Genomic DNA, 69,839 nt, shown 5'->3' with positions numbered 1-69,839 from the left:
ACACACACACACACACACACACACACACACACACACACACACACACACACACACACACACAAACAAAAACACGCACTCAAAGAAGCACCCCCCCATACACACACAAACACACACACACACATCACAAATAAACCAGCACACACACGCGCACACACACACACACACACACACACACACACACACACACACACACACACACACACACACACACACACACACACACACACACACAAATAGTATTTGAAAGATCAGACAGAGCTCAGTAACCCAAAGTAACGGTTGCCATATGAACTGAGTGAAGCCGGCAGTAGCATGCGCTGCACTGTGCACCGTTGATCTGTCTGCACCCGATAACCACTGGCAGCGGCAACAACAGCAGCTCACCCTTCGAAGCCTCCCAGAATAACGCTGACCTTCCCCGCGTTGTCCTGACAGCCATCCACCGCCGCGGCCCTCCTCAGTGACAGTGCCATCTCAACAGGTGACACGTCTATATAAAGCGGGGTTAGAGATATAAATCACACCGGCCACCGCCAACTGGCTCTGTAGCCCCGGGCCAAGACCGCCTGGCTCGTGACCACGCCCCTCCTTGGGGAGCTACTAGAGGGACCGCGTGGGGATAGCGGCGGCGTGATCGCACTGTTAATGTGGAACCATGACATCATCGTGTTAGGTTGGGCGCCGAAGGCGAGGGTTCGCCCGCTGGAGTGGACTTGGAGGGAGCGGGGAACGGAGCTTCAGCAATCCCCCCCATAATGCACCCCCATACCAATAATGCCCCCTATACCCATACTTCACTCCATACCCATATTGTACCCCAGACTGCACCCCCATATCCCCATATTGCCCCCCTTACCCATGCTGCACCACCATACTGCACCCCCATACTGCACCCCATACCCTACTGTACCCCCATACCCATATTGTACCCCATACTGCACCCTCATATCATATGGACGGATGACTGCAGCAGAGGTGTAGAAAGAGTGAGATCTCTAAGCTCACTCTCTCACTCTCTCACTCTCTCACTTGTCCTCTCTCGCACTCTCGCACTCTCTGTCTTTGTCTCTCAATCTGTCTTTCTTTCCGTCTCTTTTGTCCCCCCTCGCTCTGTCTCTCACTCTCTTGTCCTCTCTCTTTCTTTCTCACTCTCACGCTCGGTCTCTCACTCTCTCTCACCCTCTTTCTGCCTCTCCCTCTCTTGTTCTCTCTTTCATAGTCAGCCGGAGTATCAGCACAAAAGACAAAAAGGAAATGTGTCGAATCGAGATAAATAAGACCCACCATTAAAGATGATTATGTCTTGGCTCTGTGGAGGGATAAATAGAGAGAGAGAGAGAGCGAGAGACAGCGAGAGCGAGAGCGAGAGCGAGAGAGAGAGAGCGGGAGAGAGAGAAATCTGGGTCAATTTAGTTGCATTAGTATGCAAGCCAGGTGTAGAGCAGCAAGGATTAGAGCGCACCAGCACCGCACATCTCTCTCTCTCTCTCTCTCTCTCTCTCTCTCTCTCTCTCTCTCTCTCTCTCTCTCTCTCTCTCTCTCTCTCTCTCTCTCTCTCTCTCTCTCTCTCTCTCTCTCTCTAGTAACACAAAGCGGATCACAGTAGGAGCCACTCGTAATCCGAACCATTGAGGGGGAATAGTGATGTTCCTCGCCAGGGTTCAATGATGATCTGGTCTCAAGTCCAGCACACGAGGACTTCCACTTCTCCTCCTCCACCTCCTGCTCCTCCTCCTCCTCCTCCTCCTCCTCCTCCTCCTCCTCCTCCTCCTCGCCATTTGAATCGTGTCTCGTCTAAGAGGAAGATAAGGTAATCCTGGGGCCATTTGGGTCAATCACAAAGTACAGCGATGGATCCACCCCTGAGTCATGTTCCAATTAAACTACACCACCCTCTTGTTTGTTTCTGCTGTTCTGTTCCAACACTACACTCAAAAACATTGGGACTCTGAATTGAATAGTTCGTTTTTACTTTTGAAAAACATTATATATTTTTTCTATTTTTATATATATTTGGGGTGCCTTAATGATCAGTGTGGCTGTCTGTCTATAAAGAAATATAATATAAATACGATGAGGTTTCAAAAACAAAGGCTTCCAACACAGCCTTTAATTAGTTTAAGTCCTCGTTGAATGCTGTGTAGAGCAAAAGTACACCGATAGACAGACAGACAGCAGGTATAAAGGAAGGGGGACAGACTCACAGTCACTGTGTTTGTAAGCTCTCCTTCATAGCCTATACCTCATTAACAGCACTACACCAATTATTGCAATCGATGTTCTTCATTGGCGCAAATGAGTACCCAATTAGGCCATTTAGCAAACATCTAACCCAATCAGAAACTGCTATTGCGATGACTTGTGTTTCACCTGCTGGCAAAAGCAAAACTGTTTTTTGTGTGTTTGGTTGGATTTTAAACGCCGGGAATGTCTGAGAATTCACACTAAAGGTTTGTGATGGATGACATCAACCACAGGCGGAAGCTGCTAGGATATGTCCATCAGCGAGGCCTCCCTCGTGGGTCGAAAGAGGGTTAGGCCCTTGGTGGTTGATAGCCTCCCTGGGGCCTTGTGGTGGGAGACATTAGGCTGAGCTATGGGTCTGAGCGGGCGGGGTCAGCCTGCCCAGACGGTTCCTCTCAGAGCCTTATTCCTCCATAGATGGGAGCCCTGCAGCGGTCCTTAGGGTAGAGAGGACCGTTCCACCGTCTCCTCCACCCTGAACGATCCAGGGATGGGGAGGAGGAGACGGAGGAGAGGGAGGAGAGATGAGGGAGGAGAGGGGAGGTAGGAGAGGAGACAGAGAAGAGGGGAGGAGAGGGAGGAGAGGGAGGAGAGGAGAGGAGAGGGGAGGGAGGAGAGGAGAGCAGAGAGCGAGAGGAACAGCGTGTTCCAGCAGAGACTGACCCTGAAGCCATTCTGTCAGAGGCCCTGAGTCTCCGAAGAGAAGCCAACACACAGCAGACACACGCTGCGGAGAAACAGGTGAGTGTGTGTGGCGGTGCGGTGTCTGGCTGGAGATAATAGAGTCAGCAGCCGGAACCCTCTTCTGTGTTCCTGCTCTTGGTTTCTTCATTTCGGACTAGAGCGTTTGCTAAACCCTTCAGAGGGTTTTGCAATGTTATATTAGGTGGGTCTGAATAGCCCTCAGAGATTTGAATGTGATTCAGGGATGTTTGAATACTATTGAATTTATTTGAACAGGACATATATATATATATATATATATATATATATATATATATATATATATATATATATAGATAATATATTTATATATCCCTCTGTGATCTGCATTGTCCTCTGTCTGAGTGTCTGAGTGTGGCGAGATGGAGTGATGAAAGATAAACAGAAAGGAAGGAAAAACTAAGATTCTACCGTTTACTCTCCTTATCCGCTCATCTTATTTATTCAACGTCCTCTTTGACTGTCGAGTCGCTGTCAAAGTATTTACCGAGGTAGCTTCAAACTCAAAACGGATTCCATTAGCAGGATCTCTGAGCCTCAGTCTGTGATACAGTTACCGAGAAGTTAAAGCACACAAGTGTATCATGCATTCAATTTCTCTCACACATCTGTACGTAGACGCCAAAATGGTCCAGTAGCTTTGCATATCTATCCTGAGACGAATTAAAAGGCTATGAAAAGGTAGGTGGATTGAGGGACACTCAAGTTGGATTCCGTCCATTTCAGTGATGAACTCAGCCAAGGCCAAAGCTAATGTGTCTAAATGATTTCATGAGCCACCAGCCAAAAGCATGTGTTAGTGCCTGCACACATCTACACGTTTACAGTATACACACACACACACACACACACACACACACACACACACACACACACACACACACACACACACACACACACACACACACACACACACACACACACTGTCAAACAAGTTAAGACTGAAGGTGAAGAATTAAGTGGCTTCTTTTGGGATATAATATTCACGCCCATCTATTCAATAACCATGTATGTCTATTTTTATCTTTCTCCTCCGAATACAATTATTCAATTCAAGTAAATCGAAAGAGCTTTAATGGAATAGAATATACAAATGGGAATTGGCAAAGCAGTTTTACAATTTAACAAATGAAAAATAACAAAGTGCTACACCAAGGTAAAAAAACTAAATTAAATATTGATTATCACTAGCAGAAGCACAGTGGAAAATCAATTATGATCAGCACAACACCGTGGAAAGCATGAGGACACTGTGAGGGACTGAATCAAACTCTTTCCCCGGACTGGAAGGTAAAGCAGTCTTTACCCATCTCCATACACATTACTGATGCACTAGATAACACACTGAGCTATGAAAGGTTGGATATAAAAGACTACATTATAGACAGATACAGTTCTTATGCAGGGGGTGCATTTTAGTGTTCAGCAATGCAGTAACTTATTATGAGGAGAAATTGCAGTATACTACAGGGTAGGTATATATACTCTCTCTCTCTCTCTCTCTCCCCTTCTCTCTCATCCCTCCTTTCTCCCTTTCTCTATCACTCTATCTTCCCCCTCTCTCTCTCTCTCTCTCGCTCACCCCTCGTTCTCTCCCCACAGCTCTTTCTTTCTCTCTCTCCCTCCCCCGTCTCCCTCAATTCAATTCATATAATCTTTATTGCACAATAAAATAAAGTGTTCGATACATGAAGAGTTGTTTGGTGGAGAATACGTTTTACTGGTTCATCAACTACCAACTTTTATAATTTCTTGCTGATATAAAACGTTCCATCAATCTCAAAATTATCAAAATAAGGGTTTAAGGCAACAAACTTCATCAAAAAAAAAATTGTATTACACTTGTAACAGTATTTCTACTGAACGCTATTAGACTGGAATGTATCTATTCCTCTTAAGTTATATATTATAATGGTAGGCCTCCACAATAAAAAAAAATTAAACTAACGTGTAAGGACATTGTATTTTTTGGTCATCCACTATTCATAAGGTAAAATAGATAGAAATGTTAAAAAACTACAATTATTATTTTGTACAAATTAGTCCTGTTAACATGTTAGTCCTCGTAACATGAATAATCAGGAGAAAACTGACAAATAATATAGTGTAATCCAACCCTTTATCATGGGTTACATTCAATTACTTTTATAGGTTTAGAGGTTATATTCTGAAATAACTTTCCTTGTTAAATTACCGCAATACGACATTATTGCAGATCTAACATAGTGATTACCAATTATGAAACAACATCAGTTGCTTTGGTTGTTTGGTTTTTATATTATCAAACTAAGGTCCTAGTCTGTTTGATTGACAGGTGAGATGATCAGAGGGGCAGAGTTTTTACCACTATCATGTACTTGTGGACAGAGGAATGGATAGAGAGGCTCACTAAAGGAGCAGCCAGTAACAGAGTAGATATGAAGCCTGGCTTCCACATCGTAGTAGGAGACTACACCCTCATCATAATCAACAAACACCCCCACCTTCTGGAGCTCAGCTCTGCGAGGGAGACTGACAGCAGGGTTACCTTGAAATACCAACGCATCCTTGTCGTAGTAGAGAGTCCAAAAACCCGTCTCAGGGGTTGATGTGGTCTGAGCTTTTCTGTTGATGGACTCTCTGGCCACTCCTAAATACCATTTAGTCTTGTCTTTAACCTGGACCTCAAAGTAAGATCTACCTGAAGAGAAGCTCTGCCTCGTGAGAACATGTATATACAGTGAAAATCTCTTAGGGTTGTCTGGGAGTCTCTTCCTTATATCTCCATGATGTACTTGTTTCCCATCCTCGGACAGGATGAGAAGGGGATGAGCTGTATCGGGATCCAGAGTCACATCTACTGCATACTGCTGGACCCTCTTCAATTCAGCATCACGCAGCTTCTTCATCTCCATGTTCATTGTCTCCTCCAGCTGATCAAGGGATCTCCCCAAGGTCCCCAAGTATGATGGAGGACGGACCTCCACCGTCATCCAGTCCCTGGTGTGTGGAGGATCCTTCAGGGATCTGAAGGCTTGGAGGAAATGCAGGTGGTCTTCCATGTGTAAGATTGGCTTCAACTCTGAGCTTCTATTGGTCAGATCTTGCATTTCCTGCTCCAGCTCTTTGATGAGGTCTTCAGCTTGTTTCTCTGTGGATTTCAGTTTCTCTTTAACCGTTTGGTTGAAATCTTCCTGGCACTTTTCAACACAGTTTATCAGAGCAGTGAAGACCTGCCCACCATCGGCTATCTCTCTGTCTGCGTCTTTCTTGCTCATTTCTACTGTGTCGTTGATCTTCTTTATCTTAAGTTTTCTCTCCTGGATCATCTGCGGAACTTCAGCCTCTATCTTCCCCAGCTGGGCCATCTTCACTTCATATTCCTCCTTTAAAGGTACAACAGGATGGGACTTGTGGTCTGTCTCTGTGCAGAACTGACACACACACACCTGTTCAGTCTGGCAGAAGAGCTCAAGAAGTCGGTCGTGTCTCTTACACATCATGTCTTCCAGGCGGTCCATAGGCTCGACCAGTCGATGTTTCTTCAGGCCTGCGACTCTCTGATGCGGCTCCAGGTGGGTTTGACAGTAAGAGATAAGACACACTAGGCAGGACTTCAAGGCCTTCAGCTGGGTCCCAGTACAGACGTCACAGGGAACTTCTGCTGGTTCAACACAAGGCTGCTGTTTTACTCCTACGGACGTTCTAAACGGAGCTGCCAGCTCTGATAAGAAGGTATTGATCTGTAGATCAGGTCTTGTGTCAAAAAGCTTGTTGCAAACAGGACATTTGTACTGGACTTGTTCATCCCAGAACTTTGTTATACAGGTTCTGCAAAAGTTGTGTCCACATGCAGTGCTAACTGGATTGTTGAACACATCCAGACAGATTGAACATGAAAAGTTCTCTTCAGACCAGATGTTAGCAGAGGCCATTCCTAGACACAGACGACAAGGTTTATGTATTGAGCCATTACATATTTCAAATTCCTTATGGGGAAAGAGAGGTTTTAACTTCTCATGGTCTGTTTTACTCACCTTGTTGTTACTGTCTGTCAGACTATATGTTCCAAAATGCGTTTTCTTTTTCTCCTGAACGAGAGAGAATTTCTTCCACGTCGCTTGCTTAGGTTTCTATGAATGTTAAGTTTCGTTCCTGAACGAGACGTCCTCTCCCTCCTCCCCTAACACCTGGCTCCTCCTCAACAAATGTCTCCTCCCCCACGGACACACACTCTTCTTTGCACTGTTAGGGCTGTACAAAGACGCCAAGTAATGGGAATCGGGGTAGGGCAGACGAACCAGGCCGATAAGTTCACGTTCAGTCAGAGTCAACAAACACTTGCAACCATGCGGCAGTTAATTCCACCAAACAAAAAATAGGTTTACCTAGATTTATCAATAGTTATATTTAAGTCCTTGATAACTATGGAGAAATTGAAATGCATGATATTAATGATAATGAAGTCCTAATAATAAGAGAGAAATTAGTAACAATTCTAATTCTGCCTTATTCTGGTTCAACATGACCCCAGGTGTCTCTGATGATTTTGAAATGTGCCATTTTTAAAGTTTTTTTGGGTCTGTGGACCGCCATCAGGACTTCCTGTACCCATCAGTGTAACCATTCGATGATACGCATACTTTATTAATCATAATTCAAAATATTCTGTTATTGTCTCCAGAGTACTGAACTGGTCCACCAAGCCACTGGTCAGTAGAGGAAGAGCCAGCGGGAGGGACTGAAGACTGGGCCAACATCAGGGGGCAGGACACCATAGAGACCTGCTGGGATCCAAGGGCCTGGAAGGACCGGCACAGTAAAATAAAGACGTACGTTGCCAGAGCAGTTCGAAAACTATTTAGAAAAAAGTGTAATTCTAGTTTTCACTCTAGCTGAACTGTCTCTATTTATTTTATTTATTTATCCAGCCCCGGACCACCAGGACCACTCACAGCCCTCCTCCGGTCCACCGGGGGCATGACGGAGCACGTGGACCGGCCCCTGAGACACATGTCTTCCTCCACATCCTCCTCCTCTTCGTCTTCCTCCGCCGCTGTATCCACCATCCCTGGGGCCCCTGCAGGGGCCACGGAGGGTACGGACCACAGTGCAGTCGGCTCCTCTCTGTCCTTTGATGACATGAGATGTTTGAATGGTAAACGGTAAACGGACTGCATTTATACAGCGCTTTTCCAACCAGTGGCCACTCAAAGATCGTTATAATATTGTCTCACATTCACCCACTCATGTAGCTCGTCGGGAGCAGTTAGGGTTAGGTGTCTTGCTCAGGGACACCTCGACCCTTGAGGCTAGGAGGTCCAGATCAGTGTGTGATGTTATGTGATGTTGTGTTGTGTTGCTCCTGATCAGTGTGTGATGTAGTGTTGTGCTGCTCCTGATCAATGTGTGATGTTGTGTTGTGTTGCTCCTGATCAATGTGTGATGTTGTGTTGTGCTGCTCCTGATCAATGTGTGATGTTGTGTTGTGTTGTGTTGCTCCTGGTCAGTGTGTGATGTTGTGTTGCTCCCGATCAATGTGTGATGTTGTGTTGCTCCTGATCAATGTGTGATGTTGTGTTGTGTTGCTCCTGATCAATGTGTGATGTTGTGTTGCTCCTGATCAATGTGTGATGTTGTGTTGCTCCTGATCAATGTGTGATGTTGTGTTGCTCCTGATCAGTGTGTGATGTTGTGTTGTGTTGCTCCTGATCAACGTGTGATGTTGTGTTGTGTTGCTCCTGATCAATGCATGATGTTGTGTTGTGTTGCTCCTGATCAATGTGTGATGTTGTGTTGCTCCTGATCAATGTGTGATGTTGTGTTGCTCCTGATCAATGTGTGATGTTGTGTTGTGTTGCTCCTGATCAATGTGTGATGTTGTGTTGCTCCTGATCAATGTGTGATGTTGTGTTGTGTTGCTCCTGATCAGGCTGTTGCAGCAGCAGTGAAGGAGCTCTGTAGTGGAGGACTCCTCCAGCCAGGTGCTGGATCCGCCCAGCGTCCCACAGGGCCCCAGCGCCCCAGATATCAGGGGAAGCTGCAGCCCATCACAGCCCAAGAGGGTGAGACAAATGGTCTCCCCGGGGCACCTCGCTCTCCCTCTCTATATCTCATTTGTCTCTTGCCCTTTTTCTCTCTCTCTCTCTCTCTCTCTCTCTCTCTCTCTCTCTCTCTCTCTCTCTCACACTCTCTCTCTCTCTCACACTCTCTCTCTCTCCCTCTCTGCCTAGCTCTCCTCCCGTAACCGTAGAAACCACCAGTGCCCTGGATACCAGTGGGCCAGGAGGTTGATGTGAGCTGGTTGTAGGTGGATGTTGTGATTGGAGCAGCTCGTGCTTTGCTAGAGGACCACAGGTGGGCTGCTGCTCTGCTCCGGCTGCTGTTTCCTTCCAAGAGTTTAGTTAGCATTAGTTAGTATTTGATATCCATCTGGGCTGGTTGAGCACTGCCGAAACGTCGGAGAGGAGGGCTTTTATTTTGTAAATCCCAGCTGACTGGCCTGCAGATGACACCAGGATAACCCGGTCGCGGATTAAGAATTTAGTGGTTTTCTGCGATGTGTCAAGTGAGCGTTGTTCCTTGGGTGGGGCAGGTTTCAGCAGAACATCCAGACTCATCAATATCCTGCATCCTGCAAGAGATACAGCACTTCACACAACAACAGCAATGATGGATGAGTGTTCATGCGTGTGTGCATGTGTCTGCTTGTGTGTGTGTGCCGTGTGAATAGCATTGTGTATTTGTGTTTGCGTGTATTTGTGTGTATACCTGCATGTGACAGCGTGTTTGCATGCATATGCGTTTGTACGTTTTTGTGTGTGCATAATGTGCATGCATGTTATAATGTATCTGTCTTTGTGTGCATGCAAGTGACAGCGTGCCTGTGACAGCATGCGTTTGTGTCTATATGTGTGTGTGTGTGTGTGTGGGTGTGTGTGTGTGTGCGCGTGCGTGTGGGTATGCATACAATATATGAGTGTGTGTGTTTCTAGGCGTCAATGCCTGTACATCTGTATGCATGTATTTCTGTATGTATGAGTGTGTGTGTGTGTGTGTGTGTGTGTGTGTGTGTGTGTGTGTGTGTGTGTGTGTGTGTGTGTGTGTGTCTTTGCTACGTGCATGCGTACACGTGTGTATCCATGTGTGTTTGTGTCCTTGCCATGCGGTCCCTGAGTGCTGCGTCAGTGCAGGTAGAGAGGTGACTCGCCCGCTGCCGACAGAGGTGTACTCCTGTGACTCCCAGATTAAGAGCTCCATTCCAATCTGCCACTGAATGCAGCGCAATGCAGAGCAGCATCCGGCGTTTAGCATGAGCACACGGCCGCGCCTCGAGGGGGCAGGGGGAACAAGTAACCAGCTGAAGCTCATCACAGATAATAGCGCAGGGAATATTCATTCTGGTGCAATGTATTCTCTCACAGAAGTGATTAGTCTAAAGTTTTTGCAGGAACTTAATGCCACTAAAGGACTTTGCCTTGCTGGAATTTGCGGAATTGAACAATGAGTGGAAGGAGAAGCAGGACCCAGACAAAGGAACGCTAGTGAAACGCTAGTGAGGCCTACGAAAGTAAAGTGCCAGAATAGACATTGGATGATAGAAAATTCTTTGTATGAATCAATTTATTGGGGTCGGGAAAGCATAATAGTTGAGTAGGTAGGTGTTGTGAGTCATTTCTGTTCCATCTGACTCTCCTTGTAACGAGGTGAATGTGTAGTCTCTCTTAACATGCGGGGTATCTCTAACATCGTAGGAACATTTGACTCATTTAGACACAGAAAAAAATACTAAAAAGAAAAGTTAGGTACAAAGAATAAACGAAAGATACAGTTCCTCTCATTGTGTTGACGGGATAATGGCCTACCGTTGCCCAGGTACCGGGAGGGGAAACTGGGAACAGCGTTGGAATACTATGACTTCTCTGTCCGAGGAGACAGGGACCTTCCACGATGTCTTCGCCAAGCAGCACATCCTCAATGTTCGACCACAGGCACGTGCACACGCATACACACACTCACACGCACACACACACACACACACACCTTCCGTTCTTAACGGGGAATTAAATGCTCTCGATGTTATACTAGGAAAAAAAGTGATGAGTGAAATGTGAACGCTCAAACCATTTAAAGTCTCCAAAGGTTTGGTGTAAATCTACCCGGGATCGGCACCTCACTTGCTGGTGCAGATTCCCTTGGCTTTTCTATCGCTCTGTGACTCGTCTTTATAATGACCACGTCCTTTTAAAATCCCCGGGAATATAGCGACAGATCCTTGGAGAGCAGAGGCGTGCGGCTTTGCCTTTAGCTGGATGGATGTGTGGAGCCCGCTGTCTCTAAGCCTGACAGAGAAGCTTAAACTAGTCTTTTTTTCGCACCGGCCATCTTAGCACTGTCAACTTAGACACCAACTCATGCATCATGGGCGGAAGGAGAGTGGGAAAGGGAAAAAAAGCAAGCCACACTGTTCCTTTTATCTCCAACCACACTGGGATGGGCTCTATGCCGTCTCTGTCCCAGCCTGGGAGCTTAAGTAAAGCTTAACTAGCTATTAGAAAGCAATTAACTTGTTGGTGCTGACACACACATTCTCCTTTGCCATCTGTTTCTCTGTTTAGGGCTGATTGGGAAACGTTAATGCGGGGAGTAACAGCGCTCTAATGCCCCCTAAAGTCGGACAGGAGTATTGCACGTTGAAGAAACCGGAGCGAAAACCATTTGTGTTCCTATGCAATGAACACATTTGTTCTCCCACTTAGCTTTCTTAAACAAACCATTAATGAAACGGATAATGTCTTCCATTCAGAAAAAGCTGTCTGAATGACGATGTTGTGATTGTATGAATCCATAGATCAAGAGTGCGTTCATGGAGGATGCTGATGGGAAGTGTATCCAATGAACGTGGAGACACCAGCTACTCTGCCTCCATCGTGGTCACTGAGATGAGTCTGAAGAATACAAGACACAAAGAAATTCTATCGAGTATGATTTAGTATTTTTTTGATATGGTTTGTTTTGGCTCAGTTTTTTTATCTAGATCCATCTCTGGACTTGAAGAGGATGTTAAATAAACGGTGAGTGACTCGGAGCTTTTAAAGCCACACTTGTCCAGATCACTGACAGAGTGACCGCGGAATTGAAATAGAAAAGCTGATTTCCCCCGACTCCGTTATAAAATAATGCAGACCCAGAACATTCTGTCAAATGTTTGAATTACTTTGCAAAACAATTATTTTTCCCATTAATACAGGCCTATATATATATTACACATGCCCATGACAGACACTGTCAGACAGACAGACTGGCAGGCAGACAGACAGGCAGGCAGGCAGACAGACAGCAAGGCAAACAGGCAGGTAGACAGACAGAAAGACAGGCAGGCCCATAAGACTCCTACGTGAACACGAGGTGAACACACACTCCTAGACCCCTTCCAGAACGGTCCCTAACCTTCTGGCAGTGAGGCTGCAGTACTGGCCACTGAGGTCTCTCCACAAATGGTCCGTGTTCTGCAGGCCTTGGAGAACCTCCGGGGTAGAGTGGGCTCCAACACTGGGTATGAAACCATCCTTGAGCTGAAGGACCCCAATGCCAACATGCACTGTGTGTGTGTGTGTGTGTGGGTGTGTGTTGTGGCAACCCGCTCCTCGAATGAGCCGGGTTCCACGGACAAACGACGCTTGGCAGTGAGGGTTTAGCCATTAAAGGCATTTATTGCAGACAACTTAAACAAACAAGGTACTCGCGGTCTCTAGGGTCTCTAGGGCCTCCGTGGGCCTCCGGCCTCCGTGGGCCTCCGTGGGCCTCCGTGGGCCTCCGTGGGCCTCCGTGGGCCTCCGTGGGCCTCCGTGGGCCTCCGTGGGCCTCCGTGGGCCTCTGGCCTCTCGCGGACACGAGCGCTTCCTCCTTCCTCGCTCCCGTCCCTGGTCTGCCCAAATGTCAGTCCTCTTATAGTGGCTCCTCGGCTTTCGGCCAGGTGTCCCCCAATCACGCTGATTGGGGTTCGGTCGGTGCTCTCCGTCGCCGGCTGGTGGGTGACGGTGGTAACGGCCATCCAGGACCAACCCTCGGGCTGGTCCGGGCCGAGGTTTACGGGGCGGGATGCCACAGTGTGTGTTTGTGTGTGCCTGTGCATATTGGAATGTTGCCACATGTGTATTGGTTTTGTTTTTGCATTTGTTAGTGTTGGTGCGTGTGTGTGCGTATTTGTGTGTGTGTGTATGTGTGTGCGTGTGTGTGTGTATGTGTGTCTGCCTGCATGCATGGAGATTTATGTGCGTCCCTGCATGCACATCTATGTTCATACATTTTCTAATTCACAGGCAATTGTGCGCACGTGTGTGTGTGTGTGTGTGTGTGTGTGTGTGTGTGTGTGTGTGTGTGTGTGTGTGTGTGTGTGTGTGTGTGCGTGTGCGTGTGTCTGTGTTGCACCTCCCCCTCGGATCCATGCCTCCCTGTTCTCTCCCCCCTCAGCCCTGCTGGAGGGGTGAGGACCACCCTGAGAGGGACATCTTCTAACACCCCCTCATGTTGAGGGGTTGTGTGTAGCAGGGTGGTGTTGGGACTCGATATCGACCAAGGGACATGTCATGATTGACGGGTGAACGTAGGCGGTGGCTGAGAAGCAGGAGGTATAGGCCTACCGTCTCTCAAGATGTGCCGATCTCTAACCCTAATTTTCTCACACTCTATCTCTCTCCATCGCGCACTCTCCCTCCCTCCCTCCCTCCCTCTCCCTCATCGCTCCCTCTCTTCCTCTTTCTCACTCCTTCCGCCTTCTGTGTGTCTCCATCTCTCCCTTTACCTCTCCTCCCTCCCTCCTTCGTCCCTCACTCCCTCCCTCTCTCACTCCCTCCCACACTCCCTCACTCCCTCCCTCACTCACTCCCTCCCACACTCCGTCACTCCCTCTAAATGTGTCTTCGTGTCTCCCACCCTCCCTCCCTGTCTCTACCTCTCTGTATCTCCCTCTCCCTCTCTCTCCCATGCAGGCAAGCCTCTGAACCTCCTGTCAGACTTCCAGCCCATCAGAGTGACAGAGCGCCAGACTGTCATTCTTGAAGTGAGCGTCTCTCAGAAGTCTGAAACACCTCCTGTCTGGATGGTGTTTGAACCATTTGAACCAAACACTTTAGGGTTTTAAACCAGGCAGAGCAATGGAAGAAAGATTCAGGTTGTTACCCCCGCTGATGCCAAATAACCCCTCTGGGATTAGTTAAGTACTATTCTTATCGTAATTGAATAGTCTGGGCATGTACAAACGAATAGAATGCCAAAACGAGGACTCAGTCACAGCTGGGATTCACAAGTTCAGTGTCAGGAGCTGCGTTTCATCATTATCTGGAATAACATCAACGGATGCACGTTGTACTGTTGCAGTCTCCATTCATGTTGTCACCTTTTGACTGAAATATACCAAATATTTTCAGCACATCGCAACAGATCCATTTGATTGAGATTAATACGACAAATGACAAATAAAAAGGGGTTTATTTCCTTTTTAGGACTTCTACCTAGCACACAGGTTGCATGCTTCCCTGAGGTGTGAAACCCAGCCTTCACCGCCATCCAAGATGTCCTGTTGAATAAACCGAGGGGTCCCTGAAGCCTTGGTTTGTTTGTGACGCAGCAGGTGACGGGTGAGGAGAGACGAGGAGTTGGAGCCGTCCCTCTCGGAGGACGGGCTGACCTACACACTGGAGATCAGAGGCATGAAGGCCAGGGACGCGGGGGGCTACGACATCAGCGTGGGAGACCTGAGGGCCACCAGAACCCTCCTCGTAGGCCGTAAGAGCCACCGCAAAACGCTGAGGAAAGAAGGAACGTAGCAAACACACACACGCATACGCAGTCGTGTGTGCGTGTGCGTGTGGATTTATGTGTGTCCCTGCATGCACAACTTTGTGCATGCATTTGTTAATCCACACGGTATGTGTTTATATGTGTCTGTTTTTGAATCTGTCTGTGTATTTGTGTATGTGTGTCTGTTTATCTGTTTTTGTATCTGTCTGTGTATGTGTCTGTGTGTATCTGTGTATGTCTGTGTATCTATGTGTGTGCATCCCTCTGTGTCTATGCATCTTTCTGTCAATTTCTGTGTGTGTATCTGTGTGTGTATCTTTGTATTTGTCTGAATCTTATCCCTGTCTGTCTGTCTGTCTGTCTGTCTGTCTGTCTGTCTGTCTGTCTGTCTGTCTGTCTGTCTGTCTGTCTGTCTCTCCATATATCTATAGATCCATCTATCTCAAATTGGAAGTAAATAATTGAATGACAGCCTCAGTGCATCACTCTATGTGACCCTTCTCGTGCAGACATCGGTCGAACATGACCCGAGGCTGGCTGTGCAGATATCCATCAGCATGTTTATCGATCGCTGCTTTGCTCTGCAGAGCGCTTCTTCGCAGTGAAGAGCGACATGTCGGATGTTTTGTGTCCCACGGGCGCCCTTGCTGAGCTCTGCGTTGCCCTGGACGACGAGAAGGTGGACAGAGCGTGGTTTAAATACGGAGTCGAGGGGAGAACAGGATCACACAGGGACCTCAGTAAAGGAGCCCTCCTCTTTTAGACGTAAAGATGTTTGTGTTGCGATTCACTTTTGAACTACATACACTGGTGAAGAACTACACTGGTGCTGAACTACATACTGATCCATGCACATTAATTTCATAATACGAAAATCGAAAAATTGTTTATAGCACTTTTTACAAATTATATTTGTAAATAAACGACCACATTTCTAAATGCAGTGATTTTTTTGTGTGTGGTAACAGAAGCTGAACACCAGGGGTCAGAGTTGTTTCTGAAGCTGCTTATGGAGTACAGAATGGGAGATAGCGGGAAGGTGTGAGTCATTCTGTAGGGTATCGCTCACTGTCATTATAAGTGACTAACCAAATTAATCACAGCCTATTTCCTTTTATGATCACTCGGATCAGATCATCTGTCTGTCAATATATGTGTGTCAATCTCTATGACGTTCTTCTGTCTTTCTTTCACCACCTGGTTTGGAGCTTACATAATTTCATGAGATCACTTCCGTTTAGGATTGTCTGCTCCACATCCTTCCTTCCTTCCTTCCTTCCTTCCTTCCTTCCTTCCTTCCTTCCTTCCTTCCTTCCTTCCTTCCTTCCTTCCTGCCTCCCTCACTGCCTTCCTTCCTTTGTCCTTGTTTAGAGCGCTGATCAGTTCATCTCAGTGTGAAAGAGAGGACCTTTGAGGGCTCACTCTTGGCTTCCAATGAATGAAACGCATTGGGACAGGAGTGGCAGAGCGTGGGTGTGTGTATTTGTGTGTGTGTGTGTGTGTGTGTGTGTGTGTGTGTGTGTGTGTGAATAGGAGATACAATTAACGTGTGTGTTTGTATCTATGTTTGTCTGTGTGTCTTTGATGGTGGAGATGAGTTAAAGTGCAAGGGTGCTTAAAGTGGAAGTTAATGTGTGTGCGTGTGTGTGCGTGTGTGTGTGTGTGTGTGTGTGTGTGTGTGTGTGTGTAGGTTTGAGAGTTAAATAGCATGTGTGTGTGTGTGTGTGTGTATGTGTATGCAAATTATTGATTGTGTATGTATGTGTGTGTTCATGCAGGTGGATAGTAAAAGTGCAAGTTTGTGTAGGAGTGGAGTTAGGGTGTGTGTGAGTGTGTGTGTGTGTGTAGGTGTGCAGGTTTGAGGGATATAAAGCATGTGTATGTGTGGGTATGTGCATGCATAGCAGTAAATGTGTGTGTGAAAGTGAATGCGTGCACTAGAGCCATGCAGACACGAGGCCAGGGCAGGAAGCAGGACAGGAATAGCAGCAGAAGGTTGGATGTGTTCCCAGCGCTGCAGGAGGCTGTTCTCAGGGCTCTCTGCCCCAGCGGCGGAGCACGACGGACAGCCACGGGCCTCCACAGCACTCAGCCCTGCCCTTTGAGGCTCGGCAGTGCTCACTACAGCCTCACTACAGCCTCTCTCTGCTCTACCAGGGCTCACTACAGCCTCACTACAGCCTCACTGCAGCCTCACTACAGCTTCACTACAGCCTCACCACAGCCTCTCTCTGCTCTACCAGGGCTCACTACAGCCTCACCACAGCCTCACCGCAGCCTCACTACAGCTTCACTACAGCCTCACCACAGCCTCTCTCTGCTCTACCAGGGCTCACTACAGCCTCACTGCAGCCTCACTACAGCCTCACTGCAGCCTCACTGCAGCCTCACTACAGCCTCACCACAGCCTCTCTCTGCTCTACCAGGGCTCACTACAGCCTCACCACAGCCTCACCGCAGCCTCAGCACAAAGACAATATCACTGATTCCTCAGAGGAAATAAGGCACGGTTTAATCGCCTCCACACAGCAACAAATTGAATTGTGATTGTCGAGGAATGGCTCGTAGGAAGTAATTTACATTCAGGATTGTTGTGGTTTAAGGAATTTGAGTACAAAATGGAGCAGGAGACACACTGGGGAAGTTGCATTGCATTTGCATTTATTTTCCATTGATTCACATTCGTAGTAAGTTCACTAAGGGAAAGAGTCTGACCTCTACATTCATGGGTGAAAACCAGAGCACTAAATTGAAAAGTTAAGGACAAGGCAAGATGATAACAAGATTCAATCGAAATCCAGCATTTATTCATTTGTTCAGAAGAGCTTTTAAGAGTTTTTTGGCGCCCATCGTGACAGGAAATCAATGCATTTCAGGAGCACGCCTGAGGAAAGAGACTCTAATCTAAAGATCTACAGATAGCATTGTCCGCATACATTCTATGCAAGACTTCAGAAATGAAAGGATTCCATCAACGTGAAGCTAAAAAAACTTGTCAATACATTCCCCAGCATTTCTCTCAGCCTTCAACGGTGAAGACACACAGCACAATGCGAGAGCATGCCTACAGACAGCTCTCCTCTCCTCACGATATATATGAAAATGAAAAAGGTGGTTCGTTATAAATGCATACAAGAGTGTGTGTTTTAAAATTGTAAAAAGAGCATGTACTGACTGGCTTAAGTCTACTGAAAAAAGTGCCGTAGTTAACAGGTAACGGACTGTAAGGACCTAGAACACCTGGTGAGCGAGACTGAACCAGCCACGCCCTGTGAAGTCAATGTCCATGTGGGTTGACATCAGGGGATTGGCTTTTCAGATCTAAAACGCAGTAAAAAATAAAGAAAGTCCGGCCCGTCCTAATTTTAGCCCCCTGGAAACAAGCAAGCAGAGGTCAACCTCGAGTTAATAAGCACACAGCAAGGGGATATAAACAGAATGTCTGGAAAGGTTCAGGAAAAACCAAACCAGAAAAAAAGACAAAACTGTGCCGTGGATTAAATGAAACCACAGGCCCTTTTTTCCATCCCCCCTCCCCCCCCAACACACACACACACACACACATCACAACCTGGGCTGCTTGCTCTGGAGAGAGAGATAGAGAGAGAGAGAGAGAGAGAGAGAGAGAGAGAGAGAGAGAGAGAGAGAGAGGCTCCCAGGGCAATGTTTGTGTCGATATAGAATATCAAATCTATATATAACTCATACAGAGAGGACTCCTAGACTAGATCGAGCCGATCTAGTGCTAGCTTTAAATGCACATCATTGGTCTAAATCAATTGATCATTCTTGACCGAACCGTCGGAAGAACCGACGGAGACGAAACGGCCCCACGTCGGACCAAAGATGGAACGCTGTCCGGAAGTCCAGTGACATCATCACAGATCTGGACGGGGCTTCAGGAAAGAGTCCTTATAGGGCTCCTGTCCTCCTGCAGCAGGATACCAGCGAAGGAGCAAAGTGTTTTTTATGTAATATTTGGGACCAGGAATGCGGTGCTTACATAAACAACCCACGCCCCAAGGATGAGTACGATTGCAGTTCCGTTAATCGATCGTTGCATCCGTTTCCTCCCTCTAAATACATCATAGCACACATATATGCACTTATTGTATGTTGTGCGTCCTGGCACTTAATGTACGCACTTATTGTATGGTGTACGTCCTTGGCTTTAAAAATAATACTTAGCATTGGGTAGCATCTTGTCCTTTCTATCGTATACGGGGAATGGGTTAACCTAATGATTATAAGTGCTTGGCACTTGGTCCTATGAACATCCTTGCTGTACCGACAGCGACATACTGTTGTTTCTCTTTCTCCTGACAGATGTAAGCGTCTGTTCCGAGGAGATTCCTCAGCAGCGGCTGATTACACCCAGACAAAGCTGGCTTGCCTTCACACCAGACACTGTCTGTCTGTCTGCAGGCAGAACACAGAACACAGAACACAGCAACATAAGTCTGGACCGACTGAGCCTGAAGTTTCTGCTGATATATACAAGCAGATGATAAACAAGACACGAAAAGGAGTCACTTTGATAAAACGGACCCTTTGGCAACGAGACTTCCTTACGGACCGAAGAGGTTGACCCGCCACACTGCAAAATGCCGCAGTTTCTGCTTCACCGGCAGAATGAAGTTCCTGTTTGAACACGCCGTGTGTGAGAGCACTGCAGACAGCACCTCAGGTCAATGACCTAGAATTACAAACACAACTCAGACTGTTAAAGTATTCCTCCCCTCGGGGCCAAAGACACCACAGCATCAGTTATCAACAGTGCTATCGATAATAATAAGTAATACGTATTCATAAGTACATTGTGCCACTGAATATTAGCATAAGTCCCTTTGATAGGTATGGTATAGGTGAGTATTAATAAGTAAATAAACAATGGTTTTTTTACCAAAATGTGTACTGTACATGAGATGTACCATGAGATTGTTCAGCAGGGCAGAGTTATAGATACAGGATTGTACAGAGTTGGTTCAGCGATCGTTCACAGCAACCGTGTTGCTAGGATGGACTGCTGATCATGATGTCCCACTTGTTTCACTTCCTCAAAGAAATGCTCTGAAACCCAAACACGTGCAACAGACAGAACACAAGGTCATCACAGCTCCAGTGCAGACGGTGTCTCTCCGGAGAAGAGTGGGGGAGAGTACAAGTCTGTGTTAACATGAAACCAGTTTCTGCTGCCTGGCTTCCACAACACTGCTCTGGTCACCATGTTGCAGCCCGTAAAGGTCATGGTGTCCCAGGACAGTGTATGTAGAAATGTGTGTGTGTGTGTGTGTGTGTGTGTGTGTGCGTGTGTGATAAAGTCTCAATCCAAGCAACCTTTTAAAAGACGAGGTGCTTTGTAGGATTAAAAACAAGTTTGTTTTCATTTGTGTGTGTGGGGGTGTGTGTAATAATGTTTCTGTCAAAGCAACCTTTCAAAAGTCAAGGTGCTTTGCAGGTTTGTAAGATTGTATGCATGTGTGTGTGTGTGTGTGTGTGTGTGTGTGTGTGTGTGTGTGTGTGTGTGTGTGTGTGTGTGTGTGTGTGTGTGTGTGTGTGTGTGTGTGCGTGCGTGTGTGTGTGTGAGTGGGTGTGTGTATCTGTGCGTGTGTGTGTGTAGGTGTAGCTTTAAAGACCCGACCACAATCGATGAGCACATGAACACATGATTTCTGCAATTTCCACCCCTCAACGCTTACGGCCTTTTTTGGTGGCTCAGCACCAAGTGACCAATCAGCATGTACACTTCGGCCGTTCCACTTCCTGATTGGGCTGAGAATAGAGAACATCTTTCACCATTTCCTATCAACAGAAGTCGTCTGCCGAGTTTCTCTTTCGGCATTGATCAAATAGCAATAAATAAACTGCCTTTTACAACACTGCACCGCTGGGCATTGTGGGATATCGGCACACAAAGTCCATAAATGGAAAACGATTTCTCACAGAGAAGGGGGACAGTCTGAACATACGACAGCTCTGTGTGGAAGAATGCTGTGGTTTCAGCTTCTGCAATGCTTTCTTATTCTTCCTGTTTTCTGTTTTTCCTTTTTCTCTTCCTTCCTCCTCCTCCCCCACCTTCTCCTCCTCCCCCTCCTCCTCCCCCTCCTCCTCCTTACACACAGGGCCTTGAGAACAGCATGGCGTCAATGCGGTTGTCGTCAAGGGGAACGGAGAGACTCGTCGATGGCAGAGACAGGCTGTGGTGATGGAGTTCCTCTAGAGCAGCAGCCTTGTTCAGTTCTCAAGAGGGACAACACTGCCAGACAACCAGTGTGGAGACCTGGTTAATAAGGTGATGTAGGGAGTGACGTGTAGCGTGACACAGAGAATACTGTGGGAGCATGGAGGGGAAGCACAAAAAGTGAGATTGCACAATTTGGCTGTGTAACGTTAAGAGATAACTGAACCGCAATGGGGGTGATTAGGGGGAAACTGGTGCTCTGTGCTCATATACACACACACACATACACACATACACACAAACACCAACACACACACACACACACACACACACACACTGAGTGTTTGTGACGCAACACAGATACAAATGTCTGGTGTACTGCAGGTACAAAGCAGATGACCATGGCTACCGTATCTCCATGGTAACCAGGTTTGTGACCATGAGGACAGTACCGTTGTCTAGGCGAAGAGGTCTGCTCTGTTGTGATGGACACGGTTGCCATGGTAAAAAAACAAAGGGGCAAAACGCTTCGAGGGTTTCGGTTGGGTTGTTGCCAGGGCGCCGAGCCTGACGCCCGACGCTGGGCTGAAAAGGTGGCTGAGTCGGGGAGGGGGGGGTCGGGCTGGGCTTTATCCATCTCCGTCTTGTTGCCGCGGTAACTACACGATACCTTTCACATCCTCTTCTTCTCCCGGACCACCTGTGCGGCTGCGGCGGCGTTGGCGGCGTCCTGGCACTCCACGGCGGACAGGGCGATCAGCATCTGCGCGGCGTAGTAGGTGGCCATGATGATGGCGCGCGAGTGCGGCACGGGGAAGCAGAACTTGTTGACGGCGATGGTGAGGTCGGACGCCATGAAGAGCACCGCGCCCAGGCACGCCGACAGCCGGGTCCACGTCCACAGGTCGTCGGTGAGCCGCACGCCCGCGATGGCCCGCCAGCCCATGAAGCCGATGAGGGCGACGTAGACGGCCACCAGGTAGGTGAAGGGCCCGGACAGGTAGGGGTACAGCAGGGCGTAGGACACGGCCGACGCGCCGCCGGTCAGAAGGCCCGCCGCCGGGTTCAGCGGCCGCATGCCGAAGGCCGCGGAGTAGAGGATGTGGGTGATGGCGAACATCAGAAGGCCTGCGAGGTAAATGGTAAAACGGACTGCCTTTATACCGCGCTGTTCTAACCGGCGGCCACACAAGGCCGGGGTCGGCCTAGCTCCGGAGGTAGAGTGGGTTGGCTGGTAACCGGAAGGTTGCTAGTTCGATCCCCGGCTCCTCCTGAGTGTCAAAGTGTCCTTGAGCGAGACACCTCACCCCAACTGCTCCCAACATGGTTGACTCCGTCGTCGGTGTGTGAATGTGTGTATTAATCATTGTAAGTCGCTTTGGATAAAAGTTTGCTAAATGCCCTAAATGCAAATGTAAAGCACTTTACAATATTGCCTATTATTCACCCATTCATGAATACATTTCACACACCGACGGCGTTGACAACCATGCGAGGCGACAGCCAGCTCGTCGAGAGCAGTTAGGGTGAGGTGTCAGACACCTGGACACTCAACTAGGAGGCCGTCAGGCCGACCTAGCAGCCTTTCGGTTACCAGCCCGCCCGCTCTTCCTCCTGAGCCACATGCAGGGGGCCGGAAGCTCACGGTGACACAGCATGGATAACACGCACACGGATGGTGCTTTGGGTCGTGTAAAAACGACACGAAAACATCACAGTAATTGTTTGACGAGGACTGTTTTAACACAACATCTGAATTTACTGCAGAGTGAAGTAACTTTTTTAAAGTAACTTTTTAAAGTAAAGTCACTAGCATAAAGTAAGCGATGAACGGCAGTTCATTTCCGGACGAGTCGACCCCTCACCGTGGCTGAAGTAGCCCTGCTCCTGCCAGATGAGGAACGCGTCGCCGAGGGAGGAGAAGATGAGGCCGGCCAGGATCTTACGGGCGTTGGAGTTCGCCCGCAGGAAGCTGAACCCGTGGGCCAGGAGGAAGACCCAGAGGCAGAAGATGGGCAGACACTTGATGAGGGCGCTGAACCAGGAGGGGCTGGAGGTGGGCAGCCACAGCACGAAGTACACACAGGTGGCCTTGAAGAAGGGCACCAGCTTGGGGCCCTCGCTCTTCACCTGCAGAGGAGCCAATAGGACCACATAGTTGTATAGTGGAGGTTGAAGTGAGTGAGTGAGTGAGTGAGTGAGTGAGTGAGTGAGTGAGTGAGTGAGTGAGTGAGTGAGTGAGTGAGTGAGTGACTGACTGACTGACTGACTGACTGACTGACTGACTGACTGACTGACTGACTGACTGACTGACTGACTGACTGACTGACTGACTGGGTGAGTGAATGAGTGACTGGGTGAGTGAATGAGTGACTGAGTGACTGAGTGACGAACTGACTGACCAACTGGGTGAGTGAATGAGTGACTGAATGGCTGAATAACTGAATGGGTGAGGTAATGAGTGGGTGACTGACTGGTGATTGAATGAGTAAGTGAGATGTGTGTGTGTGTGTGTGTGTGTGTGTCTCAAAACCAGTTCCCTGGTTTTGAATTTCAAGCCATCTCTCCGATCAACACTTACATCTACATTTATATTGAGGGCTTTTAGCAGACGCATTTATCCAAAGCGACTTCTAAAACGCTCTCAGTACAGTAAGGATGTTCATAGGAACAACAACACTAACAATTGCTAGGTTAACCCATTCCCTGTATACAACAGAGATAGCTAGGATAAGATGCTACACAATGCTAAGTACTATTTTTAAGTGCCGGGACGTACAATATACAATAAGTGCGCACACTTGCTTCCTTTAACTTTTTACGCAAACTTTATTTTTCTGTCTGAACTCGTACATCGAGTGGAATATAATATCGTTGCATATCTGTGGTTCCCCATTGTATTCTACATCATTCATCTGCTCTGTATATATCGTTCTGTATTATTAAAGGCAAGAACAAACAGATAGCATGCCTCAGCGTGGTATCTCCTCCTATATTGAGTGTGTTTCTCCACTCTAACTCTCGCTGTTCATCCTGCCCTCCTCCCATGACCTCCCCTCTGCCTCCCATCACCGGAGATCTGTTTGTCCTGTGGAGAAATGAGTCCCGTATCTTGTGTAGATCGGGTGTGTTTGTCCTGGGTAATGAGGTCTCCGGTTTCCCCCTCCACCTACTGTGTCCAACTCACTGTCTCTTTCTGTCCAAATAACCTCGGAGGCCCATCGGGACGGCCCAGGTGGGGCCTCTAGGAGGGGGAGGGGGGAATGGCGCTGGTTGAGATACAACGCAGTGCTGGCTCTCAGGGTTTCCAGATCTTTGGGTCGTTCCTTGTTTGGGGGTGACTTCCGCGCATGTGGATGCATGGTGGAGGTTTGAGGGTGAGTGAGGTACTGACTGACTGACTGGGTGAGTGAATGAGTGTGTGATTGTCACTGACTGACTGACCGACTGACTGAATGACTGTTTAACTGACTGACTGACTGACTGACTGACTGACTGGGAGAGTGAATGAGCATTTGTGTGTATGAGTGTGTGTTTGTGCATGTGTGCGTGCGTTATGTGTGAATGGTGTGGAGGTGTGGTGGTGTGAGTGTGTCCAGACTGGCTATGGCAGAACTCCCGGACAGGTTCATATCCTCACATATCGCCCAAGTTCTGCTCCAGGGGGCCTGCATGTACAGTGCCAACTGCCCACACATCACTGATGTAAAACCATTCAGCTCTTTCGCCCACTGCAAGACACAGCCCCTACTTTGTCTCAGAGATCTGATTCATAAAGCCGCAGACCCTGCTGCTTCTGTTCATGATTTAGCATTTCGTACACTCAACCCACAACCTGACTCATATAAGGTCATTTATTACATCTGCACTCCTGCACGCTATATTTTGTACATCTAACAGCCAGTTCTATATATTTTTACTTTTCATATATTTGTCCTGTATTGTATTTTATGCATCGATACACCTCAGCAAATTGCTTAAGGCAGCGTTTACTTGGCAACGAAACGCCGTCTGACTCTGACCTTTCAGCCTGCATGAGACCAGTGGTCTTTCTAGACATGGTGGAGGGGGAGGGGGGGTAGTTACTTTCCTAGAACAAACAGTACCACTGCTTCTTGTATTCCTTGTTTACTTCTTCAACTGTTCTGGCCATGTACATACTTATCTAAAAATAAAGCTATTTTGTATTGAATTGAGAGAGAGGAATGAAGTGAAGAGAAGAGGGGAGGGAGGGAGGGAGGGATTGAGAGCGAGAGAGCGAGAGCGAGAGCGAGAGCGAGAGAGAGAGAGAGAGAGAGAGAGAGAGAGAGAGAGATGCCCCCCACGGCCTTTGCGGGTTCAAGAGGTGCATGTTTGTGTTTGTGAAGTGGCGTTTCCCTTCCCCAGTGCTTGTTTTGTTTGCGTCACGTCGACACAATGAGGGTTCAGGTAGGAACAGGGGGCGGCCTGCAGGGGGTCTACACTGTTGTTCATGTGTTCATTGGAGCAAACATTCACCCTCATTCTTTTTCTAGCTGTCACTCAATCAGGATCACGGACAGAGCAAATAATAACGAAATAAGAAAGGAACAAATACAGACATTTGACAGACGTGTCTGTCAAATGTCTGTATTTGTTCCTTTCTTATTTCGTTGTTATTTGCTCTGTCCGCTACCCTTGAGCATCACATAACAAATAAAATCAAAATAATAAAAGAGCATGTGATAGACGTGTCTGTTAAACGGACCAGAGCACATTAATACAATTAGGGTTCATGGGGACACAGTGGTGGTGACCTCTGATTTCTCCACCTGAAGCGTCCATGAGGTGCTCCGTTTCCCGCTAAGGTGCCGGCCCCCTGACAATGACGGCCGAGCAGTCGCCGGGTCTCAGGGACGGCCTACCTTGCCCTGACTCAAAATACCAAAAGGACTACAGTGACATCGCACCGTTACGGCCAGCAGCCACTCAAAACACTTTGAAGTTACAAAGTGCTTTTCAATTTCATGACGAGCCCGCACTGGCATTCATGTGGCTTATCACCATTCTGTATCAAAGAGTACATGCAAGAGAAAACAAGTGAGGCAAAAGCACCTTGGAAAGTGAGCTTATCAACAGGTGAACTGCAGGCTATGTGGTGCGGCATGTGGCTCAAGAGATAGAGCGGGTTGGCTGGTAACCGGAAGGTTGCTAGTTCGATCCCCGGCTCCTGATGAGTTCAGCGTGTGAACGTGTGCATGAATGTGTGAATGTCGGGCAATAATGTAAAGCACTTTGAGTGGCCACTGGTTAGAAAAGCGCTGAATAAATGCTAGTCTAATTCTATTTTCTTTCCCTTCCTATATTTCACAGCCTCGTCTGATTTGAGGGCAGTGCGAACCTCAGGAGCCCGAAGGCCATTATGGAAGCCAGGAGGACCACACCAGTTGTTGGGTCCCAGGGATAAGGGGAGAGAGGTGGGGCCACAGGGACGCTGACTCACACAGCGGCCCTCAAGCCAACTACAGCTCCAGATGAAGCATATGTTTGGTCCAAGGTCGGTCGCATGTTAGCATTGAGCGGAGTGATAGAAATATGATATAGGAAAGTACAAAAAACATTTAATCCTCTCCCTGGCCGTCTCCCTAGGGCGGAAGTAAACATCTCTTGTTTAAACGCCATTTGTTGAATGTTTTTTCAGGTGTACAGGAGCAGTTTCACAAACAGTGGTTTCACTAACTACAGACACTGTTGTGACCGTAGCTCTGCTACACTCGTAATAAAGAATATAATGATGGTTAATAACGTGGATGGATAGGGACAGTGCTTCTGCATTCATTCCTCATCTCTACTCTTCTTAATAACTTATTTAGCCCATTATAACCATGACATGAGAAACAGTACAAGGTTAAACACCAGCTTTTCAAAAGAGATGTTCATGTTGGCTAAACTTGTGTACAGAGACACGTTTTCCAAGAAGATTCATATCAAGATGCTGGATCAAATTTACTTTTTTTTCAACTACAATCGAAACATGATATATCCTCTCTCACTCCACATGATGCTAGACTGTAATGATACACTGTAATACCCTGTGATTCCGACATTAAAAAGGAAAGGCGATAACCTACAGACTGTTGGCACAAGTTTAAAAAAAGATGAACCCTATTAAGGTTTCAAATTCTGAGTGGGTGAACACAAGGGGTGAGAAAGATAATCGATTCTTCGATACATCGCGATTCTCTCTAGAACGATTTCGTCTCGATGCAGATAAATTAATAATCTGAATTAAAAAATACTTTGTTCGCCTGCTGCAACATTCTGTTCGCCAGAGTAGGATAGTTTTAGTCATTTTAAAATTATTTAATTTATCTTCAGTGTGTATCCAATCTGATTTGTCTTGACACTATTGCGATTCAGCCTACGCATAGCATGCACGCAAACTCACAGCCAGACACAAGAACTCCTTCTAATTCAAGAGCAGCTTTATCTTTAATGACATAGAAAAGAAAGATTAGAAAGAAAAGAAAACTGAAACATACTTCCATATTGTGTTGTAATGCAAGCTGCATTGATTATTGCATTGTTCATAGAAAGTCATATTTGTGACAAAATCTTTTTCTCTAATAAAATATTAGATAAGTTAATTAATCTGTAAATGTCTTTAATGATCGTCACAAATGTAGGAAGTGCTTAGCAAACTCTGAGTAGCAAACTCAGATGTATATATATTTTTTAAAAAATCACGCATGGATGGAAATGGAAACATAAAAAAATTGTTGCATCGAGATGCATCGAGAATAATAGTTTTATAATCGAATCGTTGACTTCATAAACGGAATAGAATCAAATCGTGAGGTGCCAAGAGATTCCCATCCCTAGTGAACACTGTGTGTGTGCGATGCGTATCTTATGCCTATCAGTCTTTGTACCAACACTGCTGGCATCATGTCCACACATGGAGGAATACCACGAACGTATCCTCATGAATTAGATCCTGAATACGTGGACACTACATGCATACATTACTTTATAGTGTAAGATTACAAAAAGGAAGTCGGTAAACTTGTGAGAAGTCAAAGTTAACACACTATCATAATAGTGTGTTAACTATGTAACATCGCTTTCAACATTTTTGGGCTGGTCTCACAATCTCCCCGGCCCATCATTACTTAACAGCCTCAAATGGTCTGTCACCTAGATAACAAAACTAGCCTCCTCAGAAGACCGGTCCATCTCTCCAGTCCATACAGAGTATGGCTCAGGGCAAGTAACACCATCAAACCCATCAATACTAGGGCAATAGGATACAAACACCGTCAATCAATCAAAGCGAGAGGATGAGGACAGTGTGTCGAATCATTCGACACACCGTGGAATAATTATGTGGACACAAATAAGTGGACACACACAGGAGGACTAATACCTGGCGCCGGTGCATGCAAACTGATGCATCACAGCAGGGCTACGTGTGGTGTAGGCATCATATTGTATAGAAAAGTACAATCGCGACGGAGGATAATAAAGAACACCGCCAGGAGGTTTCCTGGCGCATCCGCTGCACAAGAACGCATGGATGGATGCACGAGTCACGTGACCCTTTTTTTGTCCCGGCTGCGGTCGAAGCGTCTCGGTACGGACCATGGTACCCAGGGGATGAGAGAACGACCTGGCTTTGTTGTAGCGGGGCTATTGTGGCTTATCAAGATGATCAAGTATAATGCTAAGATAGGATGTGAAACTGTCATCTGCTTTAAGAAAAACATTGATGGGGATTCTTTCCCCTGAACACACAAGAAGCACTGACATCCAAGACAGCGCCAGATAATGACAAAACAGGTACATACAGAACAGGCACATAAGACTTCGATTGAGTCGGTAAAAACTGGTAAAGACACATTGGAATTAGACCATTGGACCCCCCCCCCCCCCCCCCACTTAACCCATGTGTTGTTTATGGTGAAAATCACAGCTTCACAGCAGTAGAGTGCACAGGCTACTCACCACCGTCACTGGAGAAACCATCTTTAACCTGAGGTTGGGACTGACACGAATGAATACTTGGAGGATGTGGCAGTTTTTCGTTTTTACATCCAGCCTCAGTGTGTGTGCGGATTGTTTTTGTTCTTCGGTACAACAACAAATGGGAAGAAATGTGGGCGAGGCAGTGATATCTGACCAATCAGAGATTATATTTAAATGAGTGAGGCGGGGCTGGATGCCGGAACGCCCTAGTGCTCGACGTGACTCGTGTTTACGTTGTCCTGCGTTGCAGGTTTTGCCCCCCCCCTTGAAGATATTTGTATAATATATAAATACTAGATAAAATAAATGAAGACGATGCCAAAAAATAGTCAAAGTTGGTATTCGATCAGAAAAGGCACACAGGCTAGCGAATGTAACAAAAACATATATCAGATATTAATAATAAATATAATTAACGCTATTAATAGCAAGAGTTTAGCCAAGTGTCTGGAGGATTGACACGAATCATAAGAACTTTATTAAGAATGTCCGCCTCCTGAGGATACTGGAGGTTAAACAGAGCCATCTGGTGATGGAGAAGGTGTACCACGGATTATGTTTAATACTAGAGGTCAAACAGCGCCATTTGGTGGTTGAGAAGGTGTACCACTGATTATGTTGTATAATGTGCAGCACCGTCCATCTAGAAAAGTACAGTCATGTGCGCATTAGGGAACAACAAGCAGAAGTAATTCAGGGACGAAACGTTTTTGGATTTCAGTCATCCTGAAACATTCAACATGTAACAAATATCAATGTGAATACACTTAAAATATATATGATAAAGTCCAGACAAAAGACACAATAAAAGTAAACGAGATTTATAGCAGTTTATACATTTTAAATATGTTATATTATATGAGAGCATAACTATAGATCACATATAACCTAAAAAAAATACGTGTTTAGTTATTAAAAACCTATGCGGGGGAAAGTTTAAAGCGTTTGTAAACGAAGAAAAAAAAAACACCGGAAAACGTCACATATTAACGCCACGCATCTCAGGCTGTGGAACCCGGAGTGGAACCACTGGACGGACCGGACTGAATACTGGTGGGACTACATGGATTATTGCGTATATTATTCTGACGATCGGTTAAATCCCCTCCCCTTAATACAACTTTACCAATTTAAGTACCTAACGCACTTTCTTAAACGTCTTTTAAATATTTGGAAGCCATTTATTGGGTTATCCAAAGCCTGGAGTTCGGTCCCAGGTGTACTCCAGTCCGGGTCATGAATCCGACCATGTCCACAGCGTATCCCAGATAAAACCCCTCAGCCCGATGCTGAGTCCTTATTTAATAGCCGATCGGCACTGTAATTCTGGATAATCAAACACGCAAGCCATTCAAGGGGCTTAAATCACTAAATGTGTTATCCTTTAGCCCTAATCTGTCGATCACATCACAATCGTGGAGCTTTGTTTGTCTCCGAGGCCGAGTATTGACAGGTCGTCTCTAGGCTAAGCTATCAGCTAGCCGACTGTTTCAACGTCAAGTTCTGTGAGATCCAGGAGCTCACTGCCTTCGCCTGAGCAATCATGGACTTCGATAATATATTGTCGATTGCTTCCCAAAACCAGGGTCTCAGCAGTTTGCAGGTGAGTACAGGAAAGCCCAGAACAAATCTAAGGGATAAGAGATAACTTATGTCGAATGACATCTATGTTCAGTACTTTTGAACTAAACGACGTGTTCGTGAGTCAGACCGCTCACCTTAGTCTGCAGGTCTTGTTGAGCTGATTCAAATGCTTCGCTTTATCTGTACAGGGTAACGTAAGGTGTGAATCAAGACGTCAAACACACACATCATCATTGAACATAGAAGAAAACACAATGACTATCTACTTATCTCTTCCCAACACACACACACACACACACACACACACACACACACACACACACACACACACCCCTCCCTCTACAATGCTGGGTGAAGATTGCACAACGGTAGAAGTCTTATCATGGCAGTGGTCTAATTATAGTTAGTTTTGGAGGCACCAAGGATAAATCACATTCAAGTGCATTGTCTATTTGTTTTTCATGGTTAAAATCAATCATTATCAGGGTTGACAATGTTTCCAATCTGATTTGACGTGGACATATGCACGGTACGGCGGAAAATCATTCAATGGTCCGCTTTTCATTAAATTGTCCCGTCTTCAATCCCTCAGAAGAAGAGATACAGCCTCCAGACCGGTCCTCCCAAGAAGGACCCCAAGGTGAAGGGAGTGAACTCCACCGCGGTGCAGGCCTTCCTGAAGAAGAAACAGATCAACGATAAAAAGAAAGGTACTCAACAGAGCGCCACATCATCTGCTTCCTCTTCTTCCTAGTACACTACAACGATGTCTATGATGAGTCATCCTTGTTTTGACCACACTATACATGCTACCCTCTCCAGAGTTACTCATGAGGAAAGAGAAGGAGGTCCTGACGGCCAAGCGGGTGGAGCTGAAGTCGGACCGCAAGGCGCGCGCCATGGCCTCCCGAACCAAGGACAACTTCAGGGGGTACAACGGCGTCCCCATAGTGGAGGAGCCCAAGAAGAGGAGGTCCAAGGGGGACAGCTCGGACGAGAAGCCCATGGTGAACTGCTACGACCCCGCGGACGAGGACAACTACGAATACGACCCGTCCGACTCGGAGCCCGACTCGGAGCCCGAGAGGCCGATGCGGAGAGACCACGGTAGTAGTAGTGGTGGTGGTGGTGGTGGTGGTGGTGGTGGTGGGGTCAAGGCGTCGGCCAAGAAACCCGCCGGCCCACCCAAGCCTTCGGCAGCCCCCTTGGCGTTTGCAGACCTGCTGAAGCTGGCTGAGAAGAAGCAGTTTGAGCCGGTTGAGGTTAAAGCCAAAGCGGTGAAGAACGAGGGAAGGCTGCGCACGGCAGATGAGATCAGGGAGCTGGCACTGGAGCGTAAGGTTAAGAGGCTGGACAAGGGCTCCAGAGACTCGTCGAGGCCGGAGAGGGACAGGGAGAGCAGGCCACAGCCCGGCTCCAGCTCCTCTAGGAAAGGGGCTCCGGAGAAGGAGCATCGAAACGGGAAGCCGGCGAAGAGCTCTTCAGAGAAGTCGGGGGTCTCCAACGCGTCTGGTAAGAGTTCGAGATCGATACCGACGGACGCCAGGGACCATGGTTCCTCTTCCAAGTCGTCTCTCAAGGAGCGAGACAGAGACAGACCCAAGAGCTCGCAAAGCGACCGCGACAGACCCAAGACCAGTTCGTCTAATCCTTCAGGTGCCTCAACCAACAAAGCCCCCACCAGGGGACCACCTTCTGCTCAGAGCAAGCCGGCCCCCAGGCCCCCGCCCGGCCACAGACCCAGCACCGCAAGTGACCTTAGCTCCAGGAAGGGTAACTCCTCCTTACCTCAAGGACGACCGGGACCCAGTCCCTCTTCTTCACGCCCACCCGGCCCGAGACCTCAGCCTCAGGCCTCTGGGCCGGCCAGGCCAGGCCAGGGGGGCTCGCTGAAGGGAGCCCCTCCCAGTATGGACAATAAGGTACGAAAGGGGGAGTCCGTTAGACCTGGAGCGAGCTCCATGGGCAGACCAAACAGTGGAGCCGCGAGGCCTTCGCCTGGGGGCCCACCCAGACCTGGGGGAGGCCCTCCGGGGAGGCCCGGGGGGGTTCCTCAAGGGAGGCCGGGGGGGGTCCCCCAAGGGGGCAGGACTGGGGGTGTCCCCGAGGGGGGTAGGACTGGGGGGGTACCCCAGGGGGGACGGACTGGTGGGTTACCGCAGGGTGGCAGGACGGGGGGTGGGGCTCAAGCCCGGCCTGGAGGAAGCGGTCACCAGGGTCCATCTCAAGGCGGGGCTAGACCCGGGAATGCACCGGGCCGAGCGGGGGCCGCGGGGCAGGCCCCGGGCCGACCCGGACTCAACCCGGCATCGGGTCCCGGGAGACCCAAGTGTACCGTTGTCTCCGAAACCATTTCCGTGAGCGGAGCTAGACCGGCGAGACCGGGTGGACCTCCGAGACCGGGCGGACCTCCGAGACCGGGCGGACCTCCGAGACCGGGCGGACCGCCCCGCCCAGGCATGCCACAGAGGCCCGGGATGGCAGGAAGACCAGCGGCCGTGCCCTATGGGTCCATGGCGAGACCCTCAGGTATGGAGACTGTTAAGGGACATTCTTATGCCATGTGTTTTTTTTTTTTAAATTGTGGATCAAGTGTGAAGTGCCGGTTTCTGAAATATGGTATGTTTTTAGGTTAATCGGTTGGGTGTTTACGCAGAATAAACTTCAGTATCGTGTTGTAGCCCCAGCAACCCTCATACGCACTTATTGGATGTTGTACATCCTGACACTTAAACACAGTAATTTCATTCTGTAGCGTATTATTCGAGATATCTTTGTTGTATACGGGGAATGGGTTAACCTAGCGATTGTTAGTGCTTGGCACTTGGTTCTATGAACTTCCTTACTGTATCGACAGTGATATAATGTTCCTCTTTCTTCAGACAAATGTACTTATTGTAAGTCGCTTTAGATAAAAGTGTCTGCTAAATGCCCTAAATGTAAATGTAGCCTTGGCCCTCATCGATTTGTTAACGGTGGCCTCGTGAATTAATTACGAACGTTCATTTTGTTGTTCAATATTGACACTGTATTGACATTTAGTCATGTTGTATCTAGCATTTGGCTTTTATCCAAAGCGACATACAGTAAGCCGGTTGTCATTTCAAACTGCGTTGTTCCCTGAACGTTAACTTGTGACAGCACAGCGTTTACATTCAGCACAGCTATCCTTCAGATCGGGTTAAAACAAGCGGCTTTTTCCCCCCTCACAGCGCCGATGCTGCCGCCGATCACGTCGGCCTACAAGAGGAAGTACGAGGATGAGGAAGACGAGTACGACTCGGAGATGGACGACTTCATCGACAACGGGGACAACGAGCAGGAGGAAGTCTCCAAGCACATCAGGGAGATCTTCGGTTACGACCGCTCCAAGTGAGTACCTACCGCTCCTGTCGGCGCCTTGATGTTTACGAGGGTCTGCAGCTGCCGGTCTGATCACCAGCTGTCTGGTTCCGCTCCCCCCCCCCCAAACCCCAGATACAAGGAGGAGAGCGACTACGCCTTGCAGTTCATGGAGAGCAGCTGGAAAGACATGCAGAAGGAGGAAGCCAGGAGGTAATAATATGAAGGATGACATCTCTGGTTTATTGTCGATGAAGGGTGACTTGAGCCGTGTGAGGAACGGGATGCATATAAGGTTGTGAAACCTGCTCTAGATATATCTAGGTTGTCCATGTTCTAGATTATACCAATGAAAATGCCTTGTCAGAATGCATTCGTCGATCCTTTTCAAAGTATGACGTCTGTTTGTAGACCAACTGTTTGTTTCTCTAGACTGACTGTTTGTTTGTGTGATCCGGTAGTTTGAGAATGGCCGTCCAGGAAGATTTGGAGGAGGAGAAGCGAGAAGAAGATGAGATCAAGAGACACGCCAAGAGGAAAAAGCTGTGATGCCCTTACTGCCATGAACTGCCACACACACACACACACACACACACACACACACACACACACACACACACACACACACACACACACACACACACACACACACACACACACACACACACACACACACACACACACACACACACACACACGCTGAAGATCCCCTCAACTGTTGGACTTTGCCCCCCCCCCCCCCCCCCCCGCCCTCTGTCTTTGTTTATGTTTACTCCTCAGAGGATGAGGGTCTTTACATTTGAATCTGAGCTGGAAGACGGAATTCAGTGCAAGCGTTACACAGGACCTCTCTGTAGTCACCATGTTTCTCTCTGTTGCCTTGTTCTATTTATTTTCCCTTCGAGTCAGAGGTCTTAACGATGGGGGCTGCGTCGAAGGACATTGGAACAGGACAGGACTGTAAATACGGCACTATAAGTGTAATTTGATGTAAAAACACTTTTTGTAAAAAAAAAATAATAGAAAGATCAGACATGATGATGTGAAATGTTCAACAAATTCCACTACGGAGCAGACTTGCGGACGCCACCCAGAAAGGTTGCATTGTTACGTTTTATCGATTTAATTTAATCCTCGAGATAAGATTTCCACATTGTGGTTTGCATTTCCATTTTAAAAGTGGTTGACAGAAATGATTCACGCTTCTGGCTTTTATTTGATTGTTCATTAATTTCTCATATTATGTTGGAGGCTTAGCCCGAGCAACAAAGGCCATTGTTGTGTGACCGAAAATTTTGGAGAGTTGTTATATCAAGCCATTTAATATGCATATTCAGATACATTTATAATATATATCTATATTATTACATATTGAGATTCAGGGTTATTATTTTACCCTAAAATTGCGCTGCTCGAGAACGGTATTTAGTTAATAATATGAAGACTAGAAACTCCAGATTTGTATTCTAGGCCTGAGCTGAAGAATTGTAAGTAAGTCAAGCTTTATTTCTATAGAACTAAACCAACCGTTAGAAAGTGCTTCACAAGAAAAAATAGTGACAAAGAATTAAAAAGTATAAAGACAAAAGTAAGACATAACTGTATAAGACTAGCTGAAAATGCAAAAACAATGAAAAAAATCTGTTGGAAACAAACGCACCCAAAAACAAAATGGACATCAACCTAGGATTTAAATTGTCACCAACATGCTGCATCAATAGGATCAGGCAGAGTGATAGAGTTAACATTCTCTATTGCTCTGGAATCGGGGCTTCCCCTGATTCAATCACTCCTTATATGGCTTGATGACGTACTACGTCATCTGTCAGCCACGGAGGACACGCCCCTTTAATTCGCAAAGTTTGCGGAAGTTATTGTTTGACTCGGACGGTGAAGTAAACACTGTGCCCGTTGTTTACCTCGTACACACACTCAAATCACCAGGTTGTTTAAGGTTTTTAAGAGATGGACATCAACTCGGAGAAGAAACAGCGGATCCTCTCCAGGGTGAGTCACTTTACTCCGGCTTTTAGGAGCGAACGCCTTCAATTAGAGGTGGAAACGAACCCGATTGAAATCCTCCCCTCATTTTCATATCTACTCCAAACGTTTGCAGGCCTTCCTGTGTGTGCCTCTGGTCGTTTAGTTAATGTTCAGATTGTTTCAAACCCGCTTACCATAAGCCTAGAGACAGTGTTGGGTCAGATTTCCCACCCAATCTGGCAACAGAAGACCCGGCTCCGCATCAGCCGGTAATGTGAACCGGTCGAACCAGCTTCAGATCCGCATGAACTCATGCTGTCCGGAGTTGGCTATTTGCCTATTTATACGACACCCAATTAGTCTGCCAGAATTAACCTTGAGACTACTTTTAAGTAAAAATATATTTTTTAATAAACTAGCGTTTAGGAGGAGGGTTATAATTTAAATTCAGATTTTAGATCATGTTTATTCATGTATACCAATAATTAGGTCTACATCATTATTCTGATCACATAGGTTTGCGCATGTTTGTCTTTAATTTAGTCATCGGAATAGCCTGGTTTTGTATTAATATAACTTGGAAATGTTTGAGGCCATCAATAAATGGGATTTAAAACTTTTTTGTAGCCGACTGACATACCAGATGGTTATATTCCTCCATGACAGGAGGCTGTTTAACGCTTCAGACAATACTCAACCCCTTCTTGTATTTCTTTTGTGTTCATCAGTATAAATTCCATGATGTTGCAATAGAGGAGTTAGAGAAAATCCATCGTGTGTACCCTGATATGCAACTATCGAACGGCACCTACAGTAAGTAAAGTGTTTACTGTGTGAGCCTTAATCATTTGAAGTGAGATCATGCCCAACACTCTTCCATAACGGTATATCTACACCTTTTCAGCTTTTACTGACGGCACTCAGAAAGATCTCCTGAAGCTGATAGGAAACCTTCCAGTAACATATGACGGTAAAGCTGACTCAAACACACACACCTGGCCTATCAGACCTTATGACTGTCCACCACAGTACCCGTTGCACTCCTAACCATCCCTGGAAGGAGCGATCCCTCTCTCTGCGTTCCTTTATTTACGAAGGATCGAGCTAGCAACCTTTAGTTTAACAGCCAATCCGCTCTGCCTCCTGAGCCACACGCCGTCTTTGTGAATCTGGGACTGTTATCGAGTCTGTTCCCTCGACATGCAGGGCAATCGTACAACTTCCCGATCCTGCTGTGGCTGCTGGACTCCTTCCCCTTCACGCCTCCCATCTGCCTGCTGCGGCCCACCCCCGCCATGGTGATCAGGGAGGGCCGGCACGTGGACGCCCGGGGACGCATCTACCTGCCCATGCTACACAACTGGGACCACGTACGTGGGCCACATAGACAACCTGGTGCTGGTTTAGTCACGGACAGGAAATTACAGGAAGAAGCAGTAAAACAATCAAAATAACATTAAAATTAGTCTGCTGGAGCAACAAAAAAAAGATGAACTAGATTAGAGATGAACTAGATTAGAAAAATAGAAATGAATAGTAATAAATAACAATCCATACAAAATGTATAAATATATGGACACAAGAAGAGTAGCGATAATGTTAAGTACGCAAAACACAAATTGAAGCATTATGGGCAGTTGAGGTGGACATTGAGTATGTGCTAGATTATTAAAACGATGTATTATGCATACGTGTCTAAGCGGCTTGAATATCCGCTATGCTACATTATTGAAACTGTTCCTTATTGACTTATGCATACGACATGATGAGGGAAATCCCACTCGGAGTCTTTCTGGAGGTTTTCCAGGCAGTGTGTAAAATAAGATAAGATAATTATTTATTAATCCCACAACCGGGGAAGGTAGTAATGTTACAGCCATCAAAGGGGATGTAAGAGAGGACTCTATACAAAAGCTAGATATAATGTAAAAAAGCAGCTACAATAACAAAACAGGATAATAAATAAGTAAACTGACTCAACGGTTAGGTTGACGTCATTGTATAAGGCGAATATTACAATGATTGATTATTATTGGAGTTATTCACATAGCAGCAACAATTCTACAATATTGCACGTTACTGTATTCATGTGGGACGCCTCTTGTTTGTCTGATTTCCTGACACAGCCCAAGACCAACGTGGTGGCTCTTCTGAAGGAGATGAGCACCAAGTTCCAGCAGGAGGCGCCGCTGTCGTCGAAGGCCAGCGGAGACGAGGACCCCCACAAGCTGCTGGCGTCCATCTCCAGCCTCCAGAAAGAAGGGGAGCCCCTTTCCCGTTGAAGCCAGTCGGGTTCTCAATGGCATAATTTACATTTACATTTAGGGCTTTTAGCAGATGCTTATATCCAAAGCATCTTACAACAAGTAAGTCCTTTGTGGAAGCTGGGATGCTCGGATGGGGCGGGGGCGAGTCTGAACTGGGGGACGTGGTGGATGGAGCGAGCGCGGTGGAGGATCACGGTTAACAAATCCCTCTTTGTTTACCAGGAGGAGTACGGCACCACGACCAACCCCACCACAAAGTGTCCGTCATAGGGGGAGGGGACTTGGGAATGGCTACCGTGATGAGCATCTTGGCCAAGGTGCGTCCCCCCCCCCCCCCGTCTCGTACATCCATCATCCATCATCCAGCCAAGTTACCAGAGGGTATTTATTCGCGTTTCCTTCTCTCGGTTTCACGCTTCAGGGCATGGTGGACAAACTGGTTTTCATCGATGTGGCGGAGAGCTCAACCAAGGGTGGAAGCGGCGACCTTGAGATCTTCAGACTGCCCAAGGTGGAGGTGTCCAAAGGTACTGAAGCCCTCTGCGGCCATCTCTTCATCCATCTCGTTATCCGCCCCAATAGGGCCGTGTGGAATGGGCGTCCGTCGTGTTTCACCAAGCTGTACCAGTTTGTTTTTAATCTGTTTGTATATAACTGCCTCTCTCCTGTCAGATCTGTCTGCATCAGCAGGGTCCGCGGTCGTCGTGGTGACGGCCAACGCGTGGAGCAACGAGCAGTCGTACGAGGGTGTGGTGCAGACCAACGTTGACATGTACCGCGGGATCATCCCCACGCTGGCCCGCCACAGCCCCCACGCAGTGATGCTCATCGCCTCCCACCCAGGTACACACACACACACACACACACACACACACACACACACACACACACACACACACACACACACACACACACACACACAAATCAGTGTTTCAGTTAAACCCTCCTCCTGGCCTGCTTGTGTTGCTCCCTCTGGTCAATTAGTGTGGGGTATAATTGGGTAAGAATTGTTTTCGTTGCTTCAAATAAACTTTCATCACTATGCTAAACATTCTCTTGCCAGCGTGCCAAAGAACTCGTAGAACTAATCGGAGCATACAAGAGGGACATTTCTCACGAGTAGCACCTCTCCATACCTTTCTCCATTCCTCCCCCCACCCCCCCCCCCCCCCCCCCACAGTCGACATCATGACCCACGTGGCCTGGAGGCAGAGCGGCCTGCCCCCCACGCACGTGATCGGGGCAGGGTACAATCTGGACTCAGAGCGCCTCTGCCAGGCGCTGGACATCAACCTCAACGTACACAAGCAGGCCTGGATCCTCGGAGAGCAGACGGGTGGAAAGGGTAAACGCCTGACGTCAAACGCTGCTCCTCCTCACCGCTAGAGCCCGAGTTATGGGCTGGCCAGCTTTTTTTATTTGAGGAATATACTAGTTATAGGATGGTATTTTATTGATAACAATTTTAAAATAACTATCATTCAGCTTAACTACATGTATATGTGTGTCCAGGTTATTTTAAGCTTCAAGCTAATTTTACTGTTACACATTGTGACTTACATTTGATTGGGTGGTATACAGATTCAATAAAGTGAATCTTTAAACCGTTTAAACGCAGTGTGAGCCGGTTGGGCCCTGCGGTCTCACTACAGCTCAGAGGAGGCTGTGGATCAGAGTATCTTTGCCGGGCAAAGGCTGCAGGTCAGCCGTGTGAGGCCCCGCCCACAGCAAACTACAGAGCAGATGAGGGCTCTTATTGTGAAATTGTTATCAATGGAAACAAAGCATCTGTCGCTTCTTTAGTGTTTTGTGTGTTTTTCCTGCCATGTGGTAAGCGAAACCCAAAGCAGAAGAACCCACGTCATTATACGTCATTATAAAGTTGTTTTTGTTGTTTTCATAACGGCATTTTACGCCTCACTGTTCCATCAGGCCTCCTCTGTATTGTTTGTGTTATAAATACACACTGCATATTGTTTCTATGTGTTTGCCCAACCTGTTGTGCAAGCTGCTTCTCTGCTAGGAAAGACTTTACCTTGTTAGAGTCGTGGAATGCCATGACTCGTGCGTTCACGCCTTTGTGAACACATGAGTATGTCTGTGTGTTGCTGCAGTGGCGGTCATGAGTAACGTTGGGACCAGTTCCAGCCAGGCCAGCCAGAGGGTGCAGATCGCTCCGAGCTCCAGCGCCAGTAAACCCCTGCTGGAGAGGTAGGGAATAACACATCGTCGCATTACCACTTTCAGTACATTTTTTGTTGTTCCTCACTCGCTAGGTGAGGAAAACAAGATTTCAAGTTATTTAAAGCGGACGTAAACAATTTAGTTTCTTTCTAAATTAAACTACGAAATTTTGAAAAGAAAATTCATTATTCTGTTATTTGAAAAACAGAATAATCTCTATGCAATTCCAGGGTCAGAACATGTCTCAAAATAAAGAATTAGGATAAGTATCTACTTTAGATTTTAGATAAGAATATCTAAAGTCTGAGAGTGAGCCAATCTTAAATCTGGCTGAACTGGGTGTTTCACATTCTCTCGCTTCATGTTTGATTCCATCAATCATGTCGCTTGAGACGGGCATCTGTAGGGGTGCAACTGTCAAACTAAAACTCTGCCAGCAGTACTGAACTGTGTTAAAGTATCTGTTAAGGTTTCAAATCAACGTGTGTAGAATGGCCACTGAAGAAACACTTCTGAATTCCCTTTTGAAAGCTTCATTCAATCAAGGACTGCTGGATCAGAGGTGCTGCTGTAACACAGTAGGACTGCTGGATCAGAGGTTCTGCTGTAACACAGTAGGACTGCTGGGTCAGAGGTTCTGCTGTAACATAGTGGGACTGCAGCTGGATCAGAGGTTCTGCTGTAACACAGTAGGACTGCCGGATCAGAGGTTCTGCTGTAACATAGTGCGACTGCTGGAAATAAGTTCTGCTGTAACACAGGACTACTGGATCAGAGGTTATGCTGTACCATAGCAGGACTGCTGGGTCCAAGTCAATTTAGTATAATTTAGACATTGAATGTAAATCTCAGAATTGAGAATCCGATGAGATTACTCAGTCAGTGTGAAAGGCAGACATCATGCCTCGGGCCTTCCTCCGGTGAACAAAGGGACAGAGATGGAATATATTATTGATACTTGCTGTGCACTCCCTTACTCAGGGCGCTGGACATGACGAAGAACCGAGGCCAGCGGTCGTGGTCCGTGGGTCTGTCCCTCGCCGACATCACCCACACCGTCCTGACGGGCCGCCACAAGGTCCACTCCATCTCCACCCTGGCCCAGGTAGAGCACCATCCATTATGGAGAGACGGCGTGGTTAATTCATCACACAGGGTCACTCTGGACAGGGAGGTGATTGCGACGAGGAAAGGGCTGACTAAGGAACAAATTGAAATAGATATTAAATCAAAACGGAAATATAATAGTATGGATCATAAATATAACAATATAATACCCATTATCTTCACTTATATCTTTAGTCGTAGTTATATATTACACTGCATGTTCTTCAACCTATTTTACATGTCATTATTACAGTAGCTGTAATACCTACACAGCTGTGTTATTTTTATGACTGCAGAGAGGTTATGGGCGCAACATAAAAATGTTCAACACAAAAAGTAGTTTTACATTTGAGCCATTACAAACTAGCGCTTGGACTAAGCAAAGTGTTAGAACTTGAGACGCATGGCTTTTCTGAGAGGGAGACCACTGGACTTTCATTGGTCGTGACAACCGAGCCTCTAACTGCCCCTTTAATCAAATCAATTACCCAATTAACCCCCACACTAATTAACGACAGGGAGCAACACAAGCAGGCCAGGAGGAGGGTTTAACGTGTGTGTGTGTGTGTGTGTGTGTGTGTGTGTGTGTGTGTGTGTGTGTGTGTGTGTGTGTGTGTGTGTGTGTGTGTGTGTGTGTGTGTGTGTGTGTGTGTGTGTGTGTGTGTGTGTGTGTGTGTGTGTGTGTGTGTGTGTGTGTGTGTTTTTCTCTGCAGGGCTGGGGCGGGGTGGTGTCGGAGGTCTTCCTCAGCCTGCCCTGCCTTCTGGGTGCAAACGGATCCATGCGTCTGGCCGAGACCACCCTGGGCCAGGAGGACCGCTCTGCGCTCGAGACCAGCGTCACCTCCCTCTCCGACCTTATGACCAAGCTGAGGCTATGACCGCTGCTCCAGGACTCCTGTCCCAACCCTAGCGGCTAGCAGTTAGCATCAACCGCTAGCAGCTAGCACCAACCGCTAGCAGCTGGCACCAACCGCTAGCAGCTAGCACCAACCCCTAGCCAGATCCTAACTAAACACGTTGCAACTCTACCGAGCGAGACCCAAGCCAGCATGTTCCTGGTTGGTGTGTTTCACCAAACTGGGTTGAAGTAGACGTGTTGGGTTTCCTGTGCCCGCCAAACACTAACAAAGATGCAGTCCATGAAGTTGTGATATAACAAATGTTTTTTTTAAACACGGGTAAATAATGCGAATGCTGTCTTTTTCGTAAATTATGAATTTTTTACATTGTCATCTCATTCATGAAGAATAATGCAGACAAAATGGATGTAGAAAAATGTTTAACAAAACTCGATATTTTACCAAAGAGAAATACCTTGACGACCTTTGACCTTTTGCACTTTCACCAGACAGGTACGTTAGAGGCTTAGGTAAATGCATACCTCATGAAAAGGATATCTCCCAGAAAATGTAAAGATACTCTGTTGTTGAAGTGCCTTTTCTCATATATCCTAACTATATATTTGTCCATGACAAAAGGTGGAAGTGGTGTATAGTATATAATACTAAGTGCAATAAACGTGAGACTTTACCATTGTGCTTTTGTGGGATGGGAAGAAAACGCAGCCAATAAAGTTGTTCTTTTTTTAAATAAAGTTCATTGAACATCTTTGCACGTTTGGGCCCAAAACACAGTTTAAAGCAGCCTTAAACCAAACTTGCTCATCTGGCCCAAATCACACATCATCACTCTAAAACAGTGCTTTTAATTAACTGCAGTTGAATCGACTGATTGGATCGAAGGTTTTGGTGTGAGTGAAAAGTCAAGCAAAGCTGATGTACAGGAGAAGCAATTCAATGAACAGAACAAATTACATGTCATGGCTGAACTTCCATTTCTCAGTAAAACTTTGCTTGTTGTGATTGCTTATATGAACTGAAACGGTTTAAATGACAGTTTTTGAAATGAACAGTCTCCATGGCTCCATGTACAGCACCAAGTACCACGTGTATATACAATATATATGTCCTATTTATATTCCTGCCGTGTGCATTTAATGAGCACAGAAATGGTGTGCGAGTGTCTGTTTCAAAACAGCACTTCATTTAAACATTCCCTTTAAAAGGATAACCAAATGCATAGGTCCGAACAAACTTCCTGAATCCCAGTTATCTGCCCAACTGTTCAGTTTTAGTGTTACATAAATCGTCAGTGCCACCCTAACGTTCTCCCCATCTCTTTGACTTGTGCCTCTTTCCCCACTAGATGGCACTACGGTTCTGTACATTGAAAGAACACGCTACACTAGGGTTTGGGCGAAGTGGTAATGACGTACATCCAAATTTGACCTGTGTTCACCCAGTCCTCAGTGTAGTCCTATTCTTACCCCTGCATAGGCCTGCCCTAAATCGACAACACTAAATATCATAATCTACGCCGCGATATGTCCTGAAGAGTAGCATGGAGGCTGTTGTATACAATTCTGAAGGTATGATATAAATAAACAAGCAGGACAAGGTGGACGCACTGAAGAAGAAACCGCCACGGTTATAAAACATGGGTCCACTTTCCGTCTCTTCGATCTGTTGCGACAGAGCTGCAGCAGCGAACACCCAGGATATCCTGTTTGATGTCGCACGTTTTTTAAGACTAGATGTGAACACTTTGTGCCTCTCGACCTGTCGTTTGATTCAGCAGTTGGACGTGTTGATCTGTGTTAAGGGTCACCAAACGTCTCTTTGCAGATGAGGAGTGGTGAATTGCTGTTGTGAACTAGCTCCATTATACAACTCAAACACGACTTCAGTCGATGCCCTAGCTGCAGGCCCAGGAACTGAGCCAGGGCGAAGATACTCCGAAGCCCTCGAGTTAAGGCGTGCTACTCGTTCTCCATGTTAAGACACTTTGTTGTTACCAAAATAAAAAAAGAGAACATAATTGAGGGTATTGGCTGAATACTGACTGGGGCTGGCATAGGATTTCCTGGTTCCAGTGTAATGAAAACCACATTGGGTCGAACACATTAACCAGCAGGGACAAGCCAATGTTGCATGTGCGTCTGTATTCATGAGGCATTGGGTAACAAAGAGACAACGGTTTTAAATACAATTTAAAGTTCAAGTGAAAGAATGTACAAAAAGTCTAACTGCCCATAGGAGACGATGGAAGAACCAAACAACGAGGTACGAACCAAGTGAAAAGAAACACGTTATTCAACACAAAATGAATAAAAAGAAAAATACTGGCCGTACTTGAGCCCTTATCTGTTCCCGAATTAACAATGTTCTTCGTACAAGAAGCGACCGACTCTGTAAAGATTGATGCTTCAGAGAACAAACCCAACGTTCACGTCCGGTCCGAGAGCCGACTCAGAAGGTCACTGATTTGGGAAGCTGCTGTCCCTCTGCGTGCATCCTGTTAAAGTCTGGGCTGGACCGGACCCCGAGCCCCAGCACCACGGGCCCCTGGGCCGGGGGCCGAGCGTGCCCCGTGTAGAGCAGGGGCGCTGGGAACACCGAGTGGCCCCTGGGGCCCCTGGATGTCGTCGCCGTCGACGAGGCGGCGGCGGCGGCGGCGGCGTCCCGCTGGGCGTCCGACAGTCTGTGGCAGCTGAGCTGGTGCGGGGGGGAGGGGCGGTCGGCGAAGCAGGGGGGCGGGGGCGGGAACACGGCGTGCTCCACCCAGCTGTCCTGTCCGTCATACGCCGGCTCCTGGGGCAGGAAGGGGAGGGCGCAGGGGGAGGGCGGGAGCAGGCTCGACCACGACGACGACGGAGGGGAGGGGGGGGAGACGGCGGCCGGAGGGGGCGGGAGGGGGTACGTCGCGGGGTCGTAGGGGCGGCTCCCGTCCGGACCGAGCCGAGGGGGCCGGCCGTACGACGACGCAAGCCCCTCCTCCTCCGGCGTGGAGCTCAGGGCGGGGCCCTGCGGGGGCGTGGCCCCCAGGAGCCTCTCCAGGCCACGCTCCTCGTCCTCGCCGTCCGTCAGGTTGTCGTACTGGGAGGCGTTGGAGGGCCGGCGGGCCCCCGGCGGGGCCGGCACGCACAGGGACACCGGGAACATGGTGGGCTTGGACGACGACGACGGCGGCGGTGCCAGTCGGGACGAGGATGAGGGCGGGAACGCCGGGGAGAAGAGGGGGAGCGGGGCCCGCGGGGGGGCCGGCTCGCCCGCCCGCCCCAGGTTCAGGGTGGAGGGCGGCGTGGGCCGGCGCAACTGCGCCGGGAACGCCGGAGGGGGAGGGGCCGCCGCCGGAGGAGGGGCCGCCACAGGGGTCTGGGGGTGGAGCTCCTCATAGCACAACGGGGGAGGGGGAAGCTCCGGGAGATCCTCCTCAAGCAAGGCGAGGGCCCCAGGAGGAGGAGGAGGAGCCTGGTACGAAGGGGGAGGCGGCCAGTCCCCCGGCTCCTCCTGCCCCGCGCTGGGGGGGCCTCCGGGCCGGCCGTCTTTCCTCCTCCTCCCCGCCTTCACGTCGCACGCCACCAGCCCCCCCGGCCCGGGTCTAGCCGCGCCGGTCTTGGCTGGGATGGGAGGGGGTCCGGAGGGCCCCGAGGCCGGCCAAGGGACAGGGACCGGCTTGTGAACGACGACCGGGTCTGGGGAGGGCAGGACTGGGGGGAAGGGCCCAGGAGGGGGGCCGTTGGACTCTGGAGGCCTCCCAGGAGGAGGCTTCTGGTCGTGGTTGACGGTGCTGGGGGGCTCGCTGTGGTGGTGGGGGTCCTGGGTGGAGGGGTCCGGCTGTAGGGGCAGCAGGAACACCGGCCTCTCCAGGCCCAGGGGCTGTTTGGGCAGCTCTTCTGATTTGGCTGAAAAAGGGGGCAAGAGGAGGGGTTGATGAGAAGGAAACGACAGGAAACACAAGAGGGAAACGACAGGAAGGAAACGACAGGAAGCACAAGAAGGAAACTACAGGAAGGAAACTACAGGAGCACAAGAAGGAAAAAACTACAGGAAGCACAAGAAAGAAACTACAGGAAGCACAAGGTCCAAAATCGGTCCAAAAAGGCACTGGGTTCGGTGGCCAACATACACAGGCCAACCCATCAGCATCCTACTGCAAGCTGTCCCCAACCCCTACCTGCTCCTTAAAGACACGTACCTAAATGCTCTGCTTATGACCATTTATCAGACAAACTCTCATTCACCGCTGAATTGATCAAGTACCTGATGCCTAAAGAAAATGTTTTCCTCTGTAGGCCTGGGAATGCTTAATGGACTACATTTATACAGCGCTTTTCCATCCAGTGGCCACTCAAAACGCTTTACAACACTGCCTCACATTCACCCATACACAGCGACGGCGGTGTCAACCACGCAAGGCGACAGCCAGCTCGTCAGGAGCAGTCAGTCAGGGTGAGGCGTCTTGCTCAGGGACACCTCGACACTCGGAGGAGTCGGGGATCGAACTAGCGACATTCCGGTTACCAGCCAACCCGCTCTACCCCCTGAGACATGTGCCGCCCTCTGCTTTCTCTCGGGGCGAAGGTCAAGTGATTTCTATCGAATGGTGCTCTCCGGCCCGAGTCAGACGGTACCGGGTCAGGGGTCAGGGGTCAGGGGTCAGGGACCGACCTGGAGGCGGGAGGTCCAGCTTCTTGCTGCGGAGCTCCTCCATGGAGGCATGCAGCTGCTCCACCACTGTGTCGTCGGGCAGATAGAAGGACACGCCCAGATCCTCCTGGATGAACTCCCGGAGGTCCTCCAGCTGCAGCTTCAGCAGCCGCTCTGATTGGACACAAGAGGGAACACACGGCCAATCAGAGACGAGATGGGAGGAGCGAAGGCATCAACAAGGAAACGACCGCCGGGGGCTTGAGAAACATGAGTCCTAGAGTCAATGAACGCCGAAAGATCTTGTTACACCTCTAACGGTTATAACATGTGTAATTCGTTTTTTTTTTGTGAGATCAATCAACCAATGGAGACGCGGCCCGTGATGCGTGCAGCCAATGGAAAAGCGAGCGTGCTCATCCTCCATATTTCTGCACGGCAACCGGCCCTTTGCATTATGTAAGCTTTCCGCTAAGGAGTCGGCCGACCGAGGGGCATCGCACTGAGGTGGGGGTGAGGGAGAGGGGGGCAGACCGGGAGATGTGATGTCATCAGTCTGGTGGAACGAGCAGCCGGGCTCTCTACGTTTCACAGAATCCACCCCTGTCTCCAGGACACGACTGTGTGCCAGTGTGGATGACGGCTGGTTGAAGCAGCCTCACGAGGCAGGATGATTGGACTCTGGGGCTGGATGAGGCTGAACACCTGCGGTGTCTACCCTCACCAGGGCACACAAGTTAAACCAGCCATCACCACACACACACACACACACACACACACACACACACACACACACACACACACACACACACACACACACACACACACACACACACACACACACACACACACACACTCCTCAGCCTGCTTGTATCCTTATGCTGATGTGGGATTGTCTAACATTGGTAGCGTAGAACACACTTCGTTGAGCTGTACTATATTTGTGGAACTTAAGGAATATAGAAAATGTTGGGAGATTCAGAAAGCACTTTGATTTGCGCTACCACCAATCCAAAAATAACCCTTCATTTAAACACAAGGTTTGTGCAGCACTAGACTTCATTTTGTCTCCAAATATTTGACCGCATGCGTTGATTCTTCTCAGCCTTCGGATAAAGGCGTCCGCGGCCAGCTGACTGAAGGTGGAGTAGACGTGGTGGTGGTGTAATGGGGGGGCCCTACGGCCAGCTGACTGAAGGTGGAGTAGACGTGGTGGTGGTTTAATAGGGGGGCCCTACTCACTCTTGTGCAGCTTGAGGGCGGTGTAGGCGAAGGCACTGAGGACCTTCTCCCCCTCCAGCATGTAGACGTCCCACAGCCGCAGGGTGAGGGTGAACGGGGTCTGGGCGAGCAGAGAGTCAGTCACATCAAACCGGATTGTCTTTGTGCAAGAACCGGACCACTTCATACAGTCTCGCATCTGACCAGTCGCTTACCAGCTTCCGCAAAAGACTCAAGACTCACTTGCCCAAAGTTCACCTAGAATCTGCATAGCCTCCCCCCCAATTTACGTCCATGCACTTAAAAATAGTACTTATCCTTGCTATCTTTGTTGTATGAGGGGAATGGGCTAACCTAGCAATTGTTGGTGTGTGGCACTTCTCTGAACATCCTTACTGTAGCGAGCGATAGATAAATATATATATACTGTACAGCGATATATATTGTCGGTAAATCAACAGAAACTCACCCTGTCGATGAAGCACTGGAGGAACCACTTGGTGGTGTAGATCCCAGTCATCATCTGCTCCTTGTCCTGTGGTTGGAGGAGAGGGCTCAGCCAGGGGTATCAGACATAACATAAGACCGTAATGCTCCGTCAACCCCAGCAGAATCTGCAGGACGGTAATGTACTCATAAAATCATTGGTTTTACATCATCATCATCATCATGATGGTGATGATAACCAGGTGTTTCTTCCGCCTGGGCCGCATCATCATTTCATCATTATCATCAGCATCATCACCGTTATGGACACTATGATGGCTGCTCTGCAGGTGTTTCATCAGCCTGGGCAGCCTCATCATGATATCATCTACATGACATCATCATTGTTATTAAAGCTATGACGATGCTCCCTTCATGACCTCATCATCGTAATTAAAGCTATGACGGTGCTCCCATCATGACCTCACGTCATGACCTCATCATTGGTATATAAAGGTAGAACGGGGCTCACCAGGTGTTTCTTCAGCCTGGGCAGCATCTTGGACAGGATGAGGTCGTGGTGGCTCTGGAAGCGCTGCAGTTTGGGGAACCCGGGGATGAAGAACCCTGCGGAGGACGAGATTCAGTTTGAACAGCCCTCAGATTCACAGGTAGGAGTCCTAGCCTGCGTTTCTCACATGCAAGGAATACAATGGAGTAAATATTTCCCAGTGACACATGTTCACTCTGAGCAAACCATTACTCGCCGATCAGTGGAGGGAGGGAGAGAGGGCGAGAGAGAGAGGGGGATAGAGGTCGAGAGAGAGCGAGAGGGCGAGAGAGAGGGGGAGAGAGAGGGAGGGTGAGAGAGCGAGAGACAGCGAGAGGGCGAGAGATAGGGTGAGAGAGACAGGGTGAGAGAGACAGGGTGAGAGAGGGAGACATGCAATACATGCTGCATTAGGTAGACTTAGCCTGCTACAGGCTGCATGCTACATGCAGCAGGCTACATCGTGCTACATGCTAGGTGCGGTAGGCTTACCGTGCATGGCGTGCTTGGTGTTGGTGAGCAGCTGAGAGAGGGCCCAGAAGGCCTCCTCCTCGTTGAGGAACATGAGGAGGATGGCGGCCACCTGGCTCATCCCCTGGCAGTAGCTCACCTCCTGGGGGAGGAACCACCGCCGCAGACAGGTTAGCATGGAGCAACCACACACACAATTATTCATGAGGGGCCAACACATGCATGTCTGATGGGCTCTGAAATCAGGAGGGGGGCGGTACCATCAGTACCTCCACTGAACTTACTGTCCTGATATTTATCCCCCCAATGTTATTATTCATCCATCAATCAGGGCCAAATAACGCCCTTATTAAGAGGAATTTGGGTTACTGCAGTTTTTTATAATTTTCCCACTTATTATGAGCCCGTCTTGTGGCTAATATCTGTTTCGATAAGCAGTTGTTTATTGTGCTACCGGGCAGAGCTCCCAAACAGCCCTACATGGCAGCAGAGGGATAGTATTAACGAGGTTACAGGGAGGCTAGGCCAAACATTCTCCAGATTCTTTCCCTTACAGTGTAAAGGATAAACACGCTCTCCTCCTCCATCCCTCCCGCTGACCCACTTACCCACGGAGCCCGGGAGAGGAGCAGAGCTGGTCGGAGTACAACCGCACACGGACCGCCTCCTCCTTCCCCCGCCCCACGGGCATCACACACACACACACACACACACACACACACACACACACACACACACACACACACACACACACACACACACACACACACACACACACACACACACACACACACACACACACACACACACACACACACACCCCTCTGATGGGATCAGACCACTTAAGGGACCCGAGATCTAATGACAGTCATTTAACTCCATCAATTCTATTACATCTATTCCGTTCAGACAATTCTCACACAATTATCAACCACTCACGGCGAGATACAATGTTAATAGTAAAGGCTGTTAACAGCCAATTCTTTCGCCATTATCATCAATAATAATTGACTGTTTAGGAACCAGAGCCATGCTAGTATTTGTGTAGCATTTGAAAATGAAATGAGTGTCAAAACAGATGACATTACAGCATCAGATCCTGTGCCTGCTACACATTAAAGCCCTGATGGTCGGCAGGGGACTTGATTCAAGCGCTAGCGACAGCGATACCAAATCAATAGCGCGGTGGTGGTGGATGATGTCATGGCTACTCCAGCCCCGTCCCCCACCCATAGGGCATAGGGACTCTACGGCAGCACCCAGCGTGGAACGGGACACCCCATACCGGCATTCACCAGTGCACTTTGTTCGACATCCTGTTTGATGTTTCGCCTGATGTTCACAACCAACCACATGGCACAATTCACAGCCGACAAAACCACGTTCCTCAGTCATTCTGCAAACTGATTGAACAAACAGCACTGTAGTACTACAGATACTAAAGGCATGGTCATGTAGGGTAGCCTGTAGTTCTATAGTACAGTAGGTAGTACAGTAGTACCTGCTAGTACTACAGTACCTTTAATACCTGAGGGTAGCCTATAGGAAGCCGCCTGCTGACCAGAGGGCTACTACAGAGCGGTAGGGCGTGGGGACATCAGCGACCTGGGCTCCAGTCTATCTGTGATCAGTGGGGGCCGTGTCACGACATGGAGCGTTACAACGGGGCTGGACGCTCCGGTCTCTGTGCCTGGCCTGGCCCCCACGCCTCTGTGTGCCTGGCCCCCACGCCTCTGTGTGCCTGGCCCCCACGCCTCTGTGTGCCTGGCCCCCACGCCTCTGTGTGCCTGGGCTCCACCACGCATGAATAAAACATCTGACCCGGGCAGCAGGGCGGGACCGAAGGGACCGGAGGGCTCAGAGTGTCCTGCTCCTCAATCCATTATTCAGCCCAGGAGGAACCAACACTGATGACGATTATGTATCACAGACGCACACAAGGGGGGGACACACACACACACACCTTCACACCCACTCACCGTGTTGTAGACAGAGTAGGCTGCAAGGACATAAAACAGGGCCTGCTGCCTGCAGAGAAAATTAAGAAAGAAGAGTACATTATTTCACACTTTCTATAAACCGGAATCAAACTATTTCCGACCACTGCCGTTTCAAACATTAAACAACCACACCAGGGGATATGAGCTGTTCCTTATATCAATGGCTTCCCAGTCAGTTAAAACACATTCTCCCACTATAGTGTCAACTTTTACACAATGGGATTATGCACAATGGCCACCAGTTCACATCCTGTGTACTCTGAACAAATGCTGGCTTTCACAACATTGTTCCTTTCCTCCGATTGGTCTGCCCACTCTGACTGTTTAGCCCGTCATCACAGAAGAGCTTCCTCCAGTATTGATCAGGGCGGGTGTAATGCTGTAGGGCTTCATATCCTCACACACCATCACTCCTCAAAGAGAGAAGCCTGGTGCAGCAGTTAAGTACCATGTTAACCTGGTATGTTGAACAGCTGTGTGTATGTGTGTGAGAGCGCATAGAAATGCATATTTGCATGCACTGACAAGCATCCAGCAAGCGAACAGACCAGACAATCAGGGTTGTTAGTGTCGGTTTCAGTTGGCGTTAAGCATCTGAACTCCCCAGGGGATGGGGTGTGTGTCCCCAGAATGTTTTGCTGTAGTGCGAGTTTGTGTGTGTGTTTGTGCGTCCCCCCAAAGTGTTTTGCTGTAGTGTGTGTGTGTCCCCAGAGTATTTTGCTGTTGTGTGTCCAGCTGTAGAGTGTGTGTGTCCCTAAAGTGTTTTACTCTATAGTGTGTGTGTGTGTGTGTGTGTGTGTGTGTGTGTGTGTGCTTTTGTCAAGAGTGTTCCACTGTAGAGTGATTGCGTTTGTGTCCAGAGTGTTTAGCTGTAGATTGACTGGACACCATACAGATGCTGATCACAGCCCATTGACCCTCTAGGCTTGCCCACAGATGTGCTGCAAACACAGACAGAGGCAGGAAGCTGGCCTTAAATAGGTCTCCGTTTCAGGGACGGGGAGCAGGAAGGAGCAGCTTTACGTGTGTTTATATTCATGAGATTCACACCTGGAGAACCAATTAAGGTCCCGGGCAAAACAGAATTCCATCGCTCACTTAGAGAGCCTTGGAATTGGATTTGTGGCCGAAGGGGCTGCAACGAGTGATTGTTTAAGTCCCATTTTCAATGATTAGGTTCTTCACAGGTTATCAAATCAGCTTGTTTTGCCCGACGTGCAGCGAATCAAATCTACCGTATTACTTTTATCATTATCTGAAACCAATGAGACCAAATATTGTGTAAGCTGTAGGCAGCAAATGATTAGCCTATTTGGACTTGATGCAAAACTAAAATAATGTTAATTTCATCAACATAGCGAGTGCAGCGCTAGTGCAAATAAACATGCCTTCGTAAAAGCTTTGGTTAGAAGCTGTACCATTAATTTTCTTGAAGAATTATTGTCCTTTAAAAGAGGAAGGTAATTATTTGTTGGCAGTGTTGCTATGGCCAGTGACACTGTGTTGCTGTGTTGTGCTGAACTTCTTAAACGTTCTGTGCGTGAAGGCTGTTTCCGGGGAGGCTGCTGCGGCTTGCTGAACAGGAAGTTGAGTAAACCTTTGAAAGGCAACAACTCCTGTTTCGACGGTATCTGTGTGCATGCGTTCTGATGCAGTGTATCAATGTGTGTTTCCTCCTGTTTGTTGGCCTCTTGTCACCCAGCTCTGACTCCTCTCTTGCTATACATTTGTAGTGAGAACACACACACACACACACACACACACACACACACACACACACACACACACACACACACACACACACACACACACACACACACCTGAAGACCCTCCTCCTTAGCGAACATCTCCTCAGCCTGCTTGTATCCTTATGCTGATGTGGGATTGTCTAACATTGGTAGCGTAGAACACACTTCGTTGGGCTGTACTATATTTGTGGAACTTAAGGAATACAGAAAATGTTGGGAGATTCAGAAAGCACTTTGATTTGCCCTACCACCAATCCAAAAATAACCCTTCTTTTTAAAACACAAGGTTTGTGCAGCACTAGACTTCATTTTGTCTCCAAATATTTGACCGCATGCGTTGATTCTTCTCAGCCTTCGGATAAAGGCGTCCGCGGCCAGCTCAACTTTCATGAGAATGACGTTTTGTTGAGACAGAGACATCCGTCATCGACTCATGACAACTACACCACAATGCTCCCTCCCTACCTCCATCTCTCCCCCTTCCTCCCCAACAGCCACCTCCACGTACGCAGCCTTCAGACCAGACAGGTGTTTCCTCTACGTTTTATCCTTCCTCTAAAACAGTTAATCCACTTCCAATGAAACCCACTGGGAGGGAAAATGCACCTCACAGAGACATGGCATCTCTCTATTTTAAATAGGAACTGACACACTCTGCCATTTCCTAATAGCGTTCTGCTCGTTAAATAAACCGTAGTCAATGGGCCAGGGAACACTCTCAGTGAGCTGGACCAGTGCCGTCCAGTCTAGTGGGCCGGTCCCACCGGCCCACTAGAGAGGGGGGGGGGGGGGGGGGGGGGGGGGTTAGGCGGTACGGCATTGGCTCTTACATGACCCCGAAGCGCTCCCGGAACATGATGTGGTTCCGGAAGGTTCTGTTGACGTCCAGGTCAATCTGCTTGATCTCAGTGGAGAAGCTCCGTGCCTGCAGCTTCATTTTCTGGAAAACGAGGGGGTAGGGAGAAAACAAATAAAAAAAGTCTACTTGACTTTAACTCCATTACGTTTTTCAGATTAAGGGTTTTTCAATTTCAGGATTATCAGTAAATAAATGGTCAACGGACTGCATTTATGTAGCGCTTTTTTAACCAGTGGCCACTCAAAGCGCTTTACAATATGGCCTTATATTCACTCATTCATGCACACATTCACACACCGACGGCGGAGTCAACCACGCAGGGCGGTGGTGACCAGCAGGGCCTGTGGCTGGTGCGTACCTTGTACTTCCCGGGGTTTTCCTGCTTGACGCGGTCCAGGTCCAGCAGCAGAGCCCAGGCGCGGCTCCTGAGCTTCAGAGGGATGCCCTTGTAGACACGCTTCGCCATCTGACCCCAACACAAGCAGCACCGTCAGACACGTTCTCAAAACAGATTTAAGTGTGCAACACACGCACGCATGTCGCATACATGACAAAATAGATCGACTGGAGGGGAACAGAAATAAAGAAATAGACATCGAGTGCGTTTTCGGTGGCATTGATTTTTCATCAAGGTCACACGTCTCTGATAGAATGCAGAAATGTAGGTTGTTCTAATCCTAGCTATCCTTGTTATGTGCGGGGGGGAATGGGTTAACCTATTGCTTGTAAGAGCTTGGCACACACAACCTTACTGTACTGACAGCAATATATTGTCATTTCTCTTTCTTCTGACAAATGTTCTTATTGTAAGTCGCTTTGGTTAAAAGCGTCTGCTAAATGCCCTGAATGTCAAATGTAAATGGATGTACTGCATGCATTTGGCCTGAATGGAACATGTAAAACTACACCGTTAACACTTATAGGGGGCCATGACAGACTGGTGTAAAGGATTTCCTTTAACTGTATATTAATTCTCAGGTCCTGCGTCTCGAAATGCATATCGTTTATTATTATCATAGACGGAATGGACCAGGCATAGCCCGTAGTGTCTAAAACAGAGGGTTTGTTTTGCAGCGTGTGGGAGTAAGAGTCGGCGTGTTCTCGTCAGGGTTCATTCATCACACACACCTTATCGCTGTGTCTGTACTTGTCCCACTTCTTCCCCATCTTCACCCACTTCTCTGCACGCTCCGCCTCCAGTTGGTTTTGCTAGAATTGAGACGAGGATTCAAAAGTTATTCTTGCTTGCTCTTCAAATAAACAGATTGGTAACTGAGGTGAGATACAGATAGAGTGAAAGAAATTAAATTAGCGTGGGTACCTTCTCCTCCGTGGCACTGGGTCTGGGCAGTTCCTCCTCACTGGGAAGGAGGGCAGAAGAACCACATTTACAGCATTAGAATAAGATCCAGGTTTGATTCATATGAAATACTACGCTATGTTTAAGGTATCACCCACTGAACGTAATAAAATCACTCTGAATGATTACATGATGTACTATCGCTTCCGGGCTGTTCATGAATTCATTTTATTCATCCTTCTATATCCAGGAGTCTTGGTGCTGGAGCTCAGGTCAGACTCTGCTCAGAGTCTTGGTGCTGGAGCTCAGGTCAGACTCTGCTGTGATTCTTAGTGCTGGAGCTCAGGTCAGACTCTGCTCAGAGTCTTGGTGCTGGAGCTCAGGTCAGACTTACTGCATGAAGCCGAAGCGGTCGGTGACTTTGTAGACCTTGTAGTCTGCATCCTCCCAGGGGTCCACGTCCTCCTGCCTGCCCTGAACACACAATAACAAACATCCTATTTATATATATATATTTCACTATAAAAAAATAAAGAAAATGGAAATATTGGTGATTAGGATAGGCTTTTCTGCCGCTAGGCCTAGGCGCCAGGATCAGATAATTATACTGCCATGAACTTGTATAAAACATTGTGAAAACAAAGACTTCCATCTCCTCAAAAGGGACTTTACCCCACAAATCAATTCAACACATCTTTGGAGACGTCTTTTTCTGCGACAACAGATAGCATATTCTAACCCTGGGTGATGAGGTGTCCTTCCAGGAACAAACCTTGTCATATTTGGTGATGATCTCAGCACGTTCCTCTGCTATCAACGTCTCAATGTCCTTCTTCATGTCAGACGCTGGTGGAAAAGGAATGACACGGATCAATCACACCATCAGATCAAGACGACGTATAGTGATGACTTCATAATCACCCAGTCATGCACACATTCACACACCGACGGCGGCGTCAGCCATGCAGGGCGACAGCCAACTCGTCAAGAGCAGTTGGGGTGAGGCGTCTCGCTCAGGGACACCTCGACACACAGCATGGAGAAGTTGGGGATCTAACTAGTATCCTCCCGGATACCAACCAACCCGCTCTAAATCCTGAGCCACATGTCGCTCTCAAAAGTTACACTCATAATTATTAAGCAAAAGAAAAAGGAAAACCAACAGACTCACAATACTATAAAAAGCTACATTTAACCCTCATCAAGACTGGTCAAACCTCCTACTATGTCAATCTTTGTGGTAGGACTCAATGGCAGATAAAAGCTAGATTGGCTTTGGAATAATTCCTTGATGCAGAAGTCATGAGTTCCACGAAATGAAGGTAGATAGGTCGATGGCAGCCACAAGATTGTTTAGTTTGAGTTTGGGTAATGTAAATGTTTCTTTACTCTAGCAAACTGTCCTTCACATCCTCAGAGAGGCAAGCGAGAGCGAAATTACACGAAAGAGCCAAACTAACAAAACCCACTCTTGGTAATAAACTGTACACCAGGTTTTCAGCGTGAGGGGAGTGTGTAGATACAAACATACTTCAAGTCAAAGTGCTGATGTGCACAGTTCACACTCGGGACACTCACTTAATCAGTCAATCATATGTGGATACGTGTGTACACGAGTCTCTCAGCAACTGTTTACATACGCAGCTGCTTCTTGCGTGTGTGTCGCCTAGCATGACATCATAACCAGAAAAAAATCCCACAGGAAAAGGCAGTCATCGGCGACCCTCCCCCCGCCCCCTCCTTCCTCTTCAGAAGGCCCCGTCACACACCCACACCCCTCCAGTCCGGCGGTCTAGTCAGCCACAGAGAACATGCTCACTCAACCTATTGCCACAGCAGAAGTTTCAGAGCAGAGAGCTTGCCATGCCTCATTGCCCACCCCCTCCTTCCTATTTGTCAGATAAGCACCTCAAAACACTCTTCTGCTCAAGCGGCAGCCATGACCGCCTGTTTGAGAAGCTCTGGCCAAGTGATTAACGTGTAGGTCAACTCATGGCCTATAGGTGGCGCACTGTGGTAGGATGCAAAAAGACCCGTCTACCGTTCCTCATCAACGAAAACGGGCAAATTGGGATTTCCGTCTCCCAAACAAAGCAAATACAGTTTTCTTTGTTCACTTAGGATCTCAGTGGCTAGTGCGTCTGCAAATTACATATTTTAAGGTCTTATTGTACCAAATATGGATAGTTTCCACTGCTTGTCGCCAAAGATCTCAGGCAATGTCCTCACCCATGACTTGAAACCTAAGGCTTCTTAACGGTTTTCAAACCAATGATGCTAGACTCTAGCCTATGGTCTGATATGATAAATATCAATGTCAAACAGTATGCTATGTCTGGCCCTCAACCAATAGACTTGTGGCATGCCCACTACTTGGGTGTGAAATTACAGCATAACTGATATGTATCTAGTGGTTGGGGTGTTTGACTGTCAGCTGACAGGTTCTGGGTTCCAAGCCCAGTGTCCACAGTCCCCCTGAGAAAGAAGCCCACACACACACACACACACACACACACACACACACACACACACACACACACACACACACACACACACACACACACACACACACACACACACACACACACACACACACACACACACACACACGGTCTTTGTTATAACCCACACCAATCATGATCCCAAACATAGTACGGGGGAAAGTTCTGACCTGTTAAAGATTCAAACCAGGGTCTTACAGTTGGAGGTAATTAGGCCAATGGTCTCCTAGACTGGGTCCTCTGTGAGTGAGTGAGTGCCCCACTGATGTAGCAGTACTATGGGGAGGGGGGGGGGGTGGGGGTGACCTCACATAGGACCACAACAAAGGGTGCTTTCATTAACATTTGTCCACACGTGTGGCCGTTCATGCCCCAAATGCACCGCCCAGGCATTGCTGCCATTCCTGACCAACAGGTGTGTGGCGATACCGGCCTGGAAGGGTCTGTCCTGACCTGGTAGTCACCGCAAGCCGACACACTTTCAGAGGTTCAGCTGGTTATTTTAAGCCTTTTATCTGCATGGGTAGAAAGTGTAACAATGATATATAAAATAAAACCCCTTCTCTGTGTATCCTGACCTACAAGCACATACAGGGTACGACGATACAAACTGCACTGTAGACTGCAACATTTGCCCGGTGAAGATAACCGAGCATTGGGGAGAAACGCACACGGCCCTTCTTTAACAAAGTAAAGTAAGGTCATCATTTCCAGGGAGCAGTTGTGTCCGGTCACTCCAAAGAGCAGCTGGAGCGTCTCCTCTCTGACAGGTGGTCTCTGAGACCGACTGGGAACAAGCGCAGTCCACTCGGCTGTTTTCCTCTGCCCTTTGACTCCCCTCGACTTCCCCTTTCTCTGTTGTTTTCTGCTCACACTATTTTGGGTAACAGTCGGCCGCCTCAGCAGAATGATCTGAATGCCTGTGTCTTTCACCACGGAGCTGCGTTGCCTGTGGCGTACACACTATGTGTTTTTTTTGGGGGGTTTTCAGATGAAATGGCCTTCAAGGATGGGAAAAAAGTTTGAATAAAGGAAACAATCTAGAAAAAACATGTCAGTAATCTTTTTAGAATCTAGGTCAGATCAAGATTCCTGGGATCATTCATCTAAATTCTAGATGATTGATTGATAAGTCTTTCTAGAATCTTTCATCTAGTTTCTAGCTGAATGATTGTATACATCTTTCTAGAATCTAGATAGGATCAGGATTTATAGAATCATTCATCTAGATTTTAGACAAATGATTATTAATCTTTAGAGAATCTAGCTAGATCAAGATTGATAGAATCATTCATCCATATTCTAGACGCTAGATGAATGATTCTATAAATCTTTCTAGGATCCAGCTGGGATCAAGATTGATAGAATTATTAATCTAGAATCTAGATGACTTTGCTCAACCCCAGACTCAGAGCCGTCGACGGTCTCAGAGGGATCCGTCCAGACAAGCGGGCCCGACTTCAAGGACTTTCTTTGTATGAGTGAGACACTTTGCCTCATTTAGCTCCAGGATTAGAGTCTGAGAGACATTTTTAATCACTGTGCTGCGTGCTGAGGCTGAAAAGGTCGACACGGCCTCGCTCTGAAGAACCCAGTCCACCGCTTCCTGTGGTGAACCGAGTGGCACCAGTCACCTAGTGCCACCTAGCTACTGATCCTACAGCAGAAAATGCACATAATATTTGACATCATGATCGGCAATGTTTTAGTACAGCAAAACCAGTGGTTTTGTGTGGAGCTTGTATGTTCTCCCAGTGTTCAACTTCACCCCAGTTTCCTCCGGGTGCTGCAGTTTCCTCCTACACCAAAATAAATCTGTGTTGGGTAAATACTCCTGCCGTTGCCCTTGACCTAGGCAGTAGCCCTGGAGTTGGTCCCCAGGCACTGCACTGTGGCTGCCCACTGCTCCCAGTGCTACTAGCGATGGTTAAAAGCTCTAGTGCTGCTAGTGATAGTTAAGTGCAGAGATCAAATTTTGTGTATCTTGTACTATCTTGTGCAAAGACAAATAAAAGAAACTCTTTATAAACATGGTAGCGCGCTGCGACGGGGGAGCTCGTTTGGACTCCCCGGTCTGCCAGGTCAAACTACGGGTAGCCCCATCCTGAGCGGGAAGCTCGGTTGGTCTCAGGAGCTCCCCACTTCCTCCCAAACAATGAGTCAGAGCGCTGGTGTCAAAGGCTGAGCGGCCTCAGACTAAGCATGTTCAGTGAAGTAGGAAAAACATAGCGGTCGGCTCATGAACACAGCGCTCCTTACAACCGTCTTGTGGTTAATAGACTGCATTTAGACAGCGCTTTTCTAACCAGTTGCCACTCAAAGCACTTTATGATATTGCCTAACATACATCCATTCATGCACACATTCACACCCCGACGGCGGAGTCAGCCACGCACGGCGACAGCCAGCTCGTTGGGAGCAGTCAGGGTGGGGGGGGGGGGGGGTCTTGTTCAGGGACACCTCGAGACTCGGCTCGTAGGAGCCGGGGATCGAACTTCAACCTTCCGGTTACCAGCCAACCCCCCCCTCCTCCTGAGCCACATGCCGCCCATTGTACGCGAGTCAGCAGCAGAACCAGTCCCCTGCCTTCACGGAGGTTCCCCCGCCATGTCTATTCAGAGAAGCCTTGGATGGCTGGTTTAATGTGTTTAATGTGGGGTCCACGCAGACAGTGAGGCACGTGGTTAAAGCTGCAAAAACAGGGTGGAGGAAGAGGAGGAGGAGGAGGAGGAAGACAACTGTATTAACGTCCCGGGCCGAGTGGGCAGAGGCACCCGTCTCCTAAAATACATCCCACCTGAGAGAACAAGGCGAGTGGAAACTGGTCGGTGTCCAACGCTGTAAAAGCGCTGATCCAGACGACGACTGAGCCATACAGAGAGGGACGAGCACATGGCGCTGTGTTGTGGTTACGAAACGTAGACGTTAGGATTAGAAGCCGCTTCCAAAGCGGCTGCGGAAAGTCAAAACATATTCATTTTAACTGTGATTAATGTAATATCCACAGATAGGAATGATGACGTTATTCTTTGATTTTAAAGTTGTGTTGTAAAATTCGAACCTAGTATGTAGGAGTTCATTAACATACATTCACGCCTCTCGAGGAGAGAGCAGGAGCAAAGAGTCACATCTGTATCCCTGTGCACAAAAACATGTTTGGAAATCCCTCCCATATCAAGATTTTCCAAACGCCATTAAGCAGACGAAGCCATCCCTTTAGTAGAGATGTGAGTGAAGTACGACAATTTGAAGCCGCTTTGATTCACAGCTTGTCTCAGTTCAGCTGCTTGCAGGACGCAACACATAATTTCCTATTCTCAAGCCAACCTTAACCAATAATGAAAAGTACAACCATGGCTGCAGGCAACACATTAACAACCTTCAATTAAGAACTATTATCCAGTAATTGTATTAAAAAAGACAAATCTGCAGCTATGCCTTTGTAGTTCACTGTAATGCGTGAAGAATATCAGACTTTTGACTTTCCCACCCATGTGCCCTGATTTCCACTCCTTCAGACTTTAGTTAATCCTAATCCAAGAAACTGATTTAAACACGGGATTTGGGTAGATTGATAATGAAAGTGGGCAGGAAGAGGCAACAGATAAACTGAAGGTTATGGTATGATCTTGACTTAACATGCATTTTAAGGATGAAATGGTTACCCATGGCCACGTATTTAAGACAAATATAAAACCTTTCTTTCTTCCACCAACAATCGGCTGATTGAAGATCATGTTTCAGTTTCAACCTTAATATAGAAATGCTGCGAAGAATATGCTTACTGCAAACCAGCTTCATAAGCTTGAAACGAAGTGTGAAAACACCCATTGGTCTCCCTAACACATCGGCATGTGAAGTGTGATGATCAGCTCTGCAGTCTGCCGTCTGCATCCACCACATTCCATCCCAAGACATACATCGCATTCCTATGCATCTTAATCTGATCTGAATTCCTTTGAATGGAGTCTCTAGAATGATTTGATATCTTTAGAGGTTTGACTGTTAAGAGCAAGGATGTACTGAGGGGGAAAGACCATCCAATCAAAATCATGCAAATAATAGAGAAGGACGAAAATAGCAGCCGGCCCTCGGTTTAAATGTCTTGAAACGGTGGAAAAGTCAAATGGAACTCCAAATAGAAGAGAATGAGACAGAGGGTTACAGACAGAGATAAAGAGGACCGAAGAAGACAAATGTGAAAAATTCAAATAAAGCGGTCAGACATGGCCATGGAAGGGAGGTTGACTTCAGATATTGTGTAGGCAATAGTCGACGAGATAGGAGAGCAGGTTAGGGCTGTCAAAACTAGATCTGGAGTTCATCACCAGCGATCTAAAAAGGACCACAGATAACACAGCCACACGTATGTGGAGTGTAGAGCAGCTTCTGTCTACGGCTCAGTTCCACATTCAGAACAGATACAAACCCTGCAGACCTCAGTTCAGTTCTACGTCGGACCAAACTTTGTTCCTAACCTCATGTACCATCCTGTGAAGTGAAACAAAGCCATGGTCGGGGGAAACAAATCAAGGGGGCAGGAAATCCAGGAAGGCCGGTCGGAGATGTGCGACAGTCATCCCATTCTTTAAACAGAAAAGCATGGAACCAGGATGGGGCCGTATAGGAAGAGACGGGTTGCCCCACTGGTTAAGTACGGGCTCAAATGTGTTCTTTTGGCTCCCAAACGACTCTTCATATACTACTACCTTTTATAATTCAGCCAAATGTAGCCCTTTCTGAATTATGATTAGTATATGTAGGCCAATAATCACCTACATTTTGCAACACATCCTTTATACTGAAGTATTCAAAAGTAAAAAAATATTTTCGAATTATCATTAAATTGCTATAGCCGATCGTTTTCATTCCATTTACAAATAAACAAAAAAGCGTCAAAATGAGAATTCCCAAACCGGAAATTGCCAGCAACATCTTTGTCATTAAAAGTTGTCAAGGTAACATGTGCTCTTGTGAAATGCTGTCCCAATATATACCTATCTGAGGCCATGTGCTCTCACACACTTACTCACTTAGCATCTGAGATCAATTAAGTCCTTGAGTCCTTAGTCATTAGTCCTCAGGGCTCACTTTGGGATTGGGCCCAGGAAGCAAGCAAGCGCATCTGCCAGAAACCATTATTTCACAGTCCATTAATGCAACTATTGATATCCAGATTAATTGTTCAATTCCTTCTGCCAACAGAAGGAACCAGAGCCCAACGTGACGTCCTCAATCCAACAACAATAATGACCCGTCGGCTTTGACAGGGTTTATAAAGTGTTGTGAAGAAGTCTCATGAGTCAGATTTCGGTCCTGGTCCTGCCTTTCCTTGTATTCCTCTTATCTGTAGTGTAGTATGTTCACCTAGACGCTGCGTAGCCTCCGCCCTTACCCCCACCCCTCCTACACACTAATTGTATGTTGTACGTCCTTACACTTAAAAATAGTACTTAGCATTGTGTAGCGTCTAACCCAAGCTATCTTTGTTTTATAAGGGGAATGGGTTAACCTAGTGATTGTTAGTGCTTGGCACTCTGTTCTTTGAGCATCCTTACTGTACCGACAGCGGTATATTGTTGTTTCTCCTTCTGCTGACAAATGTACTTATTGTGAGTCGCTTGGCATAAAAGCGTCTGCTAAATGCCCTCAATGTAAAAGTCTGTGTTGAGTAGTGGGAAACGGCCACACGGGAGAGGAGCCACGCTAAAGCAGAACACATGGAAAACAGAGGGACTGAGAATAGCTCTGTCCCTAAGGGCTTCCACGCTCCCGTATCATTTTCCAGCGCTGGCGACTGTGCCACTGTGTTCTGTGTCCCATCGACTCCTCTCCACCGACTTTAAAAATAGGAAATAACAAGATGGAGACAAGTAGAGGAGGTCATGCCTTCTGGGAGACCCCCTCCCACCGGCCCTCTTCCTCCCATCTGACCCAGCCTGAGAACCCAACATCCACGTTCCCACTGCCCGCCTCGCTACCTTTAAAGAAGGAAAAACATGTCTAAACATAACAAAGAAAACACAATGCTGCAGACACTGGCGACTGCAGCCACTGTGTGTGTGTGTGTGTGTGTGTGTGTGTGTGTGTGTGTGTGTGTGTGTGTGTGTGTGTGTGTGTGTGTGTGTGTGTGTGTGTGTGTGTGTGTGTGTGTGTGTGTGTGTGTGTGTGTGTGTGTGTGTGTGTCCCAACCTTTTGGGACAGTGAGTGAAAGGGCATAGAATGTAGAATAAGGTATATTCTACATTCTATAGTTTAACACTATAGCTTAGGCAACTCGGGCAACGTTTGCGTCACCACCGGATGCGTTTTTTTCCGCAGCGCGACGCGTCACCATTGACTTTGTTTTGTTTACGTAAAAGTGTGGCGCAAAACGGAATGCGTTAAGGAGGAGGACAAAAACAGAAAGTTGAAGCTAGTGAACTAGTCACATGCTTTGGTGGTTAGCCTAAAGAGAGGGGTGGGATTTTATCGGTTGGATACTAAAAAAATTGACCTTACTCTGGCTGGGGTCTCAACATTTGCCTTTAATAAGCTTTAATATTGGGATACAAAATAGGAAGGCCCCCCCCCCCCCTCGCACTCCACTATAGCCTGGGATCTTTCAAAAGAGAAGGGACAACAACCATGTTCTGTAACACTTCAAAGGTATTCTAGGGATTGTTGAAATAGTCGTTTGTCTGTCCAAAACCAACACGCTCAAATCCTGTTTGCTACAAAACACAGTGTGCAGACAAGATGGAGGGAGAGGGGGGTAAAATGATTCGCTGTGACTCATTCGACTTTGACACACTTGGCAATGTCGTTCGGGGTAAGATCCACTAACAAGCCGCTAACATCCAGCCTAATGCAGAAAAACCAGAAACCACAAGCATGCCATTAGTCCATTACACCAGTGAGCTACGGCCTGCCACTACAGCTAATGGTCGAGTCGATCTGACCTCTGTTCCACTGACAGATCGTGGGGAACAGACCGGGCTGATCCACAAGGAAGTTTAATGCCCGACTGGCCTTTTGCTAAGAAAACAAAACAAAACAAACATATCCCCACAATAGCTGCAGCAGTCCCACTGAGCTGCACTTCGGTTGGGACTTCAACCAAGGCACCCTAAGCCAAGCATCCAGAGCCCCGGTCACACATGTAGTAACAGCATAGGGGAATGTAACGCATAGTGGTGATTTGTGAATGGAAGCTCGTAGCAAAATGGAAATAACAAAAGGATGACTATAATGGCAACGCCAGTGTGGTGTGAATGGAAGCATTCCGTTCGAAAAGAGGAAAGGCGAGTTTTCCATGTACGCAGAAACTGCTACCTTTACCACAAAAACATGATCCGCCAAGTACGGTATGAGTGTGAGTGTGTGTGTGTGTGTGTGTGTGACAAAACAATAGCACATGTCCTCTTGTTCCGACTGCCTGCCCTTGGAGACATTATCAATTGATAATGATAACGGCGAGCTCTAAATCTTGCCATTAACAGTTTTAAAATTCGGTTTGTTTTGGTTGGTACCTCTTTAAGTGAATGCTATAAATATGTGTGATGGCTGCACAATAGGTCAAAGACTTTGCCGTCTTTCAGTTTTGCATGGCCTCACTATTTGCTGCTTTGTGACACCCATCGCAGGGAAGTCTTTCAGGCGGACAAAAGACCATTTATGCTTTTCAAAAAACATAATGCAACTAAAACTAAGCCAAACCGAGGCGGCATTTTGGTTGGCTATTTTTAAATCTTAACGCTGACGTGCATGTGCCTAATCAATCTTTACTCAAGGCACGTCTTTCCAGACAGACGCTATATTCTGTACTTTTTGTGGGCACGAAGTTACAAAAAAATATCTTTTGCAGAAGTTGGATGAAGACAAAGCTAACTTGTACAGGCCTTCGAAGCCTACTTGCTATGAATATTTTGGGATGCGAAGTGAATACATTTTTGGCGGGATAAGTGTAAATGAAGTAAATGAAGAAGGAAATGCTAGACTACAGGCGTGACAGGTCACAGACTGTGGCATGAATGAACACACAGCTCTGTCCCACGCCTTTATCACTTCCTACAAGAGCTTTTTAAGGAAGTGATAAAGCGATTACCAAAACGTAGAACTCATGCCTCTCAGACTAGAGATTCTAGCTAATTATAACGACGAGGGGCACACGTTTCTCCATGCTCATACATGCACCAGCTCCTCACAGCCTGGTTCTGAGGCCTCTGGCTGGGCTCCATATTTCCAGATCCAAGCAAACACCTTCACAGTGTAGATGGCCACTGGTGGGTTTGAGTCATACTGAGTTAGTGTTAACACACGGGTGATACCATGCTCCTGACCTACACTCCCCTGAAGAAGACCTTTACCCTGCTCCTATACTCTCCTTTAGAAGACCTTTACCATGCTCCCCTTTAGAAGACCTTTACTATGCTTCTTTGGCAAAAATACGGCATGTTTGACCTGACCATATCAGATTCTGTATCAGAGAGCTTCTCCGATACTGATACCCCATTTCATTTCACTGGTACGAGATGGGGCGCATGCAGTTCTAATTTTAGCACCGGCTCTGGTTAAGCTGTAAGAGCATGCAACGACTACCTGGCTGGTGGTAGACTTTCTCCCATACAAACACACACGTTTTTCCCTTCTCTTCATGGGTCTAGCGGCAGGTTGCCTTAAAGGAGTGTCGAGGTGTCCCTGAGAAAGACACCTCAACTGCTCCCAACGAGCTGGCTGTCGCCCTGCGTGGTTGACTCTGCCGTTGGCGTGTGAATTTGTGCATGAATGGTTGTAATTCGCTTTGGATAAAAGCGTCGGCAAAATCCCCTAAATGTAAATGCAAACGTATAATGTGTCCTGCTCAGCCCTTTGAGACGGCCGCTTGAATAGAGGGACACACAAATACAATTGATGTTCATTTTGAGGAAAAGCAAGCACAGCTGTAGAACAATGGACCACGACCAGTGGCTGATTAAAGCTGGATCCTGTCAGAAATCACTGTTTTCCCTCAGTCTGTGGAGCCAGACACAACCGGAGACCCCCACGCCCCCCTCCCCCTGCAGGGATAACAAGAGAGCCAATGGAAGACGGCCAATTAGCACCAAGCAGGGAGACCAGCATGGCATGAAATTATTTGCTGACCAGTTGCTGGTGCTGGCCTACATTTCAATATCTGTACAGTGGATATACAGTTTGTGTGTGTGTGTGTGTGTGTGTGTGTGTGTGTGTGTGTGTGTGTGTGTGTGTGTGTGTGTGTGTGTGTGTGTGTGTGTGTGTGTGTGTGTCCACTGGCTTTTTAATTTCTACTTACTCATCTGAATTAAATGCATATATGCAAAACGTCCCATTTAGGAAACACACTCCCCGACACAGGTTACAAACACACTTATGCACACTGCACGACATGGAAAGACTATCTCCATCGATCATGAGTACACCGTTTTCACTCGTACATGGTTTTCTGAGAAACGTCCTGTCACAAGGTTGGCTCTTCAAAACACTGGGAATGTTCTTCATGCTTATCACTGTGACTATACAACTAGACACCGGCCCTCATCACTAAGAGAAAGTCCTTGGTTGAGTTACAGTGCGGCTTAAGTGAAGAACACAAACGAGGACGCGGCTGGGATAACAAATATACGCTCTAAACGGCATCACAGCGCTGACACGCTGCGGGTCTGCAGGCAGAGACAAGATATGTACGGTACCTTTCAGGGTCCACTTTTCCTCTGCGCTGTAGGAGCAGAATCCAAATCCACTATCCTCTCATCATTTCTTCGACGGCTTCTCTAGTACTTGAAGACCGGACCACCTAGCGTCCTAAGCTTCCTCTCTCGCTTCCGAGATGGGTCTGAGTGAGACGATCCCCGGACGGCAGCAGCTGTCTGCAGTACAGCGCGCCGCCGCGTAGTGACGCGCGCGGCACCACCGGATGCGTTTTATTCCGCAGCGCGACGCGGCACCGTTGACTTTGTATCGGATGCGTAAAAGTGTGGCGCAAAACAGAATGCGTTAGAGAGGAGGACACAAACAGAAAGTTAAACACGTGTTGGGGTCTGACGGAGCTCTGGACTAACCCAATACAAAGGTTACAATAAATTACATTATGAAAAACGGAACTCTTATCGGAATTTAACATACACGTCTGTCTCTCACCTAGTGGTGTTGAGCTTCAGAGCTGCTCCTGGAAGAGCCCAAGTTTTCTAATCCCATCAAACCGTAGAAGGAAACACTTCATTACGTGCAATTAGATGGTGTTGTCACCTCACCCGACAGGAGCTTGTAATGTAATTTGGGGACAGAAATGCGAGGTTTGTGCGCCCCCTGTCGGTAGCCTCGAGACACACAGAGAAGGACTAAATAAGAGGAACATTCGATGTTTGTATATAATATTAAATGGAAATGAAAAATGTCAGTTTGAAAATCAACCAAAGAATTGGGATTATATATTTTCTTTATAAATACCTAAAATAATATCCAAAATTATATAGGCCTATAGATAATTAAAAATATATATAACATTAATATTTTTCAACAGCATGATATTTTTTTGCATTCTATTTTCAGTGATGTTTTTTGTTCATTTCTGTAAATTCGTTTATCAGACACACTGCAGGATAAGCAGCATTTCTGAGTTTTTTCCACTGTCTCCCCGCGGCCATGGCCTACATGCCCACATAACCTTATAAAAGGGGCGATACACTCTTCGACCAGCCACTGCATCCACCATCCACTATTTCACTGCGGTCAAGTGAGCCGCCATTCGTTCATCCCTTTAATATGTCCATGATATATCTCCACACGTAGGTGAAGGGTTTTATTTTGAAAACGTTGCGAGATACCACCCAGAGGCTGTTTAGAGTAAAGGCGCACGAAGATTTTGTGTGACGGCTGGACGAATGGCGGCTCACTTGACCGCAGTAGCCTACTATTTCTCACCGTTTGCGCTTAACGGTGAGAAACACTAAATTACGCTAAATGTCGGGTGATGGCGTACAACACACTCCAACCACTATGCAGGACCACAGAAACACTGCATTACAAGCGGATTAAAATATTAAAATATTAATGCAACTTCACACAAATAGTCCAAAAAGTTTCTTGAATGTATTACTATTAAACTAATATCCATTAGCAACTTTATCCCATTGCGCAGTAACTGTTGGGGGTTGTTGTCACCTGTGGGTGGGGAGGCGCTGCCATGCAAATGCTGGGCCGCGGATCCAGGAAGTGGAGAGAGAGAGAGAGAGAGAGAGAGAGAGAGAGAGAGAGAGAGAGAGAGAGAGAGAGAGAGAGAGAGAGAGAGAGAGAGAGAGAGAGAGAGAGAGAGAGAGAGAGAGAGAGAGAGAGAGAGAGAGAGAGAGAGAGAGAGAGAGAGAGAGAGAGAGAGAGAGAGAGAGAGAGAGAGAGAGAGAGAGAGAGAGAGAGAGAGAGAGAGAGAGAGAGAGAGAGAGAGAGAGAGAGAGAGAGAGAGAGAGAGAGAGAGAGAGAGAGAGAGAGAGAGAGAGAGAGAGAGAGAGAGAGAGAGAGAGAGAGAGAGAGAGAGAGAGAGAGAGAGAGAGAGAGAGAGAGAGAGAGAGAGAGAGAGAGAGAGAGAGAGAGAGAGAGAGAGAGAGAGAGAGAGAGAGAGAGAGAGAGAGAGAGAGAGAGAGAGGGTCAGCGGCCAGCGGCCAGCATTACTCAGAGAAGGTGATCCAGCTGTCGGTGGTACAAGTTGATTACAGACAGATCGCCTTCTGCGATCACATCCACCAACATGGGAGCCACAGCCAGCCACCTCGGGAAGGATCTGCTGTCGGAGTACCAAGTGAGTAACGTTCAAGAGCCGCTCCCTGGCGTAAGGTTCTCGGGGCGATGGTTCCCTGGATGAGTTGTTAAAAGTTAAGGAAACCCATCGATAGTCTGAGTTTGAGT

At 47.6% G+C, this 69,839-nt stretch overlaps 6 protein-coding genes across 19 annotated transcripts in view; 3 read left to right on the top strand and 3 right to left on the bottom strand.

The window, feature by feature from the left end:
- Positions 1-4,024: 4,024 nt before the first annotated feature.
- On the bottom strand, positions 4,025-7,196 carry LOC132465010 (E3 ubiquitin-protein ligase TRIM39-like). The gene is made up of 2 exons (XM_060061676.1): positions 6,984-7,196; positions 4,025-6,883 (listed from the first exon to the last, which is right to left on the bottom strand). Exon 2 carries the CDS (start codon positions 6,879-6,881, stop codon positions 5,262-5,264), a length of 1,620 nt encoding a protein of 539 aa, XP_059917659.1. The 5' UTR covers positions 6,882-6,883; positions 6,984-7,196; the 3' UTR covers positions 4,025-5,261.
- Positions 7,197-17,388: 10,192 nt separating this feature from the next.
- tmem86a (transmembrane protein 86A) lies at positions 17,389-29,048 on the bottom strand. 12 transcript variants are annotated; one of them, XR_009527437.1, is made up of 5 exons: positions 28,892-29,048; positions 22,795-23,059; positions 19,652-22,057; positions 19,325-19,444; positions 17,389-18,679 (listed from the first exon to the last, which is right to left on the bottom strand). XR_009527437.1 is itself a non-coding variant. In XM_060061706.1 (4 exons), the coding sequence occupies exons 1-3, from the start codon at positions 28,910-28,912 to the stop codon at positions 21,603-21,605; spliced, it is 741 nt and encodes a 246-aa protein (XP_059917689.1). In that variant the 5' UTR covers positions 28,913-29,048; the 3' UTR covers positions 17,389-20,520; positions 21,600-21,602. The 12 variants fall into 12 exon arrangements, 3 of the variants coding, with proteins under 3 accessions (XP_059917689.1, XP_059917690.1, XP_059917688.1); XR_009527439.1 differs by having other exon boundaries at positions 19,680-22,057; XR_009527436.1 differs by having other exon boundaries at positions 17,389-19,818; positions 20,448-20,520; positions 20,865-22,057.
- Positions 29,049-30,131: 1,083 nt separating this feature from the next.
- Positions 30,132-35,034, top strand: spty2d1 (SPT2 chromatin protein domain containing 1). Its single transcript, XM_060061641.1, has 6 exons — positions 30,132-30,515; positions 31,089-31,206; positions 31,319-33,025; positions 33,709-33,868; positions 33,974-34,051; positions 34,300-35,034. Exons 1-6 carry the CDS (start codon positions 30,456-30,458, stop codon positions 34,385-34,387), a joined length of 2,211 nt encoding a protein of 736 aa, XP_059917624.1. The 5' UTR covers positions 30,132-30,455; the 3' UTR covers positions 34,388-35,034.
- Positions 35,035-35,507: 473 nt separating this feature from the next.
- uevld (UEV and lactate/malate dehyrogenase domains) lies at positions 35,508-42,909 on the top strand. Its single transcript, XM_060061682.1, has 12 exons — positions 35,508-35,845; positions 36,550-36,634; positions 36,726-36,791; positions 37,028-37,191; positions 37,948-38,084; positions 38,312-38,405; positions 38,510-38,615; positions 38,761-38,931; positions 39,269-39,433; positions 40,203-40,299; positions 41,254-41,377; positions 42,093-42,909. The coding sequence occupies exons 1-12, from the start codon at positions 35,804-35,806 to the stop codon at positions 42,255-42,257; spliced, it is 1,416 nt and encodes a 471-aa protein (XP_059917665.1). The 5' UTR covers positions 35,508-35,803; the 3' UTR covers positions 42,258-42,909.
- Positions 42,558-68,193, bottom strand: si:dkeyp-19e1.3 (USP6 N-terminal-like protein). 3 transcript variants are annotated; one of them, XM_060061639.1, is made up of 14 exons: positions 68,082-68,193; positions 56,216-56,289; positions 55,838-55,917; positions 55,465-55,504; positions 55,272-55,352; positions 54,502-54,609; positions 54,115-54,224; positions 51,516-51,564; positions 49,558-49,678; positions 49,048-49,142; positions 48,559-48,624; positions 48,111-48,210; positions 46,890-47,042; positions 42,558-46,123 (listed from the first exon to the last, which is right to left on the bottom strand). In XM_060061639.1, exons 2-14 carry the CDS (start codon positions 56,279-56,281, stop codon positions 44,688-44,690), a joined length of 2,505 nt encoding a protein of 834 aa, XP_059917622.1. In that variant the 5' UTR covers positions 56,282-56,289; positions 68,082-68,193; the 3' UTR covers positions 42,558-44,687. The 3 variants fall into 3 exon arrangements, with proteins under 3 accessions (XP_059917622.1, XP_059917619.1, XP_059917620.1); XM_060061636.1 differs by lacking the exon at positions 68,082-68,193 and adding an exon at positions 67,634-67,881; XM_060061637.1 differs by lacking the exon at positions 68,082-68,193 and adding an exon at positions 57,821-62,618.
- A 1,368-nt stretch (positions 68,194-69,561) lies between these two features.
- LOC132465041 (calcium and integrin-binding protein 1-like) overlaps positions 69,562-69,839 on the top strand; it is a 2,619-nt gene continuing 2,341 nt past the window's right edge. The window contains exon 1 of the mRNA XM_060061715.1: positions 69,562-69,732. Within this exon, the coding sequence (XP_059917698.1) occupies positions 69,682-69,732 (51 nt within the window). The 5' untranslated portion in view covers positions 69,562-69,681. The remainder of the gene's footprint in view (positions 69,733-69,839) is intronic.

The sequence above is a fragment of the Gadus macrocephalus genome, chromosome 9, assembly GCF_031168955.1.
Source record: "Gadus macrocephalus chromosome 9, ASM3116895v1".
NCBI classification, from domain to species: Eukaryota; Metazoa; Chordata; class Actinopteri; order Gadiformes; family Gadidae; genus Gadus; species Gadus macrocephalus.
This window is presented reverse-complemented; position numbering and strand designations above follow the sequence as displayed.

Excerpts from the sequence above, each read along its gene's own strand:
- spty2d1 (XM_060061641.1), top strand. The coding sequence starts at position 30,456 with ATGGACTTCGATAATATATTGTCGATTGCTTCCCAAAACCAGGGTCTC. Across the intron at positions 30,516-31,088 it reads AGGGTCTCAGCAGTTTGCAG|AAGAAGAGATACAGCCTCCA; the intron begins GTGAGTACAGGA and ends TCAATCCCTCAG. Across the intron at positions 31,207-31,318 it reads GATCAACGATAAAAAGAAAG|AGTTACTCATGAGGAAAGAG; the intron begins GTACTCAACAGA and ends TACCCTCTCCAG.
- si:dkeyp-19e1.3 (XM_060061639.1), bottom strand. The coding sequence starts at position 56,281 with ATGAAGAAGGACATTGAGACGTTGATAGCAGAGGAACGTGCTGAGATC. Across the intron at positions 55,918-56,215 it reads TCATCACCAAATATGACAAG|GGCAGGCAGGAGGACGTGGA; the intron begins GTTTGTTCCTGG and ends TTGTGTGTTCAG. Across the intron at positions 47,043-48,110 it reads CGCCCTCAAGCTGCACAAGA|AGCGGCTGCTGAAGCTGCAG; the intron begins GTGAGTAGGGCC and ends GTGTCCAATCAG.
- LOC132465010 (XM_060061676.1), bottom strand. The coding sequence starts at position 6,881 with ATGGCCTCTGCTAACATCTGGTCTGAAGAGAACTTTTCATGTTCAATC.
- tmem86a (XM_060061705.1), bottom strand. The coding sequence starts at position 28,912 with ATGGTTTCTCCAGTGACGGTG. Across the intron at positions 23,060-28,891 it reads TGGTTTCTCCAGTGACGGTG|GTGAAGAGCGAGGGCCCCAA; the intron begins GTGAGTAGCCTG and ends GCTCCTCTGCAG. Across the intron at positions 22,058-22,794 it reads GCAGGGCTACTTCAGCCACG|GCCTTCTGATGTTCGCCATC; the intron begins GTGAGGGGTCGA and ends TTTACCTCGCAG.
- uevld (XM_060061682.1), top strand. The coding sequence starts at position 35,804 with ATGGACATCAACTCGGAGAAGAAACAGCGGATCCTCTCCAGG. Across the intron at positions 38,085-38,311 it reads TCCAGCCTCCAGAAAGAAGG|AGGAGTACGGCACCACGACC; the intron begins GGAGCCCCTTTC and ends TTGTTTACCAGG. Across the intron at positions 38,932-39,268 it reads GCTCATCGCCTCCCACCCAG|TCGACATCATGACCCACGTG; the intron begins GTACACACACAC and ends CCCCCCCCACAG.